Raw genomic sequence first — 60948 nt, 5'->3', positions numbered from 1 at the left:
ATTATCTTTTCTACATACTTTACATCTGGGCTTAGTCATTTAAGTTTACACTGCAAACTTTTATCACCCACATTTAAAAATAAAAATAAATTGTATATAACATTTTTGCAGTGACGTACATGATTTAGCAGCAGTGGTGTGCTGAACACTTGAGGCACCAACATACAGTATGTAGCTAGACATAAGTATCGCCCCCTGCTGGCTATTATTACAGCTTGCCATCCATGGCACTGTAATATCACTACACTAATATGAAAGGAAAATTAGATAGATGTTGGTATTTTATTTCAGTACTTCAGTATTTGTTATTTTGCGTGACTATGCTTGTGTGTTATCATAAGATCAGACTGTAATAATGTCTGCATAAGTCTCAAGGAATGTTTTTGTTACGCTTCTCTGTATCTCTGTCATTTGTGTGTCTGTGTGTGACAGCGATGGCATCGAGTCAGCTGGGCCTACTGTGGCTGGCTTTGTGCCGATGCCTGGTCCCTTTGTTGAGGTCTTCCTGTCAGCTGGCGGTCAGCTCCAGAGTCCCACTGCTGTTCCCAAATACATGTCATCGAGATATCGCCCCCACTGCCACCACCTGCGTTCTCCTGTATGCCACCAAGATGAGTAAAGGTGAGCGGAGAGCCGATTGCCTCTCAACTGCTTTGTACCTATTTGATTTGGTCTAGTGTTGCCCTCAAAAAACCCTCAAAGGCTCAGGAAATATAGGGGTAGGAATCAAGACTCCATCCATCTGTCCTCTGTTCTGCTTGTGTACTGAAGTGGTGGTCGTTTCGTTCACGAGCTTTTTTTTTGTCTTTTTGAGAAGGTTGAAGAAAACCCCACTTCACTGTGTTTTCTCATTTTGGTTTTATTTGTAATAACTCTGATTGTCTAGACTAGACTACCAGCATGCAGGTCTCCTTCCTCTCCTCCATCCTCCTTCTGTTCTTGCCCCTTTGAAGTCTCTCTTGTAGCGAAGGCCGCCGCTTTTCTTTTTCCCCTCAGCGAAGGCAGCGAAGGGCCAGGCGGCCAAAGTGAACATCAACTCCTCGCTGGCGGAGGATATCATCAGTCTGGAGGAAGTGAGTGAGGAGATGGCGGCCGTCCTCACCGCCCTGAGAGAGGACTTCAGCCGCAACCTGAGCATCAAAACCTCTACAGGTACATAGGGGCCATAGACTAAGGTAGGGGCTCTCACTCTCGGTCACTCCCTGATTCAATGGAAAGGAGTAGCTGTTGAGTAGCTGGCCACTGCACTCAGTTCAGGGTGCTGAGATTACAGAGAGGATACTTTTCAGTTCTATTTCATTGTATGTGGATATCAGCCACCGATTGCTCAAAAAGGGATGCAGAGCCCCACTGGCCTGAAGTTTGAGCTGTGTCCATCTTTGTAAGCATAACAAGTCCCCTGTTGGTTCTCATTTCATTATTGGTCAAAAGATGAGGAAAAGTGCATCTCCATGTGTTTACTTTCTCCCTGAGGGGTGAGAGTGAACCCTGCCCTTTACCTTGACCCCTGTTGACCTTGACATCCAGGTCACAGCCTTTCCCCTCCCCTGTCCCCCCTCTCCCCTTGGGGCAGTTCAACCCTGAGAGGGCTAAAGGGGAGGGCCTGAAGGGGAGGAAGCTCATCCCCACCCCCCTCTCCCTCCATTCCCCCCTCCTTACCCTCTCCCCTTCCTCTCACCTCTCCCTCCGTCACCCTGTGCCCATCTGTCCAGATGCACAGTAATCCATGGAAACTGCAGGATTTAGAGCTGACAGGGAATCTTGACTGGAGATATGCTGGAATGGGGGAATCATGAGATCATTTTGTTCATGTGTATGCTTGATAATAGTCTCATCTGGGTCTCGTTATGTGTTGTGTTTGTTGTAAAGGGGAGAGGAAAGCCACCTTAGCTGAAGGAAGGCCTGTTGTAGAGGGCGGATTAATGTGGTGAACCGTCGTCTGGGTAGGACTGAATCGGTCATGGAATTAAAAATGACCATAATTGACTAGCCAAATGACCGGTCTCTGTAATAACCGTTAGAATAATGTAAACATACAGTACCAGTCAAAAGTTTGGACACACCTACTCATATATTTCATTATATTTCAGTTTTTTTATGGCTGTAACATAACACAATGTGGAAGAGATGAAGGGGTCTGAATACTTTCAGAATGCACTGTATATATACAGTACCATTCAGAAATTACAGGCTTTTTCTTTATTTGTACTATTGTCTACATTGTATAATAGTAAAGACATCAAAACTATGAAATAACACATATGGAATCATGTAGTAACTAAAAGAGTCTTAAACAAATCAAAAATATATTTTTTAAATTCTTCAAAGTTGCCACCCTTTGCCTTGATTACAGCTCTGCACACTCTTGGCATTCTCTCAACCAGCTTCATGAGGTTGTTTTTTAAAAACCTTTATTTAACTAGGCAAGTCAGTCATTGACGGCCTACCGGGGAAAAGTGGGTTAACTGCCTTGTTTAGGGGAAGTACGACAGATTTTTACCTTGTCAGCTCGGGGATTCGATCCAGCAATCTTTCAGTTACTGGCCCACCTCTCTTACCACTAGACTACCTGCGGTTCCGGAAGTTTCAGTTACCTAGGATGCATTTCACTTAACAGGTGTGCCTTCTTCAATGTGAAATAGTGGAATTTCTTTCCTTCTTAATGCGTTTGAGCCAATCAATTGTGTTGTGACAAGGTAGGGGAGGTATACAGAAGATTTGTTTAATGACCAAGTCCATATTATGGCAAGAACAGCACAAATAAGTGAAGAGAAATGACAGTCTATCATTAAGACATGAAGGTCAGACAATGCAGAACATTTCAAGAACTTTGAAAGTTTCTTCAAGTACCGTCGCAAAACCCATCAAGCGCTATGATGAAACTGGCACTCATGAGGACTGCCATAGGAAAGGAAGACCCAGAGTTACCTCTGCTGCAGAATATAAGTTCATTAGAGTTACCTGGCTCTCATGAGGACTGCCACAGGAGAGGAAGACAGAGTTACCTCTGCTGCAGAGGATAAGTTCATTAGAGTTACCTGGCTCTCATGAGGACTGCCACAGGAGAGGAAGACAGAGTTACCTCTGCTGCAGAGGATAAGTTCATTAGAGTTACCTGGCTCTCATGAGGACTGCCACAGGAGAGGAAGACCCAGAGTTACCTCTGCTGCAGAAGATAAGTTCATTAGAGTTAACTGACTCTCATGAGGACTGCCACAGGAAAGGAAGACCCAGAGTTACCTCTGCTGCAGAGGATAAGTTCATTAGAGTTACCTGGCTCTCATGAGGACTGCCACAGGAGAGGAAGACCCAGAGTTACCTCGGCTGCAGAGGGTAAGTTCATTAGAGTTACCTGGCTCTCATGAGGACTGCCACAGGAAAGGAAGACTCAGAGTTACCTCTGCTGCAGAAGATAAGTTCATTAGAGTTACCAGCCTCAGAAATTGCAGCCCAAATAAATGCTTCACAGAGTTCAAGTAACAGACACATCTCAACATGGACTGTTCAGAGGAGACTGCGTGAATCGGGCCTTCATGGTTGAATTGCTGCAAAGAAACCACTATTAAAGGACACCAATAAGAAGAAGAGACTTGCATGGACCAAGAAACACAAGCAATGGACATTAGATCGGTGGAAATCTGTCCTTTGGTCTGATTAGTCCAAATTTGAGATTGTTGGTTCCAACCGCCATGTCTTTGTGAGACGCAGAGTAAATCAAATCAAATCAAAGAACATTTTATTAGTCACATGCACCAAATACAACAGCTGACCTTACAGTGAAATGCTGACTTACGAGCCCCTAACCAACAGTGAAGATTAAAAAAATACGGATAAGAGTAAGAAATAAATTCAATTAAATAGCAGCAGTAAAATAACAACAGCGAGACTATATACAGGGGGGGTACCGGTAGGGAGTCAATGTTCGAGGGCACCGGTTAGTCGAGGTAGTATGTACATGTAGGTAGTTATTAAAGTGACTATGCATCGATGGTAACAACAGAGAGTAGCAGTGGTGTAAAAGAGGGGGAGGGGGGGGGCAATGCAATTGATTAGATGTTCATGAGTCATATGGCTTGGGGGTATGGCTTGGGGGTAGAAGCTGTTTATAAGCCTCTTGGACCTAGACTTGGTGCTCCGGTATCGCTTGCCGTGCGGTAGCAGAGAGAACAGTCTATGACTAGGGTGGCTGGAGTCATTGACAATTTTTAGGGCCGTCCTCGGACACCGCCTGGTATAGAGGTCCTGGATGGCAGGAAGCTTGGCACCAGTGATGTACTAGGCCATTCGCACTACCCTCTGTAGTGCCTTGCGGTCAGAAGCTGAGCAGTTGCCATACCAGGCAGTGATGCAACCAGCCAGGATGCTCTCGATGGTGAAGCTGTAGAACCTTTTGAGGATCTGAGGACCCATGCCAAATATTTTCAGTCTTCTGAGGGAGAATAGGTTTTGTCGTGCCCTCTTCACGACTGTCTTGGTGTGCTTGGACCATGTTAGTTTGTTGGTGATGTGGACACCAAGGAACTTGAAGCTCTCAACGTGCTCCACTGCATCCTCGTTGATGAGAATGAGGGCGTGCTTGGTCCTCTTTTTCAGTTAGTTAACAATCATCTCCTTTGTCTTGATCACATTGAGGGAGATGTTGTTGTCCTGGCACCACAAGACCAGGTCTCTGACCTCCTCCCTATAGGCTGTCTCGTCGCTGTCAGTGATCAGGCCTACCAATGTTGTGCAATCGGCAAACTTAATGATGGTGTTGGAGTCTTGCCTGGCCGTGCAGTCATGGGTGAAGAGGGACTATAGGAGGGGACTGAACATGCACCCCTGATTGGCCCCTCAGTTGAGGATCAACGTGGCGGATATGTTGTTTACCTACCCTTACCACCGGGGGGCGACCTTCTAGGAAGTCCAGGATCCAGTTGCAGAGGGAGGTGTTTAGTCCCAGGGTCCTTAGCTTATTGATGAGCTTTGAGGGCACTATGGTTTTGAACGCTGAGCTGTAGTCAATGAATAGCATTCTCACACAGGTGTTCCTTTTGTCCAAGTGGGAAAGGGCAGTGTGGAGTGCAATAGAGATTGCTATGGGACGGTAGTCGTTTAGGCAGGTTACCTTAGTGTTCTTGGGCACAAGCACTATGGTAGTCTGCTTAAAACATGTTGGTATTACAGACTCGGACAGGGAGAGGTTGAAAATGTCAGTGAAGACACTTGCTAGCTGGTCAGCGTATGCTCGCAGTTCACGTCCTGGTAATCCGTCTGGCCCGGCGGCCTTGTGAATGTTGACCTGTTTAAAGGTCTTACTCACATCGGCTGCGGAGAGCGTGATCCCACAGTCTTCCAGGAACAGCTGGTGCTCTCATGCATGCTTCAGTGTTATTTGCCTCGAAGCGAGCATAGAAGTAGTTTAGCTCATATGGTAGGCTTGTGTCACTGGGCAGCTATTGGCTGTGCTTCCCTTTGTAGTCTGTAATGGTTTGCAAACCCTACCACATCCGACAAGCATCAGAGTCGATGTAGTACAATTCGATCTTAGTCCTGTATTGACGCTTTGCCTGTTTGGTTGTTCGTCGGAGGGCATAGCGGGATTTCTTATAAGCCTCCGGGTTAGAGTCCCCGCTCCTTGAAAGCAGAAGCTCTAGCCTTTAGCTCAGTGCGGATGTTGCCTGTAATCCATGGCTTCTGGTTGGGGTATGTACATACGGTCTCTGTAGGGACGACGTTATCAATGCACTTATTGATGAAGCCGATGCCATCGGAGGTGTTTCTCAAGTTGAGTTGAGATGTTTCTACAACTGATTGGAGGAAAGGCACACACTTGTTTATATAAGGTCCCACAGTTGACAGTGCATGTCAGAGCAAAAAAACAAGCCATGAGGTCAAAGGATTTGTCTGTAGAGCTCCGAGACAGGTTTGTGTCGAAGCACAGATCTGGGGAAGGGTACCAAAATATTTATGCAACATTGAAGGTCCCCAAGAACACAGTGGCCTCCATCATTCTTAAATGGAAGAAGTTTGGAAACACCAAGACTCTTCCTAGAGCTGGCCACTCAGCCAAACTGAGCAACCGGGGGAGAAGGGCCCAGGTCAGGGAGCTGGCCGCCCGGCCAAACTGAGCAACCGGGGGAGAAGGGCCCAGGTCAGGGAGATGACCAAGAACCCGATGGTCACTCTGACAGAGCTCCAGAGTTCCTCTGGAGATGGGAGACCCTTTCAGAAGGACAACCATCTCTGCAGCACTCCACCAATCAGGCCTTTATGGTAGAGTGGCCAGACGGAAGCCACTCCTCTCCACATGACAGCCCGCTTGGAGTTTGCCAAAAGGCACCTAAAGGCTCTCATACCATGATGATTCTCTGGTCTGATGAAATCAAGATTGAACTCTTTTGCCTGTATGCCAAGCATCACATCTGGAGGAAACCAGGCACCATCCCTACGGTGAAGCATAGTGGTGGCAGCAAAATGCTGTGGGGATGTTTTTCAGCGCCAGGGACTGGGAGACGAGTCAGGATCAAGGGAAAGATGAACGGAGCAAAGTACAGAGAGATCCTTGAACCTGCACCAGAGCGCTCAGGACCTCAGACTGGGGTGAAGTTTCTTCTTTCAACAGGACAATGACCCTTCGGGACAAGTCTTTAAATGTCCTTGAGAAATTCCCCAAATACAGGTGTGCCAAGCTTGTAGCATCATATCCTAAAAGACTCAAGGCTGTAATATCTGCCAAATGTGCTTCAACAAAGTACTAAGTAGAGGGTCTGAATACTTATGTAATTGTGATAATTCCCCAAAACTTTTTTTGTTTGTCATTATGGGGTATTGTGTGTAGAATGATGAGGGGGGAAAAACAATTTAAATAATTTTAGAATAAGCCTCTAACGTAAAACAAAGTGGGGGAAAATCATGGGGTCTGAATACTTTCCAAATGCACTGTATATACAGTTGAAGTCGCAAGTTTACATACACCTAGGTTGGAGTCATTGAAACTCGTTTTTCAACCACTCCACAAAGTTCTTGTTAACAAACTAGTTTTGGCTAGTCGGTGAGGACAGCTACTTTGTGCACAGGGGTGGCAGCATCATGTTGTGGGGGTGCTTTGCTGCAAGATGGACTCGTGCACTTCACAAAATAGATGGCAACATGAGGAAGAACAATTATGTGGATATATTGAAGCAACATCTCAAGACAGTCGGGAAGTTAAAGCTTGGTCACAAATGGGTCTTCCAAATGGACAATGACCCCAAGCATACTTCCAAAGTTGTGGCAAAATGGCTTAAGGGCAACAAAGTCAAGGTGTTGGAGTGGCCATCACAAAGCCCTGACCTCAATCCTATAGAAAACGTGGGCAGAACTGAAAACCTGTGTGCGAGCAAGGAGGCCTACAAACCTGACTCAGTTACAGCAGCTCTGTCAGGAGGAATGGGCCAAAATTCACCCATCTTATTGTGGGAAGCTTGTGGAGGGCTACCCGAAACATTTGACCCAAGTTAAACAATTTAAAGGCAATGCTACCAAATACTAATTGAGTGTATGTAAACTTCTGACCCACTGGGAATGTGATGAAAGAAATAAAAGCTGAAATAAATAATTCTGTCTGCTATTATTCTGAAATTCACATTCTAAAATAGTCACATTCTAGTCACATTCTAAAATAAAGTGTTGATCCTAACTGACCTAAGACAGAGAATTTTTTGTAGGATTAAATGTCAGGAATTGAAAAACTGAGTTTAAATGTATTTGGCTAAGGTGTATGTAAACGTCCGACTTCAACTGTATATATATTATATATATATATATATACACACACACACACACACACGTATACAGTGGGGAGAACAAGTATTTGAGACACTGCCGATTTTGCAGGTTTTCCTACTTACAAAGCATGTAGAGGTCTGTAATTTTTTATCATAGGTACACTTCAACTGTGAGAGACGGAATCTAATCTAAAAATCCAGAAAATCATATTGTATGATTTTTAAGTAATTAATTTTCATTTTATTGCATGACATAAGTATTTGATACATCAGAAAAGCAGAAGTTAATATTTGGTACAGAAACCTTTGTTTGCAATTACAGAGATCATACGTTTCCTGTAGTTCTTGACCAGTTTTGCACACACTGCAGCAGGGATTTTAGCCCTCCTCCATACAGACCTTCTCCAAATCCTTCAGGTTTCGGGGCTGTCGCTGGGCAATATGGACTTTCAGCTCCCTCCAAAGATTTTCTATTGGGTTCTGGTGGCTAGGCCACTCCAGGACCTTGAGATGCTTCTTACGGAGCCACTCCTTAGTTGCCCTGGCTGTGTGTCTCGGGTCATTGTCATGCTGGAAGACCCAGCCACGACCCATCTTCAATGCTCTTACTGAGGGAAGGAGGTTGTTGGCCAAGATTATGGCCCGATCAATCCTCCCCTCAATACGGTGCAGTCGTCCTGTCCCCTTTGCAGAAAAGCATCCCCTAAGAATGATGTTTCCACCTCCATGCTTCACGGTTGGGATGGTGTTCTTGGGATTGTACTCATCCTTCTTCCCCCAAACACGGCGAGTGGAGTTTAGACCAAAAAGCTCTATTTTTGTCTCATCAGACCACATGACCTTCTCCCATTCCTCCTCTGGATCACCCAGATGGTCATTGGCAAACTTCAGACGGGCCTGAACATGCGCTGGCTTGAGCAGGGGGACCTTGCGTGCGCTGCAGGATTTTAATCCATGACGGCGTAGTGTGTTACTAATGGTTTTCTTTGAGACTGTGGTCCCAGCTCTCTTCAGGTCATTGACCAGGTCCTGCCGTGTAGTTCTGGGCTGATCCCTCACCTTCCTCATGATCATTGATGCCCCACGAGGTGAGATCTTGCATGGAGCCCCAGACCGAGGGTGATTGACCGTCAGCTTGAACTTCTTCCATTTTCTAATAATTGCGCCAACAGTTGTTGCCTTCTCACCAAGCTGCTTGCCTATTGTCCGGTAGCCCATCCCAGCCTTGTGCAGGTCTACAATTTTACCCCTGATGTCCTTACACAGCTCTCTGGTCTTGGCCATTGTGAGAGGTTGGAGTCTGTTTGATTGAGTGTCTGGACAGGTGTCTTTTATACAGGTAACGAGTTCAAACAGGTGCAGTTAATACAGGTAATGAGTGGAGAACAGGGGGGCTTCTTAAAGAAAAACTAACAGGTCTGTGAGAGCCGGAATTCTTACTGGTTGGTAGGTGATGAAATACTTATGTCATGCAATAAAATGCAAATGAATTACTTAAAAATCATACAATGTGATTTTCTGGATTTTGGTTTTAGATTCCGTCTCTCTCAGTTGAAGTGTACCTATGATAAAAATGACAGACCTCTACATGCTTTGTAAGTAGGAAAACACGCAAAATCGGCAGTGTATCTAATAGTTGTTCTCCCCACTGTATATATATATATAAAAATTGTTGCACACATTTTCTCTTTTCATCCGGTCCTGACTGCATGTTCTGCCATAGAAATATAATGAATACAATGGGCCATTCAAGTCAATGATGGCATAATGGTTGGACTGGCGGCCATTACGAGTGTACCCATAGTCCCAGTTCGGTATGAAATAGTACATTGCGGTCCCGCCCGCCGGCGGGGAAAACAACCCATGGTTACCTTGGGTACCCCGTTGGCTCACAGCGAAAACTTGATCATTTTCAGACACAATTTTCTTGTTGTCTGCTTGTTTTAGTCAACTTCAAAACTACGCTCCAGAAAAGTACACGTGTAAAGATGAGTTTTCTACTTTTCTTTTTGTTTGTCCAGGCGAAACAGTATGTGAATAGTTGGTAGCTCACTTCTAAATTCTCAAACTACCGTAAACTTAAATGAATGGCATTCTCAAATAGCCGCCTGTCTCTTTTAATAGCCAGGCATCGGCACACATTGCCAGATCTAAATTCATTGTTTTACAAGTGAACTTCATCGAGCTTGTGCAAGAAATGATGGATTTGTATTGTAATGTTTATACTGGTCACAATAAACAGTCTGGTAGTCTTTACAACATTTTATTGAGCAAAAGCTGTGCGCATTAAGGTAAATAGACGCCTGGCTCAAATAGAAGCCTGTCTCTAAAAAACAACGGTTTGTGTTCCGCGATTGAAGCAAAATAAGCACCCGGGGCAATTAATTTGAGTTTTACGGTAAATGCATAGCTACTGCAATTCCAACCAAAAAAAACGTCTTAGCTTTGTTTTACGCTAGCTAACAGCTACATGTTTGTTTTTGACTTAAATTGTAATTCTATTTTGGAGGCTCCACGTGGTGTCATGTCAAATATGAATGTTATTTCCAACAACCAATGAGCAAATCCGCCGTAAATCCAGCTGCATTTTGAACATTGAGATTTCTGAAAGGTCAGTCTCTTTGACAATGACCAGGAGTGGAATGTTAGCTAAAGAGACTAGACTAGTTCCATCCTATTCATCGTTTGATTTAACACGTTGCTTATGTCAGCAAGGGGCAACAAAGTTTCATCCCATTGTTAATAGTCCCTGTTATTGCAGAAACGGACTCAACCTCAGCCCAAACGTCCCGTCTTCAGTCAGCTGTTAGTTCTCAAAAAATACAACCGCACACACATATTATAGCCTGCCACTCTGTCAGTTCCTCTGCTAGAAGAAGACTCTTTTCCATGGGAACGCTGGGCTAACGTCCAGTCCTCGCTGGACAGCTCTGTGTATACTGGCTCAGATTAATACACTGTGAAAGGAAAGCCATTTATATAACAGATCAGGACCCCAGTCACCCAGAAATGGGTTTGCACAGGCTTCCATAGTTCAAAACGATTAGTTAATGTCATGTCATCCTCATGTTCCCAAGACACCCTCCAGTCTAGGGCACCCACCCGCTAAACATCCCCAGTATAAAGTCACACAAGAACCAACTCAAAGTCTGCTTTCTGATAGGACTTTATCATGAGGAAGCCAGGGTCGTGTTCAGTACTAGGGAGAAAATGTTTTGAAACAGGGGGTTAGCTACTACCTGAATGTTTTCCTATGATAATACATGTTTGTATTCTGTTGCAAAATGTTTTTCTACGGTGTGCCCTACTGAACACGACCCAGTATTTATGCTGCAGTAGTTTATGTGTCGGGGGGCTAGGGTCAGTTTGTTATATCTGGAGTACTTCTCCTGTCTTATGTCTTATCCGGTGTCCTGTGTGAATTTAAGCAAGGTTTTGGCCTTTCTAGGGAGTTTTTCCTAGCCACCGTGCTTCTACACCTGCATTGCTTGCTGTTTGGGGTTTTAGGCTGGGTTTCTGTACAGCACTTTGAGATATCAGCTGATGTACGAAGGGCTTTATAAATACATTTGATTTGATTTGTACGTTTAGTTTTTTGAGAAGCCTATATTGTTGACTACTTGTCTACCTTTCGCCATTGTGGGTCAGCTGCCTGTGCCCTGACCAGGAAGAGCCCATTTGGCTAATGGCTTCCCGGTCGATCCACATCCCTCCTCATGCCGTTTAGGAAATTCCTGTGTGCCCTCTGGAAGTGTAAGCAGATGTGCAGAGCAGGCAGCCAGGCACACGTCCATAGAGGCCCAGGTAGTCTCTCTCGTCCACCTGCCGGCTCTAGCAATTAGCCTGGGGAAGAGGCAATGGCCCAGGTAGCACAGGCTGGCTCTTAGTTAGGCTGACACGGAGTATAAAATCAAGTTGATTTAAAGTACTGTATATTATCACACATTCCTATTACTTTCAGGTAATACATACAGGCACTGAGTACTTGGGTTGAAGTAAGGGCCCAGAGTCACAGACAGGGCTTACAGGAAGTCTTTCCTACCAGACAACATCTCAGACCAGACTAGCTCTGTCGTGGCATGCACTCACTGTTCCCAATAGCTGGGTCCCTCTCCTTGCCCCAACCCGGGCTCGAACTAGGGACCCTCTGAACATGTCAATAACTGCCTCCCACGAAGCATTGTTACCTATCGCGCCACAAAAGCTAAGTTACAGTTAAGTTTTGGTCGTTGGTGTTGAATGCGTCCAAATCTGTTAAGGACCTGTCTTTGCACCAGGAAATTAGAATGAAGCAAGCAATAGCTTGTATAAACTTACTGTTTTACTTTCTAAAGCACAAGTATAGGTACCCAGAATGGCGGTAGTCCCTCTCCTACACAAAACAAGTGGTAGAATAATCTTGAACCCACCCACCATTGAGTTGGTGAGGTAAGGCAGAGGACAGAGGGGGAGGAAACAGCGGCGTCTGAGGTAAACCAGACGAGGAAAGTTGACTCATGTCGGAGAGTAGCTCTGGTTCTGCAGTCTGCAGTGTTAGGGGGTGAGAGAGAGGAGATAATGTTTTTTAAATGTATTTTATCTTGATTTAACTAGGCAAGTCAGTTAAGAACAAATTCTTATTTTCAATGACGGCCTAGGAACAGTGGGTTAACTGCCTGTTCAGGGGCAGAACGTTTTAATAGTAGAGAATAATAGTAGAGAGAATTATTTATTTCAGCTTTTATTTCTTTCATCACATTCCAAGTGGGTCAGAAGTTCTTATACACTCAATTAGTATTTGGTAGCATTTCCTTTAAATTGTTAAACTTGGGTCAAACATTTCAGGTAGCCTTCCACAAATTTCCCACAATAAGATGGGTGAATTTTGGCCCATTCCTCCTGACAGAGCTGCTGTAACTGAGTCAGGTTTGTAGGCCTCCTTGCTCGCACACAGGTTTTCAGTTCTGCCCACGTTTTCTATAGGATTGAGGTCAGGGCTTTGTGATGGCCACTCCAACACCTTGACTTTGTTGCCCTTAAGCCATTTTGCCACAACTTTGGAAGTATGCTTGGGGTCATTGTCCATTTGGAAGACCCATTTGTGACCAAGCTTTAACTTCCCGACTGTCTTGAGATGTTGCATCAATATATCCACATAATTGTTCTTCCTCATGCCATTTTGTGAAGTGCATCCGTCCTTTCAGGTTATGTCAATATGGGACTCATTTTACTGTGGATATACATTCTTTTCTTCCTGTTTCCTCCAGCACCTTCACAATGTCCTTTGCTGTTGTTCTGGGTTTGATTTGCGCTTTTCGCACCAAAGTACGTTCATCTCTAGGATACAGCATGCGTCTCCTTCCTGAGCGGTATGACGGCTGCGTGGTCCCATGGTGTTTATACTTGCGTACTATTGTTTGTACAGATGAACGTGGTACCTTCAGGTGTTTGGAAATTGTTCCCAGGGATGAACCAGACTTGTGGAGGTGTACCATTTGTTTTCTGAGGTCTTGGCTGATTTCTTTTGATTTTCCCATGATGTCAAGCAAAGAGGCAATGAGTTGGAAGGTAGGCCTTGAAATACATCCACAGGTACACCTCCAATTGACTCAAATGATGTCAATTAGCCTATCAGAAGCTTTTAAAGCCATGACATAGTTTTCTGGACTTTTCCAAGCTGTTTATTAAAGACACAGTCAACTTAGTGTATGTAAACTTTTGACCCACTGGAATTGTGAAGTGAAGTGAAATAATCTGTCTGTAAACAATTGTTGGAAAAATTACTTTTGTCATGCACAAAGTAGATGTCCTAACCGAATTGCCAAAACTATAGTTTGTTAACAAGAAATGTGTGGAGTGGTTGAAAAACAAGTTTTAATGACTCCAACCTAAGTGTATGTAAACTTCCGACTTCAACTGGACATATAATATATAAATATAAATATATACAAAATAGGAGTACTGTAGGATGAGCCATGTCTAGAAAAGAGTATATACAGTGAGTGTACAAAATATTAGGATTACTTTCCTAATATTAAGTTCCACCCCCGTTTGCCCTCAATTTGTCGTAGCATGGACTCTTCAAGGTGTTGAAAGCGTTCCACAGGGATGCTGGTCCATGTTGACTCCAATGCTTCCAACAGTTGTGTCAAGTTTGCTGGATGTTCTTTGGGTGGTGAACCATTCTTGATACACACGGGAAACTGTTGAGCGTGAAAAACCCAGCAGTGTTGCTGTTCTTGACACACTCACACCGGTGCGCCTGGCTCCTACTACCATACCCCGTTCAAAGACACTTAAATATTTTGTCTTGCCCATTCACCCTCTGAATGGCACACATACACAATCCATGTCTCAAGGCTTACAAGTCCTTCTTTAATCTGTCTCCTCCCCTTCATCTACACTGATTGAAGTGGATTTAACAAGTGACATCAATAAGGGATCACAGCTTTCACCTGGATTCACCTGATCAGTCTATGTCATGGAAAGAGCAGGTGTTCCTAATGTTTTGTGCACTCAGTGTACTTATAAAGTGAGTGAAATGGTATATAAACATGATTAAAGTGACCAGTGTTCAATGACTATGTACATAAGTTAGCAGTGTCTAAGGTTCAGGGTAGAGTACTGGGTGGTAGCTGGCTAGCAACAGTGACTAAAGTTCAGGGCAGGGTATTGGGTGAAGATAGAAGCTGTTTCTCAGTTCCTCACGCCAACCATAAGCCTCAGCTTACACTCTGCCAATTGAATTGTGGGGAGGTTGGTTTGGATCGTGTACTCAATGCTGTTTTTGGTGATGAGGGTTTAGGCGGGCCTAGATAATGGTTAAGTTGTTTTGGTCATATACTTGGGCATGTCTTGTGTTACATGCTGGTGACATCCAATTTCCCCTCTGGGAAATCAATTACATTTATCATTGAAGTATATTCGACTCGTGTTTTATTCTGGTCCTTTGTTTTTCAGGAGCTCTGGATCATATCGTGGTGCACACGACAGATGGCTAATTCCCCCTGAACCAGTTGGTCAGATGTCCATGAAACCCCCTCAGCTCATCGTGGTCAACATGACCGGCTTCCCACACACTGCTGGCTGGGTGGGTTAGGGTTCTCCTCTGTATGAACCACACTGGGCTGACGGCAACGCACTGTGAAATGAACACGTCTCTCTCTCTCTCTCTCTCTCTCTCTCTCTCTCTCTCTCTCTCTCTCTCTCTCTCTCTCTCTCTCTCTCTCTCTCTCTCTCTCTCTCTCTCCTCTCTCTCTCTCTCTCTCTCTCTCTCTCTCTCTCTCTCTCTCTCTCTCTCTCTCTCGCGCGCGCGCTCTCTCTCTCTCGCTCTCTCTCTCGCGCGCTCTCTCTCGCTCTCTCTCTCTCTCGTTCCCTCTCTGTCTCTCTTTCTCGCGCTCTCTCTCTCGTTCCCTCTCTGTCTCTCTTTCTCTCTCTCTCTCTCTCGTTCCCTCTCTCTCACGCTCTCTCTCTCTCTCTCTCGCGCTCTCTCTCTCTCTCTCTCTCTCGCGCTCTCTCTCTCATTCCCTCTGTCTCTCTTTCTCTTTCTCCATCTGAAACCTGAGTCGGGCGCTCTCTCTCTCTCTCTCTCTCTCTCTCTCCATCTCTCTCTCTCTTTCTCCATCTGAAACCTGAGTCGGGCGCTCTTTCTCCAGCCTCGTGTTCAGCCGTAGTGATCGATGGTTCTGGGAAGCCCTTTGATCTCGAGCGATTGAAACAAAGGCCAATATTTTGTGGTCAGCTGTCATCAGCAGGAAGTGACCGTGCTGTACCCTCTGTGAAGGAGGAGGACTAACTGCTCCAAGTGATGCTCTCTCGCACACACACACACACACACACACACACACACACACACACACACACACACACACGCACACACACTTCTCTATTTCCCTGTCTTCATTCTTCTCTTTTCCTTTCCCTGTGTTGTTTCTTTCTCTCTTTTCCTCTCTCTCTCTCCCCCTTCTCTTTCTCCGTCCTTCATCCTATGTTGTTATGAATGAGGGTTGTCCCTGTCTGATGCTGGGATCCGTTTTAAAGGGAGATTGTTGTTTTTGGCTTTGACTCATTTAGTAGTGAAGCACAGTTCTGCTTCACCTTGAGGAGCTCAGCCTGGAACTCAGCAGCACTCAGCCACAATAGGTGTACAACAGTGGAGGCTGCTTCTTTGCCCATTCCACCCGTTGTACTCCATTCCATCCGTTTGTACTCCATTCCACCCGTTGTACTCCATTCCACCCGTTGTACTCCATTCCACCCGTTGTACTCCATTCCACCCGTTGTACTCCATTCCACCCGTTGTACTCCATTCCATCTCCATTCCACCCGTTGTATTCCATTCCACCCGTTGTACTCCATTCCACCCGTTGTACTCCATTCCACCCGTTGTACTCCATTCATCCGTTGTACTCCATTCCACCCGTTGTACTCCATTCCACCCGTTGTACTCCATTCCACCCGTTGTACTCCATTCCACCCGTTGTACTCCATTCCACCCGTTGTACTCCATTCCATCCGTTGTACTCCATTCCACCCGTTGTACTCCATTCCACCCGTTGTACTCCATTCCACCCGTTGTACTCCATTCCATCTCCATTCCATCCGTTGTACTCCATTCCACCCGTTGTACTCCATTCCACCCGTTGTACTCCATTCCACCCGTTGTACTCCATTCCACCCGTTGTACTCCATTCCATCTCCATTCCATCCGTTGTACTCCATTCCATCCGTTGTACTCCATTCCACCCGTTGTACTCCATTCCACCCGTTGTACTCCATTCCATCTCCATTCCATCCGTTGTACTCCATTCCATCCGTTGTACTCCATTCCACCCGTTGTACTCCATTCCACCCGTTGTACTCCATTCCACCCGTTGTACTCCATTCCACCCGTTGTACTCCATTCCACCCGTTGTACTCCATTCCACCCGTTGTACTCCATTCCATCCGTTGTACTCCATTCCATCCGTTGTACTCCATTCCACCCGTTGTACTCCATTCCACCCGTTGTACTCCATTCCATCTCCATTCCATCCATTGTACTCCATTCCATCCGTTGTACTCCATTCCACCCGTTGTACTCCATTCCACCCGTTGTACTCCATTCCACCCGTTGTACTCCATTCCATCTCCATTCCATCCGTTGTACTCCATTCCATCCGTTGTACTCCATTCCACCTGTTTGTACTCCATTCCACCCGTTGTACTCCATTCCATCTCCATTCCATCCGTTGTACTCCATTCCATCCGTTTGTACTCCATTCCACCCGTTGTACTCCATTCCACCCGTTGTTACTCCATTCCATCTCCATTCCACCCGTTGTACTCCATTCCATCCGTTGTACTCCATTCCATCCGTTGTACTCCATTCCATCCGTTTGTACTCCATTCCACCCGTTGTACTCCATTCCATCTCCATTCCATCCGTTTGTACTCCATTTCACCCGTTGTACTCCATTCCATCCGTTGTACTCCATTCCATCCGTTGTACTCCATTCCATCTCCATTCCATCCGTTGTACTCCATTCCATCTCCATTCCACCCGTTGTACTCCATTCCACCCGTTGTACTCCATTCCATCTCCATTCCATCCGTTGTACTCCATTCCATCCGTTGTACTCCATTCCACCCGTTGTTACTCCATTCCACCCGTTGTACTCCATTCCACCCGTTTGTACTCCATTCCATCTCCATTCCATCCGTTGTACTCCATTCCATCCGTTGTACTCCATTCCACCCGTTGTACTCCATTCCACCCGTTGTACTCCATTCCATCTCCATTCCATCCGTTGTACTCCATTCCATCCGTTGTACTCCATTCCACCCGTTGTACTCCATTCCACCCGTTGTACTCCATTCCATCTCCATTCCACCCGTTGTACTCCATTCCACCCGTTGTACTCCATTCCATCCGTTGTACTCCATTCCATCCGTTGTACTCCATTCCACCCGTTGTACTCCATTCCATCTCCATTCCATCCGTTGTACTCCATTTCACCCGTTGTACTCCATTCCATCCGTTGTACTCCATTCCATCTCCATTCCACCCGTTGTACTCCATTCCATCCGTTGTACTCCATTCCATCCGTTGTACTCCATTCCATCTCCATTCCATCCGTTGTACTCCATTCCATCCGTTGTACTCCATTCCATCTCCATTCCATCCGTTGTACTCCATTCCACCCGTTGTACTCCATTCCATCCGTTGTACTCCATTCCATCCGTTGTACTCCATTCCACCCGTTGTACTCCATTCCATCTCCATTCCGTCCGTTGTACTCCATTCCGTCCGTTGTACTCCATTCCATCCGTTGTACTCCATTCCACCCGTTGTACTCCATTCCATCTCCATTCCAACCGTTGTACTCCATTCCACCCGTTGTACTCCATTCCATCCGTTGTACTCCATTCCACCCGTTGTACTCCATTCCATCCGTTGTACTCCATTCCATCCGTTGTACTCCATTTCACCCGTTGTACTCCATTCCATCTCCATTCCATCCGTTGTACTCCATTCCATCCGTTGTACTCCATTCCATCTCCATTCCACCCGTTGTACTCCATTCCATCCGTTGTACTCCATTCCATCTACATTCCACCCGTTGTACTTCATTCCATCTCCATTCCATCCGTTGTACTCCATTCCATCCGTTGTACTCCATTCCACCCGTTGTACTCCATTCCATCCGTTGTACTCCATTCCATCTCCATTACACCCGTTGTACTCCATTCCATCCGTTGTACTCCATTCCTTCCGTTGTACTCCATTCCACCCTTTGTACTCCATTCCACCCGTTGTACTCCATTCCATCCGTTGTACTCCATTCCATCCGTTGTACTCCATTCCATCCGTTGTACTCCATTCCTTCCGTTGTACTCCATTCCACCCGTTGTACTCCATTCCTTCCGTTGTACTCCATTCCATCCTTTGTACTCCATTCCATCTCCATTCCACTCGTTGTACTCCATTCCATCCGTTGTACTCCATTCCATCTCCATTCCATCCGTTGTACTCCATTCCATCTCCATTCCATCCGTTGTACTCCATTCCATCTCCATTCCAATCCGTTGTACTCCATTCCATCTCCATTCCACCCGTTGTACTCCATTCCATTCCACCCGTTGTACTCCATTCCACCCGTTGTACTCCATTCCATCCGTTGTACTCCATTCCATCTCCATTCCATCCGTTGTACTCCATTCCATCTCCATTCCACCCGTTGTACTCCATTCCTTCGGTTGTACTCCATTCCTTCCGTTGTACTCCATTCCATCCGTTGTACTCCATTCCTTCCGTTGTACTCCATTCCACCCGTTGTACTCCATTCCTTCCGTTGTACTCCATTCCATCCGTTGTACTCCATTCCACCCGTTGTATTCCATTCCACCCGTTGTACTCCATTCCACCCGTTGTACTCCATTCCATCCGTTGTACTCCATTCCTTCCGTTGTACTCCATTCCATCCGTTGTACTCCATTCCACCCATTGTACTCCATTCCACCCGTTGTACTCCATTCCACCCGTTGTACTCCATTCCATCTCCATTCCATCCGTTGTACTCCATTCCATCCGTTGTACTCCATTCACCCGTTGTACTCCATTCCACCGTTGTACTCCATTCCATCTCCATTCCATCCGTTGTACTCCATTCCATCCGTTGTACTCCATTCCACCCGTTGTACTCCATTCCACCCGTTGTACTCCATTCCACCCGTTGTACTCCATTCCATCTCCATTCCACCCGTTGTACTCCATTCCACCCGTTGTACTCCATTCCATCCGTTGTACTCCATTCCATCCGTTGTACTCCATTCCACCCGTTGTACTCCATTCCATCTCCATTCCATCCGTTGTACTCCATTTCACCCGTTGTACTCCATTCCATCTCCATTCCACCCGTTGTACTCCATTCCATCCGTTGTACTCCATTCCATCCGTTGTACTCCATTCCATCTCCATTCCATCCGTTGTACTCCATTCCATCCGTTGTACTCCATTCCATCTCCATTCCATCCGTTGTACTCCATTCCACCCGTTGTACTCCATTCCATCCGTTGTACTCCATTCCATCCGTTGTACTCCATTCCACCCGTTGTACTCCATTCCATCTCCATTCCATCCGTTGTACTCCATTCCATCCGTTGTACTCCATTCCACCCGTTGTACTCCATTCCATCTCCATTCCAACCGTTGTACTCCATTCCACCCGTTGTACTCCATTCCATCCGTTGTACTCCATTCCACCCGTTGTACTCCATTCCATCCGTTGTACTCCATTCCATCCGTTGTACTCCATTTCACCCGTTGTACTCCATTCCATCTCCATTCCATCCGTTGTACTCCATTCCATCCGTTGTACTCCATTCCATCTCCATTCCACCCGTTGTACTCCATTCCACCCGTTGTACTCCATTCCATCCGTTGTACTCCATTCCATCCGTTGTACTCCATTCCATCTACATTCCACCCGTTGTACTTCATTGCATCTCCATTCCATCCGTTGTACTCCATTCCATCCGTTGTACTCCATTCCACCCGTTGTACTCCATTCCATCCGTTGTACTCCATTCCATCTCCATTCCACCCGTTGTACTCCATTCCATCCGTTGTACTCCATTCCTTCCGTTGTACTCCATTCCACCCGTTGTACTCCATTCCACCCGTTGTACTCCATTCCATCCGTTGTACTCCATTCCATCCGTTGTACTCCATTCCATCCGTTGTACTCCATTCCTTCCGTTGTACTCCATTCCATCCGTTGTACTCCATTCCATCTCCATTCCACTCGTTGTACTCCATTCCATCCGTTGTACTCCATTCCATCTCCATTCCATCCGTTGTACTCCATTCCATCTCCATTCCACCCGTTGTACTCCATTCCACCCGTTGTACTCCATTCCACCCGTTGTACTCCATTCCATCCGTTGTACTCCATTCCATCCGTTGTACTCCATTCCATCTCCATTCCACCCGTTGTACTCCATTCCATCCGTTGTACTCCATTCCATCCGTTGTACTCCATTCCATCTCCATTCCATCCGTTTGTACTCCATTCCATCCGTTGTACTCCATTCCATCTCCATTCCATCCGTTGTACTCCATTCCACCCGTTGTACTCCATTCCATCCGTTGTACTCCATTCCACCCGTTGTACTCCATTCCATCTCCATTCCATCCGTTGTACTCCATTCCATCCGTTGTACTCCATTTCCACCCGTTGTACTCCATTCCATCTCCATTCCAACCGTTGTACTCCATTCCACCCGTTGTACTCCATTCCATCCGTTGTACTCCATTCCACCCGTTGTACTCCATTCCATCCGTTGTACTCCATTCCATCCGTTGTACTCCATTTCACCCGTTGTACTCCATTCCATCTCCATTCCATCCGTTGTACTCCATTCCATCCGTTGTACTCCATTCCATCTCCATTCCACCCGTTGTACTCCATTCCACCCGTTGTACTCCATTCCATCCGTTGTACTCCATTCCATCCGTTGTACTCCATTCCATCTACATTCCACCCGTTGTACTTCATTGCATCTCCATTCCATCCGTTGTACTCCATTCCATCCGTTGTACTCCATTCCACCCGTTGTACTCCATTCCATCCGTTGTACTCCATTCCATCTCCATTCCACCCGTTGTACTCCATTCCATCCGTTGTACTCCATTCCTTCCGTTGTACTCCATTCCACCCGTTGTACTCCATTCCACCCGTTGTACTCCATTCCATCCGTTGTACTCCATTCCATCCGTTGTACTCCATTCCATCCGTTGTACTCCATTCCTTCCGTTGTACTCCATTCCACCCGTTGTACTCCATTCCTTCCGTTGTACTCCATTCCATCCGTTGTACTCCATTCCATCTCCATTCCACTCGTTGTACTCCATTCCATCCGTTGTACTCCATTCCATCTCCATTCCATCCGTTGTACTCCATTCCATCCGTTGTACTCCATTCCACCCGTTGTACTCCATTCCATCTCCATTCCAACCGTTGTACTCCATTCCACCCGTTGTACTCCATTCCATCCGTTGTACTCCATTCCACCCGTTGTACTCCATTCCATCCGTTGTACTCCATTTCACCCGTTGTACTCCATTCCATCCGTTGTACTCCATTCCATCCGTTGTACTCCATTCCATCTCCATTCCACCCGTTGTACTCCATTCCACCCGTTGTACTCCATTCCATCCGTTGTACTCCATTCCATCCGTTGTACTCCATTCCATCTACATTCCACCCGTTGTACTTCATTGCATCTCCATTCCATCCGTTGTACTCCATTCCATCCGTTGTACTCCATTCCACCCGTTGTACTCCATTCCATCCGTTGTACTCCATTCCATCTCCATTCCACCCGTTGTACTCCATTCCATCCGTTGTACTCCATTCCTTCCGTTGTACTCCATTCCACCCGTTGTACTCCATTCCACCCGTTGTACTCCATTCCATCCGTTGTACTCCATTCCATCCGTTGTACTCCATTCCATCCGTTGTACTCCATTCCTTCCGTTGTACTCCATTCCACCCGTTGTACTCCATTCCTTCCGTTGTACTCCATTCCATCCGTTGTACTCCATTCCATCTCCATTCCACTCGTTGTACTCCATTCCATCCGTTGTACTCCATTCCATCTCCATTCCATCCGTTGTACTCCATTCCATCTCCATTCCACCCGTTGTACTCCATTCCACCCGTTGTACTCCATTCCACCCGTTGTACTCCATTCCATCCGTTGTACTCCATTCCATCCGTTGTACTCCATTCCATCTCCATTCCACCCGTTGTACTCCATTCCATCCGTTGTACTCCATTCCATCTCCATTCCATCCGTTGTACTCCATTCCATCTCCATTCCACCCGTTGTACTCCATTCCACCCGTTGTACTCCATTCCACCCGTTGTACTCCATTCCACCCGTTGTACTCCATTCCTTCCGTTGTACTCCATTCCATCCGTTGTACTCCATTCCATCTCCATTCCACTCGTTGTACTCCATTCCATCCGTTGTACTCCATTCCATCTCCATTCCATCCGTTGTACTCCATTCCATCTCCATTCCACCCGTTGTACTCCATTCCACCCGTTGTACTCCATTCCAACCGTTGTACTCCCTTCCATCCGTTGTACTCCATTCCATCCGTTGTACTCCATTCCATCTCCATTCCACCCGTTGTACTCCATTCCTTCCGTTGTACTCCATTCCTTCCGTTGTACTCCATTCCATCCGTTGTACTCCATTCCTTCCGTTGTACTCCATTCCTTCCGTTGTACTCCATTCCACCCGTTGTACTCCATTCCTTCCGTTGTACTCCATTCCATCCGTTGTACTCCATTCCACCCGTTGTATTCCATTCCACCCGTTGTACTCCATTCCACCCGTTGTACTCCATTCCTTCCGTTGTACTCCATTCCTTCCGTTGTACTCCATTCCACCCGTTGTACTCCATTCCACCCGTTGTACTCCATTCCATCCGTTGTACTCCATTCCTTCCGTTGTACTCCATTTCATCTCCATTCCACCCGTTGTACTCCATTCCATCCGTTGTACTCCATTCCATCCGTTGTACTCCATTCCATCCGTTGTACTCCATTCCTTCCGTTGTACTCCATTCCATCCGTTGTACTCCATTCCTTCCGTTGTACTCCATTCCATCTCCATTCCATCCGTTGTACTCCATTCCATCCGTTGTACTCCATTTCCACCCGTTGTACTCCATTCCTTCCGTTGTACTCCATTCCTTCCGTTGTACTCCATTCCACCCGTTGTACTCCATTCCATCCGTTGTACTCCATTCCATCCGTTGTACTCCATTCCATCTCCATTCCACCCGTTGTACTCCATTCCTTCCGTTGTACTCCATTCCTTCCGTTGTACTCCATTCCATCCGTTGTACTCCATTCCTTCCGTTGTACTCCATTCCACCCGTTGTACTCCATTCCACCCGTTGTACTCCATTCCATCCGTTGTACTCCATTCCTTCCGTTGTACTCCATTCCTTCCGTTGTACTCCATTCCACCCGTTGTACTCCATTCCACCCGTTGTACTCCATTCCATCCGTTGTACTCCATTCCTTCCGTTGTACTCCATTTCATCTCCATTCCACCCGTTGTACTCCATTCCATCTGTTGTACTCCATTCCATCCGTTGTACTCCATTCCTTCCGTTGTACTCCATTCCATCTCCATTCCATCCGTTGTACTCCATTCCATCTCCATTCCATCCGTTGTACTCCATTCCTTCCGTTGTACTCCATTCCATCCGTTGTACTCCATTCCATCCGTTGTACTCCATTCCACCCGTTGTACTCCATTCCTTCCGTTGTACTCCATTCCTTCCGTTGTACTCCATTCCACCCGTTGTACTCCATTCCATCCGTTGTACTCCATTCCACCCGTTGTACTCCATTCCACCCGTTGTACTCCATTCCACCCGTTGTATTCCATCTGTTGTACTCCATTCCATCCGTTGTACTCCATTCCATCCGTTGTACTCCATTCCACCCGTTGTACTCCATTCCATCCGTTGTACTCCATTCCTTCCGTTGTATTCCATTCCACCCGATGTACTCCATTCCATCCGTTGTACTCCATTCCATCCGTTGTACTCCATTCCATCTCCATTCCATCCGTTGTACTCCATTCCATCCGTTGTACTCCATTCCATCCGTTGTACTCCATTCCACCCGTTGTACTCCTTTCCACCCGTTGTACTCCATTCCATCTCCATTCCATCCGTTGTACTCCATTCCACCCGTTGTACTCCATTCCATCTGTTGTACTCCATTCCATCCGTTGTACTCCATTCCACCCGTTGTACTCCATTCCACCCGTTGTACTCCATTCCATCCGTTGTACTCCATTCCATCCGTTGTACTCCATTCCACCCGTTGTACTCCATTCCATCCGTTGTACTCCATTCCACCCGTTGTACTCCATTCCATCCGTTGTACTCCATTCCATCCGTTGTACTCCATTCCATCCGTTGTACTCCATTCCATCCGTTGTACTCCATTCCATCCGTTGTACTCCATTCCACCCGTTGTACTCCATTCCACCCGTTGTACTCCATTCCACCCGTTGTACTCCATTCCATCCGTTGTACTCCATTCCATCCATTATTATGAGCCGTCCTCCCCTCAGCAGCCTCCACTCTTGTAAAATGTTCCCGGAGGGATCACACCTTTCAGATATGCCTCATGATGTGTGCTTCATTTGGAAACACACACAGATAAGCATATTGCGCACATATTGCGTGTACATGACACGCACGCTACCATATATCATTGAATCAGTTCAATAGAGGTAATTCACCTGTAAGAGGAGAGGCTCAGAGACATTATGTTGCACACATATCACCATATCTGAGCGAGAAAGTTCAGACAGAAAGTACAAACGATATATATTCAAATGGGCCGGGGAAAAAACCCACTGGTACCATCACACATGTACAAACGTTACGGCTGCAACATGACAATTCCTTCAGACCAAATGTTAAAAGGGTGCAAATGTGTGATGTGAGAGCAGGGGTATCAATTTCTTATTTTCTTATTTTTTCTCCCATCCAGTTTCTGGTCTAAACCACTGGGGAAAGAATTGGCAGCAAGATTAAAGGATTTATTTGTGTGTATTATTTCACAAGGCCTATTGCCTTGCATGTTACATTCATGTTCTTTTCTTTTTTTAAACAGCCTCTCCTAATCTGTGGTTCCTGTCTTTGACTCCAGAATGATAGATCCAGCCCATACCTATGTTTGATTGCTTTCAGCATTGAATTCATCATTATTTCCCCACAGCTCTAGCAGTTACGGAAATCTGGGGGGAATGCTGTGCTCTGTTCTGGGTAGCTCCGTAAACACCAGGTTAGGTTCTGGTTAATATGTTCAAAAATGAGTGGGATAACGCTGAGGTTTCTGATTAAGACACAGCCACAGCCGAAAGGAACGAACAGAGCTAAAACACCTTGATAATGATGTGGAGGATACCACACACACACTAAGACATACACACACAGCCTTTTTCCTCCCCTTCCCTTCTTCCCCAAAAGTCCAAGTGGTTTAATTAATGCTGCCATTGCCACTGCACAACAGGCACTGGGGAGGGTTACTGCATTACTGGACCTTGTAGTAATGAATGACTGGAAAACAATGGCCTCTCGTTAGGAACGTGGGTAATGGATGTGAATAATTATAATCCTATTTGTTTTGGGTGTTGTACAGTCACCTCTGTGTTGGCTTAGCAGGGCTGTTAGACTGTTAGGTAATGGGAGGTTAGGGGGCTGCCGGTGTGAGGGGATGGAAGGGGATTTCTATCTGGTGCTGGGATCTATCTGGTGCTGTACAGTCACCTCTGTGTTGGCTTAGCAGGGCTGTTAGACTGTTAGGTAATGGGAGGTTAGGGGGCTGCCGGTGTGAGGGGATGGAAGGGGATTTCTATCTGGTGCTGGGATCTATCTGGTGCTGTACAGTCACCTCTGTGTTGGCTTAGCAGGGCTGTTAGACTGTTAGGTAATGGGAGGTTAGGGGGCTGCCGGTGTGAGGGGATGGAAGGGGATTTCTATCTGGTGCTGGGATCTATCTGGTGCTGTACAGTCACCTCTGTGTTGGCTTAGCAGGGCTGTTAGACTGTTAGGTAATGGGAGGTTAGGGGGCTGCCGGTGTGAGGGGATGGAAGGGGATTTCTATCTGATGCTGGGATCTATCTGGTGCTGTACAGTCACCTCTGTGTTGGCTTAGCAGGGCTGTTAGACTGTTAGGTAATGGGAGGTTAGGGGGCTGCCGGTGTGAGGGGATGGAAGGGGATTTCTATCTGGTGCTGGGATCTATCTGGTGCTGTACAGTCACCTCTGTGTTGGCTTAGCAGGGCTGTTAGACTGTTAGGTAATGGGAGGTTAGGGGGCTGCCGGTGTGAGGGGATGGAAGGGGATTTCTATCTGGTGCTGGGATCTATCTGGTGCTGTACAGTCACCTCTGTGTTGGCTTAGCAGGGCTGTTAGACTGTTAGGTAATGGGAGGTTAGGGGGCTGCCGGTGTGAGGGGATGGAAGGGGATTTCTATCTGGTGCTGGGATCTATCTGGTGCTGTACAGTCACCTCTGTGTTGGCTTAGCAGGGCTGTTAGACTGTTAGGTAATGGGAGGTTAGGGGGCTGCCGGTGTGAGGGGATGGAAGGGGATTTCTATCTGGTGCTGGAATCTATCTGGTGCTGTACAGTCACCTCTGTGTTGGCTTAGCAGGGCTGTTAGACTGTTAGGTAATGGGAGGTTAGGGGGCTGCCGGTGTGAGGGGATGGAAGGGGATTTCTATCTGGTGCTGGGATCTATCTGGTGCTGTACAGTCACCTCTGTGTTGGCTTAGCAGGGCTGTTAGACTGTTAGGTAATGGGAGGTTAGGGGGCTGCCGGTGTGAGGGGATGGAAGGGGATTTCTATCTGGTGCTGGAATCTATCTGGTGCTGTACAGTCACCTCTGTGTTGGCTTAGCAGGGCTGTTAGACTGTTAGGTAATGGGAGGTTAGGGGGCTGCCGGTGTGAGGGGATGGAAGGGGATTTCTATCTGGTGCTGGGATCTATCTGGTGCTGTACAGTCACCTCTGTGTTGGCTTAGCAGGGCTGTTAGACTGTTAGGTAATGGGAGGTTAGGGGGCTGCCGGTGTGAGGGGATGGAAGGGGATTTCTATCTGGTGCTGGGATCTATCTGGTGCTGTACAGTCACCTCTGTGTTGGCTTAGCAGGGCTGTTAGACTGTTAGGTAATGGGAGGTTAGGGGGCTGCCGGTGTGAGGGGATGGAAGGGGATTTCTATCTGGTGCTGGGATCTATCTGGTGCTGTACAGTCACCTCTGTGTTGGCTTAGCAGGGCTGTTAGACTGTTAGGTAATGGGAGGTTAGGGGGCTGCCGGTGTGAGGGGATGGAAGGGGATTTCTATCTGATGCTGGGATCTATCTGGTGCTGTACAGTCACCTCTGTGTTGGCTTAGCAGGGCTGTTAGACTGTTAGGTAATGGGAGGTTAGGGGGCTGCCGGTGTGAGGGGATGGAAGGGGATTTCTATCTGGTGCTGGGATCTATCTGGTGCTGTACAGTCACCTCTGTGTTGGCTTAGCAGGGCTGTTAGACTGTTAGGTAATGGGAGGTTAGGGGGCTGCCGGTGTGAGGGGATGGAAGGGGATTTCTATCTGGTGCTGGGATCTATCTGGTGCTGTACAGTCACCTCTGTGTTGGCTTAGCAGGGCTGTTAGACTGTTAGGTAATGGGAGGTTAGGGGGCTGCCGGTGTGAGGGGATGGAAGGGGATTTCTATCTGGTGCTGGGATCTATCTGGTGCTGTACAGTCACCTCTGTGTTGGCTTAGCAGGGCTGTTAGACTGTTAGGTAATGGGAGGTTAGGGGGCTGCCGGTGTGAGGGGATGGAAGGGGATTTCTATCTGGTGCTGGAATCTATCTGGTGCTGTACAGTCACCTCTGTGTTGGCTTAGCAGGGCTGTTAGACTGTTAGGTAATGGGAGGTTAGGGGGCTGCCGGTGTGAGGGGATGGAAGGGGATTTCTATCTGGTGCTGGGATCTATCTGGTGCTGTACAGTCACCTCTGTGTTGGCTTAGCAGGGCTGTTAGACTGTTAGGTAATGGGAGGTTAGGGGGCTGCCGGTGTGAGGGGATGGAAGGGGATTTCTATCTGGTGCTGGAATCTATCTGGTGCTGTACAGTCACCTCTGTGTTGGCTTAGCAGGGCTGTTAGACTGTTAGGTAATGGGAGGTTAGGGGGCTGCCGGTGTGAGGGGATGGAAGGGGATTTCTATCTGGTGCTGGGATCTATCTGGTGCTGTACAGTCACCTCTGTGTTGGCTTAGCAGGGCTGTTAGACTGTTAGGTAATGGGAGGTTAGGGGGCTGCCGGTGTGAGGGGATGGAAGGGGATTTCTATCTGGTGCTGGGATCTATCTGGTGCTGTACAGTCACCTCTGTGTTGGCTTAGCAGGGCTGTTAGACTGTTAGGTAATGGGAGGTTAGGGGGCTGCCGGTGTGAGGGGATGGAAGGGGATTTCTATCTGGTGCTGGAATCTATCTGGTGCTGTACAGTCACCTCTGTGTTGGCTTAGCAGGGCTGTTGGTATGGTATAAAGTACGAATTAAAAAATACTTTAAAATACTACTTAAGTCGTTTTTGTGGGTATCTGTACTTTACTTGACTATTTATATTTTTGACAACTTCTACTTCTACTTCACTGCATTCCTAAAGAAAAGAATATACGTTTTACTCCATACAATTTACCTGACACCCAAAAGTGCTTGTTACATTTTGAATGCTTAGCAGTTCAGGAGAATTATCCAATTCACACACTTATCAAGAGAACATCCCGAGTCATCCCTACTGCCTCTGATCTGGCGGACTCACTTTCACTTTTACTACTCAAGTAGTATTTTACTGGGTGAACTTTCACTTTTACTTGAGTCACTTAAGACAATTGCGTATTGTTTCCACCACTGGTGATGGGTACCTGATGGTTGAACAATAGTGTGTTCAGTCTCAGCATGTTGTCCCCACACGGCCTGTTTTTAATATGTGTCTGAACAGGCTCCATATCATAGAATGAAATAGAACACATACTGGAGTCTCCACAGGCCTCAGTCTGTCCCGTCTCTGCCTCTCTCTCTCTCTCTCTCAGGCACCTCTCCCACAACTAGCAGACACAGACAAATCACATATCCAGATTACAGCATTTTCTTTAATTGCCTTTTGGAGTCCAACCACCATTAGAGTTCTAATATGTTACACAGACATATCCTCTAGTCTAATGCATTGTGGGTATATGGCCAAGCCAGGACTCCCGCAGTTATTCACAAACACGCACACACATACACACACAGACACACACACATACACACACACACACCTCCGCCCTGCCCCGTCCCACTCCTCCCATCCCTTAGAGGTTACCAGAGGTCATCGCCCTGCACTGCAACCCCTCAGCCCGTTCCCAGAGGACTGTGTTCTGACAGCGCCCCGCGGCACTTCCACACCGCATGTGCTTCTCCTGCCACGGCCAGGGCTGAACCCCCCCCCCACACACACACACTCAAGAGCTGCTCTGTGGGGAGATGCTACACAGTTCACCCAGCTCGCCATGTATCAAAGCCAACCTGACCAGGGACAGCCAAGGTCTGCTTCCTGGTGCTCCTATGGGCAGGAGAGAGGCCAGGGCAATCTAAGGGTGGGGGCCTGGAGTGGATTGGTAGGGGCGGGGTGGGTGTCTTGAGGGTGGGTGCATTATATTGAATTAGATTAGATTTATTGTTGCCCAAGAAATACATATTTTTTTTACAGGCTCTTACATTGGATAGGGGCTGGGACTGGTGAATGGATAGGGGCTGGGACCTGGCTGGGTGGTTGGGTGTCTGTCTGCAGGTAGTGTAGCTCCAGCCCCAGGCCAAGCCCCAGCTGGAAGTTATTAGGTCTAGGTCTAATGTGTGTTTGATGTGTCCTCAGGCCATGGCTGCTGCCACCCGCGCCCTGCGTGAGAGCAGCATGAAACTCAACCCTGAGGTGGACGGAACCATCATCCGGGTGCTTATTCCCAAGTAAGTCAGCCAGTCCTGAGAGCTATCTCTCTCTCTCTCTCTCTCTCTCTCTCTCTCTCTCTCTCTCTCTCTCTCTCTCTCTCTCTCTCTCTCTCTCTCTCTCTCTCTCTCTCTCTCTCTCTCTCCTCTCTCCTTCTCTCTCTCTCTCTCTCTCTCTCTCTCCTCTCTCTCTCTCTCTCTCTCTCTCTCTCTCTCTCTCTCTCTCTCTCTCTCTCTCTCTCTCTCCTCTCTCTCTCTCTCTCTCTCTCTCTCTCCTCTCTCTCTCTCTCTCTCTCTCTTCTCTCTCTCTCTCTCTTCTCTCTCTCTCTCTCTCTCTCTCTCTCTCTCTCTCTCTCTCCTCTCTCTCTCTCTCTCTCTCTCTCTCTCTCTCTCTCTCTCTCTCTCTCTCTCTCTCTCTCTCTCTCTCTCTCTCTCTCTCTCTCTCTCTCTCTCTCTCTCTCTCTCTCTCTCTCTCTCTCTCTCTCTCTCCTCTCTCTCTCTCTCTCTCTCTCTCTCTCTCTCTCTCTCTCTCTCTCTCTCTCTCTCTCTCTCTCTCTCTCTCTCTCTCTCTCTCTCTCTCTCTCTCTCTCTCTCTCTCTCTCTCTCTCTCTCTTCAATTCCAATTTAAGAAGCTTTATTGACATGGGAAACATATGTTTACATTTCCAAAGCAAGTGAAATAGATAATAAACATAAGTGAAATAAACAGTCAAAAATATTTTTACAGTAAACATTACACTCACAAAATAATTAAAAATGTGTGCAAATAGTTCAAGTACAAAAGGGAAAATAAATAAACATAAATATGGGTTGTATTTACAGTCGTGTTTGGCCTTCACTGGTTGCCTTTTTCTTGTGGCAACAGGTCACAAATCATGCTGCTGTGATGGCACGCTGTGGAATTTCACCCAGTAGATATGAGGTTTATCAAAATTGGATTTGTTTTCAAATTCTTTGTGAGTCTGTGTAATCTGATGGAAATATTTGTCTCTAATATGGTCATACATTTGGCAGGAGGTTAGGAAGTGCAGCTCAGTTTCCAACTCATTTTGTGGGCAGTGTGCACATAGCCTTTCTTTTGAGAGTCAGGTCCGCCTAAGGCTATGCTCACTGAGTCTGTACATAGTAACCTTTTATTTAACTAGGCAAGCCAGTTAAGAACAAATTCTTATTTTTAATGACAGCCTAGGAACAGTGTGTTAACTGCCTTGTTCAGGGGCAGAACAAAATATTTTTACCTTGTCAGCTCGGGGATTGGATCTAGCAACCTTTCGGTAACTGACCCAACGCTCTAGCCACTAGGCAAGGCCTTCCTTAAGTTTGGGTCAGTCACAGTGTTCAGCTATTCTGCCACTGTGCACTCTCTGTTTAGGGCCAAATAGCATTCTAGTTTGCTCTGTTATTTTGTAAATTCTTTCCAATGTGTCAAGTAATTATCTTTTGTTTTCTCATGATTTGGTTGGGTCTAATTGTGTTGCTGTCCTCTCGCTCTCGCTCTGTCACTCTCTCCTCTCACTCTCGCTCTGTCACTCTCCTCTCACTCTCTTCATCTCTCTCTATTCTCTTACTCTCCTCTCTCTCTCTCTCTCTCTCTCTCTCTCTCTCTCTCTCTCTCTCTCTCTCTCTCTCTCTCTCTCTCTCTCTCTCTCTCTCTCTCTCTCTCTCTCTCTCTCTCTCTCTCTCTCTCTCTCTCTCTCTCTCTCTCTCTCTCTCTCTCTCTCTCTCTCTCTCTCTCTCTCTCTCTCTCTCTCTCTCTCTCTCTCTCTCTCTCTCTCTCTCTCTCTCTTCAATTCCAATTTAAGAAGCTTTATTGACATGGGAAACATATGTTTACATTTCCAAAGCAAGTGAAATAGATAATAAACATAAGTGAAATAAACAGTCAAAAATATTTTTACAGTAAACATTACACTCACAAAATAATTAAAAATGTGTGCAAATAGTTCAAGTACAAAAGGGAAAATAAATAAACATAAATATGGGTTGTATTTACAGTCGTGTTTGGCCTTCACTGGTTGCCTTTTTCTTGTGGCAACAGGTCACAAATCATGCTGCTGTGATGGCACGCTGTGGAATTTCACCCAGTAGATATGAGGTTTATCAAAATTGGATTTGTTTTCAAATTCTTTGTGAGTCTGTGTAATCTGATGGAAATATTTGTCTCTAATATGGTCATACATTTGGCAGGAGGTTAGGAAGTGCAGCTCAGTTTCCAACTCATTTTGTGGGCAGTGTGCACATAGCCTTTCTTTTGAGAGTCAGGTCCGCCTAAGGCTATGCTCACTGAGTCTGTACATAGTAACCTTTTATTTAACTAGGCAAGCCAGTTAAGAACAAATTCTTATTTTTAATGACAGCCTAGGAACAGTGTGTTAACTGCCTTGTTCAGGGGCAGAACAAAATATTTTTACCTTGTCAGCTCGGGGATTGGATCTAGCAACCTTTCGGTAACTGACCCAACGCTCTAGCCACTAGGCAAGGCCTTCCTTAAGTTTGGGTCAGTCACAGTGTTCAGCTATTCTGCCACTGTGCACTCTCTGTTTAGGGCCAAATAGCATTCTAGTTTGCTCTGTTATTTTGTAAATTCTTTCCAATGTGTCAAGTAATTATCTTTTGTTTTCTCATGATTTGGTTGGGTCTAATTGTGTTGCTGTCCTCTCGCTCTCGCTCTGTCACTCTCTCCTCTCACTCTCGCTCTGTCACTCTCCTCTCACTCTCTTCATCTCTCTCTATTCTCTTACTCTCCTCTCCTCTCTCTCTCTCTCTCTCTCTCTCTCCCACTCTCTCTCTTCACCCTCTCCCTTCTCTCTCACTCTCTTTATCTCTCTCTATTATCTTACTAACCTCTCTCTCTCTCTCCCACTCTCTCTCTTCACTCTCTCCCTTCTCTCTCACTCTCATTATTCACCATCTTTCCTCACTTTCCTCATTCTTCCATCCCCCCCCCCTTTTTATCCATTCTCCTGTCAGTCCCTTACCTGACCTACCGTCTCCTTTTAAAATGTGTTTCTGACATATTCGTTTAACTCATTCGACTGTAGCAGTTAGAAAACACCAACTTTGGTCAAAAGTCCTCTGTCCAGCTCAGCTCCCTGCCAAATCCAATAACTTGTCTGTGTCCCAAATGGCACCCTATTCCCTACGGGCCCTGGTCAAAAGCAGTGCACTATATAGCGAAAAGGGTGCCATTTTGGGACGTAGCCACCTTTGACGTGCTGCCGTCACTCGCTAAACCACAAAATATGTGTGATTATTAAGTAAGCGGAGCCCCGGCAACAGCAGGTGCTTGTCTGGCAGTGCTGGATAGTGGGACGGACGGACGCCTCCTTCCTCTTCAATCAGTGTCGGCACGCAACCCACATTTGCATTTCCAAAGAGACCGAGCGGCTTGATTTGGCCCAGACTCAGTAATTACGCATTATTGTTTGCAGTAAATAGACTCCACTTTTGGATTGTTTGCAAATAGTCCCAGGCAAAAATGCCAATTAAGGAAAATAAACTGTTATCACCCGGCAGCAAAGCAAACCAAAAACAAAGTTGTTGACTGCACTGCGACCTTGAAAACTATTTTTCAAGTGCCACAGAAAGCCAGGTATTTGTTTATTGGAATGAAATGGCATTTAATGGAGATAGAGGGGGAAAATACACATAACTCATTGCAGGCATTTTAAACAGTGTGTGTGTGTTGCCCCTGCGTGCTTGAGTACCCTTGTGTGTGCGTACATAGGCACGTTTGTCCATCCGTCCCTACAGGGTGACGCATGAGTACATGAGAGCCGGGCAGTTCACTATCAAGTCCAAGGAGTCTCTGAGGAGGGTGTGACAGTGTCAGAGGACACCATCCAATTGGTGGAGAAACAAGTACTGAGACAGGGATACGTGTCCAGTCAGAGGGCAGAAATACAATCAGCAGCTACAAATGTTCAGATGAATCCTTTCTATAATTTCACAGTACTTGTATAATAATACCAATAGTCGTAGTTGTCTAGTAAGTGTTCTCTTCTCCACTCCCTCTGGTAGGGCAAAATGGCAAACGGCTTTTGCAGCGGATATAGACATGCAGCTGGCCGCCAAAACCAAAGGTGACATTACTAAAATTACCACAACTCTATTTTTGATACAATCATGTTTACAATGGTTCCTCCTGAAAATATGACTGAACATGATAATGAACACAATACTGAACATGATAATGAACACAATACTGAACATGATAATGATCACAATACTGAACATGATAATGAACACAATACTGAACATGATCATGAACACAATACTGAACATGATAATGAACACGATACTGAACATGATAATGAACACAATACGTAACATGATAATGATCACAATACTGAACATGATAATGAACACAATACTGAACATGATAATGGACATAATACCAAATGTGATAATGAACACAATACTGAACATGATAATGAACACGATACTGAACACGATAATGGGCACAATACTGAACATGATAATGAACACAATACTGAACATGATAATGAACACGATACTGAACACGATACTGAACATGATAATGAACACAATACTGAACATGATAATGAACACAATAGTGAACATGATAAGGAACACGATACTGAACATGATAATGAACACAATACTGAACATGATAATGAACACGATACTGAACACGATAATGAACACAATACTGAACACAATAATGAACACGATACTGAACACGATAACGAACACGATAATTAACACAATACTGAACACGATACTGAACACAATACTGAACACGATAATGAACACAATGCGGAACATGATAATGAACACAATACTGAACACGATAATGAACACAATACTGAACATGATAATGAACACGATACTGAACACAATACTGAACACGATAATGAACACGATACTGAACACAATAATGAACACAATACTGAACACGATAATGAACACAATACTGAACACGATAATGAACACGATACTGAACACGATACTGCACGATAATGAACACAATACTGAACACGACAATGAACACGATAATGAACACAATACCGAACACAATACTGAACACGATACTGAACACGATACTGAACACGATAATGAACACAATACTGAGCACAATACTGAACACGATAATGAACACAATACTGACCACGATAATGAACACGATACTGAACATGATAATGAACACAATACTGAACATGATAATGAACACAATACCGAACATGATAATGAACACGATACCGAACACGATACCGAACACGATAATGAACACAATACAGAACACGATAATGAACACAATACAGAACACGATACTGAACACGATAATGAACACAATACTGAACACGATAACGAACACAATACTGAACATGATAATGAACACAATACTGAACACGATAATGAACACGATACTGAACACGATACTGAACATGATAATGAACATGATAAGGAACACGATAATGAACACAATACCGAACACGATACTGAACACGATACTGAACACGATACTGAACACGATAATGAACACAATACTGAACACAATAATGAACACGATACTGAACACGATACTGAACACGATACTGAACACGGTACTGAACACGATACTGAACACGATACCGAATCCTCAACAAAAACAAAAGTGTATGTTTAACGATGGAGAATTGAGGGAGAGCACACACTGTACTGTACTGTAGATTCGGTTGGCGCTAGCTCTGGGGTTGTTTGTGTGTTCCACTCATGCGTAAACAGAAGTTGGCATGGCACGACAGTGGCTGCTGGGTTTCTCTGTCGCTCTCGTCTTAAAACAAACACAGAGGGGAGAAATGGACTTTTAATGGCATCTGGGAGCCTCCTAATCAAACTGAGGCCACAGAGAGCTGTGTTTATGTAAAAAGCACCACACTCACTGTAAACTGTGTGAATTTCCTGGCCTGAGACACTGAGACAGTCTCCCAGAGGACAGGAAGAATAGAGATATTAACGTGGTGCCAACAGCCAACATTTGTTTCAGATTCAGCGTTAAAGGGATAGTTCATGTAAAATACATGTTTAGATATTTATTTCTTTACCTTGAAAAGCAATCCACAGTTTGGTTTTGTTAAACTAGCCACTGCAAACTAATGCTGATATTTCAAGGTAAGGAAACAAATATCAAGGAAAGGAAACATATCTAAATTTCTCAACTTTCCCTTTAACTCCGAACTCACTGATTTATTCTGTCAGTTTGTCGAGGAGTAATCCTACAGCTACCAAATGTAAACACAAGAAAGTGGGCACCCACCAGTATTTATGGACACCCTTTTAATCAAAACGCTGCTTTGTACATCAACTCTGTTATGTGTTTTCTTCTTTTCTTGCCTTTCATGTGAGTAGGATGTTAAATCTCCTTCGTTAGTTAGAGTGATAATCGTCTACATTCTCCCTGTGTACTAAGCCAGAATGTATGGCACCACACCACTATGGTCTTTCATCCATTAGGTGTAGTATAAAATACGGTGGTTTGCTTGGCCCTACCCTGAGACACCACTCGCATGCACGCACACACGCACACACACACACACACACACCCTGAGACAATACACACACACACACACACACACCCTGAGACGCTACACACACACACACACCCTGAGACAATACACACACACACACACACACACACACACACACACCCTGAGATGCTACACACACACACACACCCACACACACACACCCTGAGACAATACACACACACACACGCACACACACACACCCTGAGACACCACTCGCACGCACGCACACACACACACACACACACCCTGAGTCTCTACACACACACACCCTGAGACAATACACGCGCACACACACACACACACACCCTTAGACACCACTCGCACGCACGCACACACACACACACACACACCCTGAGACACCACTCGCACGCACGCACGCACACACACACACACGCACACACACACACACACACACACCCTGAGACGTTAGTTTGGTCTTTAATGGGCAAAACAGACGAGGGTCATTGGATAAACAGCGGTTTAGAGGAGGAGAGCCCAGACAGGAGGGAAATGGCATTGATTCTGGGTCCACATGTCAGCAATTTGGGGGCATTGTGTATCTTGGCCCAAAGCAGAGGCTCATGATCGATGGAGGAGTGAAAATCTCAAATCCCTGGCACCGAATGCAGCCCTGGAAATTGCTTTCAGCTGATAGCTTCATTTCAGTTGACGTTTATCAACTGAATTACTGGTCCTCCGGAACGGTGAGGAGAGGGGAAATGTTTTTTGCTTGTTTGTGCCTCTTGTCCAAATGAACACTCACTACTAGAATTGATAGTGTTAGACTAGTGTACCCCCCTTAGATAAACCAGTGGCTGGTTGAGAGGATAAAGTAAGAGGAGAGGTAAATGCAGTCAGTTCTTGTCATCAGAGATACTGTATGTTACAGTTCCTCCCTGGTTATCTGAGCAAGAGTAAGGAAGTCTCTCTCTCTCTCTCTCAGGGGCCTTGTCTTCCTACTTTACTTTGCGTGCAGATTATGCATGATTTAATTATTCATTTCTGGCGTCTTGTGAGAGTCTTGTGACTGTGGTGTAACATTGATATGCCGGTTAGATTTGGTGAGAGTAAGAGAGTACTTCGTTGGAGCCTGGCTGAGGGGTTTTGCAGGCATGAAGCAGACTATTATACCTCCCTGCCAGTACTGCTCTGATTACACACCCAACACCCAGCCCATGTTCAGAATGGTGGTTAGGACGTTTCGAGAGAGAGAGAGAGAGTGAGATGTAGAGAGCCGTGAAGCACTTCAGTGGCCTCAGAATTGGCAACCCGTACGCCCATCGCGTCTTCGCCATGTGAAGTGTGCGAGCCACCTGACGATCTCATCAAGAATCCAATCAGCGAGGATGTAGAAAATGCACTTCTGGTGTGATGGGAAAGACTTTCAGCCAGGTAGTTTAGGGGCATATTCGCTGCATATGTAAATCAGACTGGAAATTAACTCCGATTTGATGTTCAGAAAGCTGTTAGGAGGAAGGGGGCAAAATTGGAGGGTGGGCAGAGAGAGACCCTTGTCTCATGAGCTAGGCAGAGATAGAAAAGAATAGGCTCTGCACAGTTGCTGATCCATTATTCATATTTGGTGGCATTGTTTGAAATACAATGAAGTCGGTTCTCCGATAAGAAAGACTGCCCTTGCGGGCCTACTTTGGTAGGCTACAATCTTGATGGCCTGCTGTGCATATGGTTCAGGGCTAATGGAATATCAGGTCTACCTGAAGACAGGTATGTGTGACTTCGGGGTCATAGGGTCAAATACATGTGTAGGATGAATGATAAACATTAATGCAGAGGTTTTGAGCCTATAAGATGCTGTACTGTAAGCATGGGTCTAATGTAGGCCCTTAAAAGCCATTCTCCCGTCTCAAGAATAGGTCTATTATAGTGGGGAAATTGTGGTTGCATATATGAAACACCATTAGCAGGAAGTGGAGGATCTTAATCCTCAGGTAACTAATACTGGGGAGAGAAATTGCTTCCTTCCTTTCCTCTTGTCTAACATCTGACTGAATTGACCTGGTCTGCGAGCCATTTCAGCGGCACGGGCGGAACGTGCACTCGTTTTTGGGGGTGGGGTCATACCCCTGGGTGGGTCAGTGCACGCATCGTCACCGGCCCGGCTGCCCGTGCGCCTGTCTCTCGAGTAGAGCGTTGCTTTAGTCTGAAGTGGTTAAAATGTCATTCCAAATCGCCTGGACGTCGTGATTACCGGCACGGGAGGAATTATATATTTAGCTTGATGTTCGCTGCGATTTCCTCCCCCCCGTCTTGATCTTAAGTGACTGGTACCCTCGACGGTTCCTATCTCTGAGGAGTTGAACTCGTCCCCTGGGAACCCTGTAATCAAGGGCCTCGGAGCGGAGCGGCAAAGAGAGGAAATTAGATGGTGGTGGGGGAGGAGGGTGGGAGGGTGTGATGGGGCCGGGGGGATCATAAATGACACAGTGTTCTGTGTTCCTATTCTAATCTGCATATGACTCAGAACCCCCTACTACAGTATAGACTGTAGATGGCTATGCCTATATTTGAAAGTATGTGAAGGTGCTCATGCAAGTCCCCCAAACGTATATAGCCTACGAAGCTTATCGTGTACCCATGTTAAGCATCACAAAGCGATTGCCTGCATCCTCGTTGTTCACAAGGGCTCAAGCGTAATGACGTCGGACTGCTGCAAGAACCGATTGTTGCATCGAGCGTCTCTACACTCCTCATCTTCTTTTTCTTTTTACCCCTTTTTCGTGGTATCCAATTGTTTTAGTAGCTACTATCTTGTCTCATCGCTACAACTCCCGTACGGGTTCGGGAGAGACGAAGGTTGAAGGTCATGCGTTCTCCGATACACAACCCAACCAAGCTGCACTGCTTCTTAACACAGCACGCATCCAACCCGGAAGCCAGCCGCACCAATGTGTCGGAGGAAACACCGTGCACCTGGCAACCTTGGTTAGCACGCACTGCGCCCGGCCCACCACAGGAGTCGCTGGTGCGCGATGGGATAAGGACATCCCTACCGGCCAAGCCTGGGCGCGAACCCAGAGTCTCTGGTGGCACAGCTGGCGCTGCAGTACAGCACCCTTAACCACTGTGCCACCCGGGAGGCCCTACTCCTCATCTTCTCCAACCGTGTACATGACCTTGAGAAAGACCTGTGTCCCTTACTGTATGAACTGATCAGACTTGCATGTCATGGCTGTTGGTGCTCTCAACGTGTCACCATGGTGGGTGATGCAAGAGCCTACGTTGTGATTTGAGATTGTACTTGCCGTTTTTCCCGGACTTGTGTTGCCATTTTTGAACACCGACTTGCAAACAGGCGACACCTGTTAATTACAACAGTAACTTGTACTGATAGGTACTTTTGAACTAGAACAGTCTACTGGGAACGATGCTCATGCCAGTGTCTTTGTTTCTTACTTTTCTTTGTGACTCTGGAGGTCACAAGCATGAACAGACACCCCAAGCATCTTGACTACAAGATAGTTTTCTGCATCCCAAAAGCTCTTTGAAATATGCCTTGGCACACACACACACAGTCCGAAACATGACTCCAATCTTTAGGCCCCTTAAACTCTAACCGGTCCTGAGATATCCTCTGAGATATCCTGAACTAGACTAATACATGATAATTCCCCTCATAAAAAAAGAGGTGATCATTTGCTTTCCAAATGCCACGGATTGGACAGGAAGTCTGTTAATCTGAAACCCGATCCGGGAGGAAGGAAGGACTCAAGAACCAGCGTTCAGAGCTTTCACCGATCATATTCATCACAGCCGCCAGGCCCGGCCAGGCCCAGACTCATTAGCCTCAGCACTGCACTTAACTAAACATCTTTCTCATAAAATAAATGCTTCCAGGTTACTCTGCCTAGCCCAGGTTGCCTCCTCGCCTCAATGGCCCATCTGATCTCAATTACCTCAGTCAGTTGGTTAGCGGTCCTGGTGCTATAGTGGTGGTGTCCTGATCAGACCTGGGTTCAAATAGCCTTTGAAATCTTTCAAATACTTTGTCCGTTTGCTTTAACCTGCCTGGAGTGACAGGGTTTGGGGACTGTTGGGACTTTTCTTTTGGTTCCATTGCAACAGACAAGCTCAACCAAGCACACATAAAGTATTTGGAAGTATTTAGAATAGTATTTGAACCCAGGTCTGACTGGTGGTGGTGTAGTGATACCGGACCCCTAATCTAACTCTGAACCTGCAAGGCCACATCACAGCTCCATGGTCAGGGGTAAGAGCCCAACCTGAGGTGTACCCCGACCGACACAGGTCTGCCTACGCGCTGTCCCTCTCATTTAGACTACAACCCACGTCTCCCAAATGGCACCCTTATTCCCAATATAACGCAACGGTGGGCTCTGGTCAAAAGTAGTGCAGTATATAGGGAATAGGGTACCATTTGGGAGACAACCAAGGAGGTAAGAGGAGGGGAAAGCGTTATTGAGTAATTGGTTCCTGATGCTTTCCCCCTTTCCTTTGGAATATTAATGACCAGATAGTCGGCCTCCCAAATGACATCCTATCCCCTATATAGTGCACTACTTTTGACCAGGGCCCAGATACTCCCCATATGCAGGGAGAATGGTACCATTTGGGACACAGACGTAGTCTTTTTGGTCTCTGGGTTGATATTGCAGGAGGAAGTGGGGCCTAAACGCATAGGAGGAAGTCCTATGTGATGGGTTTAACTGTCATTTTCGGGGGGGGGGATCAGACATTTGGTGTTCCAGTTCCAGAGGAAGTAGCATGTTTCTTCTTAAGACAGGAGGAGCTTGGCTCAGGCTGGTCTAAAAGTATTTATGGCACAGGTTTGCGAGAGAATGGTTTGGAGCATGTCATTTATTTCTCAGTTCACATGCGAAAAGTCAAACGCAAACAGGAAAGATCCGAAGCTGCAGAACATGTGTTCTGTTGATGTCAACCAGAGAAGATGTGTTTGTTGGTTTATTTTTAATCAAAAGGTCCTTTGCAGATGAAGAGTCAGACAAAAATGTCTCTATTTTATTGTTTATCTTTGTCATTCTCCCTCTGTCTCTCTCTCTCCCTCCATCTCTCTCTCTCTCTCGTACAGGTAGAATTCTCCCAGAAGGAGAAGCTTGCCATGTAATCTGCAAGCTGGATATAGGCTTCAAACGAAATAGTTGCATCAGAGCAGAGTATTCATTAATCTGAACACATCTTTTTTCTAATCAATCTGTTTTACATTCACCCACTTCGTTTATTAAGGCATGGTTGGTTTCCATAGTAACTCTTGAGTCCACACCCTCACGACACCAGTGTGAATGTGTTTATGCGGAGAGGAGAGGGCACCACCTTGTGGCAGTACATGAACTAACAATCTGATTTCCACACAGAGATGGGGATAGAATCATGTTTTTCCACGTATCTTGTTACAAAAAGCTATTCTTTTTTTGTAATCATTGCTGCTGAGTCCAGGAAGAGATGTAACTCCTGATGTGGTTATGCTATTGTTATTTAAGTTAAGGAATTAGTCTTATCTGATTGTCTGTGACTGATTAGGCCTGTATGGACAGACTGTAGGCCCATAATGGACTGTAAAGTCTTTATGCTACATGAACATCTGACAAGCAATTAATCAAACCGTATTTATATAGTAAGAGAATGCATTTCACTAAGGGAAGGGAGAAAAACGCAACATGTTTTCTATAAAAATATACATTTAATATAGACAAGGAAAACAATAAGCGAGAAATTCAAATAGTAAAATAACAGTGGACATGAGAGACTAATGCAGAAATAAATAAAATAGGCTTAAATAATAGGATACATAGAATGGGATAGAATAAATCGAGTTGGGGAGCTTAGCTCAGTGCTCCTTCAGCCATGTTGAGAGGTCTCTCTCTCTCTCTCTTTAATGGAACACTAAACCACAGTGTTCGTGAATAATCAGTGATGAAACTCTCTGTTCTCTTCTGACTCACAGTCACAGCAAACCGCTCCTTCAACCTCACACTCTCAAGAGCCAAGATCCAATCTCTCTCTACAAGTGTTCAAGATTAGAATATAGACAAATGGTGACTTCAAAAAATAGCTTGATAAAAAGCTCTTCCTGAGAGGAAAATTGCATTTTGAGTGTAGAAGTGGTGAAAACTGGACTGGGTTTTGAGAGGACAACTCTATATCATTTTCTATGGTTATACATCAGGATAAATGCATAAGACACATTTCAGTTGAAGGCATTCAGTTGTACAACTGACTAGGTATCCCCCTTTCCTTTTCTTTACCCACAGTCCTCTTTACCCCAGACAATATAATGTAACTTTCTTGCCCTCCATATTGTATTATCATCTGCTGTGTTCGCTAATGACCAATCTGAAGTTAAGATATTGAGTCTGTGTTCAGATCACACACACAATCTTCAGCCTCAATACAGTCAGGGGGACCTAGACCTACAATTGTTATTCTTTATTAAGCCAACAGAGGGAGACAGAGACTAACAAACAGTCCCTACCTTTTCTGCACTTTATTATTCCATATTATGATGTGGGTGACAGGTTGTACATAGTTTGTTTCTATATTTAGTCTGGGTTGAACAGATAAGTAGGGGTTCATTATGTACACATGAACATGAACCAATTGGTGTGATGCAGCACTATTCATACTTATTCTGTCCTCTTCCTTTTGGTCACTAAGGTCTGCACACTGTCTGTCCATTTGTAAGGTCAATAGGGCCTCTATCTCACCATATCCCACTCTTTCTTTCTCTCTGTCACAAGAATTTTCAATCCCAATGATCATAACTAACAATCAATAGCTTTGACCAATCCCCAAGGTTTGTAAGACCATGGGTTTAATAATGATTAGGCAAAGACTCAGCTTATGCAAAAGGTTAGGACAGTTTATTCACGAGAATGTTCTAAAGTCCATTATACAAACACAGTCTTTATAACACACACAAACAAGTTCAAATCTTAAGCTACACCTTGCTCAGACAGTCTGTGTTTTTCCACCACACAGATACATTGTTTAATCTGCAACTTCTTTTATCACTCTCTCTATCCCTCTCCACACCTATGGGTTGGTGAGTGTGGTGGACCGCGAACGGTAACCTGTTGACCTTCGTGCTGTTTGGGGCGGTGGTGTTTACCTGTGTGTCTGTGTGGTGCTGCTGCATTCCCTGTGCTGTAAGAACCAGGAGGAGAAAACTGACACGGAGAGTTCAGAGGTCACACCAAAAGAGATTGTGGACAGAGGTTAAGTGCCTGGCTCAAGGGCACATTTAAGATACTCACTTCCCATCAGATTTGCCTGTCAGACCTGGGATTTGAACCGGCGATCCTCCAGTTTTCTGGCGGTGTTTGCTTTTGCCACAAGCAACCTTACCACTGGTAAGTAAAAAGCTTTGTGGATTTGTTTTCTCACATTTCTTACAATAACAAGTTAATGCCTTAGTTATTACCTCTTATTAGAATTTCTTGCTGCTAGAGATGCCAAAGTGCAGACAGACTCAGGGGACTGATCATGTATACTCCCAGTGAGAGTTCAACTTATAATGATGATGATAATAATAATAATGGTAGTAAATATTTGTCCTGTTACACACTTGCAAGTGTGTAATGGAAATGCTTTTCTTGCCTATTCCAACTCCCCCTGAGAAAACTGCAGGGAGTGATGTCACGGCCAGATAAGATAACTGTTTCATGGCTCAACTCAACTGTTTATGTGTAAGTGATATGTGTGTTGTTGTGGTGTCTTTTGCGTCGTCCTCCCCAACGGTTAAATCTGCTAAGACTAAAAGGAGGTTGTACATTTACATTGAAAGTGGATTTACTTGAACAAACCTGGGCATTGACTGTTTTGTCCAGTTGAAAACTTAAACCGTTTCTAGTTGTTGTAGCTTGAAATGCTGACAGTGATGGTTTCACAACCCCTTGTCTTGTGGCCATTGCATTTATGTTTTTTTTCACTGATTAAGCAATTCTGTTTTTTCCATGTATCTATGTATGTATATCTGTAGTGACTGATCATCCAGTGTGATCAGTTGCTCTTGTTGATGCACTGTATATGGTGATGATCAGACAACAATGTATTCACGTTTCTAATGGTTTTGGAACACTTGTATCAGGAAAGACAATCAAAATCAACATGCACCAAGACAATGAAATAACATGCATGTTCTTTTTCCGGAAATAATACCCTCAGTATGACTGTACCACAGGTGTCCACTGTAAAATGAAGAGGGGTTGGGAATATTCCCAAGAAGTGACCGCTGTGGGTATGGTAGTGAATGAGTTTCCCCCGGTTACTGTGGGCGTTGCCTTCTGTACTCTAGTAAAAAAGGTGTGTAGCCTTCTCTGATTGTCAAACTGAAAAACGTATGACTATTGAGTGCATGACACGCTATTGTGCAAGTTGCCCTTTAGTGAGGTACGTCGTTTAGTAGTTATTTTACTATCTCCTCGACTGTATCAAGTCCGTTCCACATCAGCCAGATGTGATACAGAATGTTATTATGATCTCAAAAAAAGACTGGTTGCGTTTCAGACCGTTATTTCAGATTGATTTAGATTCTAATTATGTTCAAATGCCTAAGCAACACACCTACTGCTATTGGAATTTGTTGCACTGTCAATTGAAATTACTATGTTCTGTGATGGAAGTAACAATGTTACTAAATGCTTTAGATGCTTTAGATGATAAACGTTAAAAGTTGTGTAGTCACAGCTCTGTGTCACTTCCTAGCGTGCATTGACCTAGCGTGCATTGGCTGACTACCGTGTTGGAGCGGAGCTACCTGGGAGGCCTCAGCCGGTTAGTAGGCTCCCATGCCTCAGCGGGTTGGATAGGCTCCCATGTCTAAGCTGGATGAATAGGTTTCCGTGCCTCAGTCGAGGCAACCGGGGATGTCTCAGCCGGCTCATCAGGCTCTTACTCCTCAGCCGGTTCGTCAGGTTTCTGCGCCTCAGTGGAGGTGACCGGTCTGCTCCAGATCCCCGGGATCGTCCCTGTGGTTAGTGTCCTGCGGCTGGAGCCGAACGCGCCGGGGAGAGGGTACTGTCACGTGTGCTCCCTCTCTGGCCTCTAGGTCACCAAGCTGCGACATAGGTGCATAGAATTTGAACTCATGAAAATGTTTACCTTAGTTTGTACAATTATTATATTGTCCTTTAAATTTGGCATGAAATAAAAATCTATTTCTACCCAACCTTTCTATCCTGTGATTTTTATCATCTGGTCAACCAATCCAAGCATCCAGTAACTAAACTCAGCAAAAAATCTGTCCCTCTTTCATGACCCTGTCTTTCAAAGATAATTAGTAAAAATCCATTGTAAAGGGTTTAAACATTTTCCCATGCTTGTTCAATAAACAATGAATCAACATGCACCTGTGGCACGGTTAAGACACAAACAACTTACAGAAGGTAGGCAATTAAGGTCTGTTATAAAAAATATAAAAACACTAAAGAGGCCTTTCTACTGACTCTGAAAGATGCCCAGGGTACCTCATCTGCGTGAACGCGCCTTAGGCATGCTGCAAGGAGGCATGAGGACTACAGATGTGGCCAGGGCAATAAATTGCAATGTCTGTACTGTGAGACACCTAAGACAGCGCTACAGGGAGACAGGACGGACAGCTGATTGTCCTCTCAGTGGCAGACCACATGTAACAACACCTGCACAGGATCAGTACAGCTGAACATCTCACCTGTGGGACAGGTACAGGATGGCAAAAACAACTGCCCGAGTTATACCAGGAACGCACAATCCCTCCATCAGTGCTCAGATGATCCGCAATAGGCTGAGAGAGGCTGGACTGAGGGCTTGTAAGGCAGGTCCTCACCAGACATCACCGGCAACAACGTCGCCTATGGGCACAAACCCACCATCGCAAAAAGTGCTCCTCACCGTCACGGTTTTGTCACACCAGGGGCGATGGTCGGATTCATGTTTATCGTTGAAGGAATGAGCGTTACACCGAGGCCTGTACTCTGGAGCGGGATCGATTTGGAGGTGGAGGGTACGTCATGGTCTGGGGCGGTGTGTCACAGCATCATCGGACTGAGCTTGCTGTCATTGCAGGCAATCTCAATGCTGTGCGTTACAGGGAAGACATCCTCCTCCCTCATGTGGTACCCTTCCTGCAGGCTCATCCTGACATGACCCTACAAAATGACAATGCCACCAGCCATACTGCTCGTTCTGTGTGTGATTTCCTGTAAGACAGCAATGCCAGTGTTCTGCCATGGTCAGCGATGAGCCCGGATCTCAATCCCATTGAGGACGTCTGGGACCTGTTGGATCGGAGGGTGAAGGCTAGGGCCATTCCCCCCAGAAATGTCCGGGAACTTGCAGGCTCCTTGGTGGAAGAGTAACATCTCACAGCAAGAACAGGCAAATCTGGTGCAGTCCATGAGGAGGAGATGCAATGCAGTACTTAATGCAGCTGGTGGCCACACCAGATACTGACTGTTACTTTTGATTTTGACCCTTGGTTCAGGGACACATTATTCTATTTCTGTTCGTCACATGTCTGTGGAACTTGTTCAGTTTGTCTCAGTTGTTGACTCTTGTTATGTTCATACAAATATTTACAGGTGTTAAGTTTGCTGAAAATAAACACAGTTGACAGTGAGAGGCGTTTCTTTATTTGCTGAGTTTGTTAACACTCTGAAAATCATCTGTGAAGGAGATGCTGATTAACTCCGCCCCCTGCCTGAGTGATTTGCCATCCCCACCTCCAGTGGGAGGAGCTACCTACAGGATGCTCTCTGCTAAGCAATGCTGCTCACGTCACCTCCCAGTCCCACCTGCTCATGCCTCCAAATAGCTACGTACCCACGCTACATCAGTGCAAGCCAATGCATGCTAGTGCCTGAGAAGTACTACCTCCCTCTCTCTCTGGAATATGAGACATGCTATTATGAGGTGTTGTTTCACTCCCATGCCGTCAGAATGACTCTATTTCCCTTGCTGGGTTAATGGACCATTTCCCAGGCGTGGAACTCGGGTCTGGATCAGTAAGTCCTTTTAAATAGGATCTGTGACTATACATTATACTCAGTCAGTCATCATATAACCCTGCCCATGTGAAAATCTTCTTGATCCCTCAGTGGGAAGCTATGGAGAAGCTCTGCGGTGAGGACGACTGACACGAGTCCACTCCTGTCTACTCTGCAGGGAAGATCCTTTACATGTTAGATTCTGTCTAGTAACTCACCCTGAGAATCATCGATATGTTTGTTTCAGTGTTCATACAGTGTTACGTTGGGAAGCATTTCGATCATGTAATGTGTTTGATCAGCAGACACACCAGGATTCTTTAGCCAGAGTCACTTATTGAGCTTTTTCTGATGTATTGATTGCCAACATTACTGAGGACTGAATGCATTTCATTAGGACAACCCTGCATTGGTGGTATTACCCAAATGATTAAAGGTGAAGAGTCGTATTAAAACTAACAGTTGGTTGTAATGTGGGCTTTTATCCAGTAGGTGGGGAACGAAGCGTCATATGATCGGTAGAATACTAGAATACAAAGGCCGTTCAAGTAGCAGTGATTCAGTATACTAGCAAAGGCCGTTCAAGTAGCAGTGATTCAGTATACTAGCAAAGGCCGTTCAAGTAGCAGTGATTCAGTATACTAGCAAAGGCCGTTCAAGTAGCAGTGATTCAGTTAAAGGTCCAATGCAGCCATTTTTATCTCAATATCAAATCATTTCTGGGTAACCTTAAAGTGATGGTTTTCAATTAAAACAGTCAAAGGGGGGGGGGGGGGGGGGAATGGCTTATGAGCAATTTCTCAAGCAATACTTTTACTAGGACTGCCTGGGAGTGGTCTGCGTGGGGAGGGGAAAACTAGCTGTTATTGGCAGAGGTTTGAAAAGACTGCCTGAAATTTCAGCCTGTTTTGGTGGGATGGCGTTTGGCCTGCCTGGTGACATCAGCAGTAAATTAGTTAATAGACCAATAAGGAAGAGTTTCAAACAGCTCTTATACTAAAAGGGTATTATCATAATTTTCACAATTTCATTTTTTTCCCCACAAATTTCATGTCATAATGTGGAAGTATACACGGAGTGTACAAAACATTAGGAACACCTTCCTAATATTGAATTGCACCCCCTTTTGCCCTCAGAACAGCCTCAATTTGTCAGGGCATGGACTACAAAGTGTTGAAAGCATTGCATAGTGATGCTGGCCAATGTTAACTCCAATTCTTCCCACAGTTGTGTCAAGCTGGCTGCTTGTCCTTTGGGTGGTGTCCCATTCTTGATACACACGGGAAACAAACGGGTACGCCTGGCGCCTACTGCTGTCCCCCTGTAAATAGGCACTTAAATCTTTTGTTTTGACCATTAACCCTCTGAATGGCACACATACACAATCCATGTCTCAAGGCTTAAACATCATTGGGTAACCTGCCATCACCTGGTCAGTCTGTGTCATGGAAAGAGATGGTTTGTACACTCAGTGTATATAAAACACAGGAAATCACATTTTTGAATGCAATGGGCATTTAACCAATTTTATGTCCAGTTTTCCTGAAAAGAGGTTTTACAAAAATGATTGCATTGAATTTGCAAGCAATAACATTCACATCTGATTCAGAACTGTCAGTTATCATGGAGTCTCTCTCGTAATACAAAGCCCTGATCTCACCCTATAATCCCCAGAACAGTGCAGACTCCTGAGTTGCCATGCAATGGGGTGATTAACCAGTGAAAGCTGTTTAGCCCAATTCTCTGATATAACATGTGATTGGTGTTTTACATGGCAGGATTTTTTTTTATCTCTGTCTGCACCTGAAAATCAAGACAATGTGTCAAGTAAGACTAAAATTGAGGTCTCCAAAAGATCCTCTGATAAATCCTCCTAATGTGGTTCTGCAATGTTTTGCGAACAGACTGTTGTGAAGAGAGATGATCTCTGTCATTATCTCAGGCAAGACTGTGTAATCTTGAGCTTTGTTGTCTGTGCTGGGACGATCTAACCATTTCCTTTCAAATTTTAATTAGTGTCTCTAAGAAAAGAACAATGGCTGTAGAGTATAATCCTTCAATTTGCACTGGCAGGTCAGAGATTACTACAGATTATAGAATGGGATTACAGAAAATGTCATCCTAATATGCCAAAACTATACCTTGGTATAAGACATTTGATGGCATGGAGAAGACAAACTGGTCTCTTGTTAACTTTGAGGAGGAAGGCATTTTCTAATAGCTATTGTTATCTTCAAGTGAAAGTAAATCTGAGTGTAATCTCATCCCACCAAAACAGGCAAAAAAATGATTAACAATTTAATGAATTAATGATATTCCTTTAGGCATCCTGTATTTATTTAAAATAATCAAAAGAGAGACATGCCTTAATACAGATACATTGAAATGATGTCCCTTATAGTATATACAGTGCATTCAGAAAGTTTTCAGACCCCTTGACCTTTGCCACATTTTGTTACGTTAAAGGTTCAGTTGTAGTCTGGTTTGCATTGAGTGGCTACAGTAGAGTCTGTGGCAGCTCGGTTGTTGGCTGGGCCAGTCTATGAGGCAGGGCTGGTTGTGCCTGAAGTTCATTAAATACACAGAAGTCTGGTGCCACAAGCAGAGCATAAACACCACCAGGACATGTCACACCTGCTGGCTGGCAACCAGGTAGTTCAGCTGACCTGTGTAGGTCAAAGAGCATCACAAGGTCACTTGACATTTTCAGCGTGTTTGAAGGTATCAGTTTGAGCAAGACAAGTTGCAGAATGACACATGTTAGTGGTTATTTGCTATGAGATTTGTAGATTTTACCGATGTAAAAGAGGAACTCAGCTCCAGCTATCTAATACATCACCATCAAGAGGCAGGAACAACTACAGACAGAGATAACAGATGGTAAGACATTCACGTTAACAGAATACTTGACCGATGCATAATTGTACTCTTTATGTATGTGTTATTAAATCCTTATGTAGGTACCCTTCAAATAAAGTGTTACCTAATATTGTAATTCAGGTATCTGATGACTCATCTGGACGACAGCAGAGCTGAAGCTTCCATTGAGCCAGACCCAGTGGACGGCTGGGATGACCCCGTAGCCAGCCACTGAGCCGAGGATGGCAGTACGCTGGTGTCGCCACTCCTTAGGGTAGTGAGAATGGATCTGAGCCAAGAACATAGCCAATATCAATGCTATAACAATCATTAGGTACACCTGTCTCCAGAACTTTAGAGCAGAGGGAGGGTAGAAGATAGGCTATGGGAAAAGATATGTCAGGAGGAGAAGAGATGTTATTTCAAAGCCAGTTTGCGTAGTTACATGTTTACAGTGTCAGAGTGCATGTGTTTACTGAAACAAACGGTATGAGTGAAAAGTACAACAAATGATGGAATGTATTGTCTAAGACACAGTGACGCAGTGGGAGGCATACAAGACCCCTGGAACAGAACAGCCAAGGTTCCAACGTAGTCCCGTGGCAGCACTTCTTCTCTGAGAGGGGGCAGGAGAACAGGTGATACCCCACAGAACACAGCATACACACCTACAGGAACGACGGGTAGCTTCATACAACAACACTACTCCTGAACACAGTTAAGCCTTACAGATAAGACCTGTAAACCATAACAAGCTGTAGGAGTTAAGGACAGACAGATATCTGTGATCTCTCCCTCCCCTCCCTCCCTCCCTCCCTCCCTCCCTCCCTCCCTCCCTCCCTCCCTCCCTCCCTCCCTCCCTCCCTCCCTCTCACACACACACACACACACACACACGCACGCGCACACACACACACACACACTCACCTGAAAGCAGAACCGTCCTATGCAGGAGATGGCGTAGTCTTCTTTGTTGGCTCCTGAAGCTGGCAGTACCGTAGACATGTCCTTAACCCCCAGTAGGAAGAAGAGCAGGAGCCCCAGGAGATGACTCCGTATGTTGACTGTCTCATTTGACAGGATGAAATACTGAAAGGGTGGAAAACAATCCAACACCACACACTCTCAACAACTAGCCTGGTTCCATATCTGTTTGTGCCGTCTTGCCAACTGCTATGATCATTGTTTGACGTGACAATAACCGGTGGGAGTTGGCAAGTCCACATCCTTTGGGTAATAGACAGCTTATTGGAATAAATCAGAGCTAAGCGGTTGATCAAAATATATGCATTCTACTCATTATTTGAAATTCAACTTGAAATGTAGCCAGTTATGCTAGCTAGCTAAAGCTTTCATTCAACTTGAAATGTAGCCAGTTATGCTAGCTAGCTATAGCTTTCATTCAACTTGAAATGTAGCCAGTTATGCTAGCTAGCTATAGCTTTCATTCAACTTGAAATGTAACCAGTTATGCTAGCTAGCTATAGCTTTCATTCAACTTGAAATGTAGCCAGTTATGCTAGCTAGCTATAGCTTTCATTAAACTTGATATTATAGATGCTCGTCAATCCCTTTTCAATGGAACGTGCCAGGATGATAGAAATGACACGTGCGCAGAAGCTTTGGATCTTTAGCTATCGCGATAAGGGTTCCGAAGAATTGGTACCTGCAGCCGCTCTGTATTCTAAATCAGCTGACGGTATGGATTGGAGGGAAGAGATCCCTGAATCAATAACAGTTGGTTGTGTTCATACGTGTGATATGGGGTGGTTTTAAGTTAAGGAAGTATTTTATTTAAAGTAAAAAATAACCACAATTATTGCTTTGGATTGGAGAGGTCCCTGAACGTATTACAGTTAGTTTGAGATTTCATGTGGTTGCAAAGCCATTGAGGATGTTGAGCTAACACCACATTTTACTAGCACTTTTAAGACAGTCCTCGTTTCTGCGAATACACAGACAATCAATGTAAAGTCCCTTTTTGAAAACAGAACAACAAAAACAAGTGGTGCAACTTTTATCTGTTGCACATGGTAAAATACATCAAATCTAAGTCTGTTGCACAATGTTTTGCAACAGAAAATGTTTACTCCAAACGGAAAACGTTTTGCAACGAAAACGAGAGTTTCTATTGGACAAATTCTGGTAGGTCCTCCCTATTTTGTTTCTTCCGTTTGGTTCCTAGAATAAACAGTGAACGGTTTCCTTTTTGCAACAGACAAAATGTTTTGTAAAGGAATACCACTAAAGAATACACCCTGCTACTCTATCTTTTTATATCATCCTGAAACATTATGTTGAAGAGGTAATGTAAAGTCAGAATCTTTAATAAAGCAAAATATACTGCCGTCTTTCTTGTTAGCATTAGGCAGGGAAAACCCGGTTTGGTGATATCTAGTATATCATCAAAATAAATCGCAGCACATTTTTAGACTCTTTCAGCAGTTTTAACCTGATTAAGTATGATGCCATTAGAAATTAATGTCGTAATGGCCCTGTGCAGTCCAACGTGATTTTCCAGTGTTTTACATACATTTTAGAATAATACCTTGAAAATTATGATAATACCCTTTTAGGGTAAGAGCTGTTCGGTGACATCAAGCAGGCCAATAGACCTATTAATAGACCTATATGAAATAGAGTTTCAAACCTATCTGCCAATAACAGCTAGTTTTCAGCACCAAAAACCCTGTTTTGACAAGTGGCAATTAATCATATTGATTGGGGGGGGAATCTGGTTTTAGGCGCTGTTGAAACTAACACAACAACAAAAAACACATGGAAACTGAAGATCTTTTTTACTTCACTGGTTAGAGGACGACTTGCAGAAGACCATCAGCTACATGTCAGAGTGTTGGATTTTGATACGGGGTTGCCAAAACAGAAAGGGAAACACAACACTATTTGGTGAATTACTCGTATCGATATCATGTTGAAATCGATAGAGCGAGAGGTGAAATCAGGTGGCACATCTTGTTAATAGGATCCCTTACGGCTAGAATCCTGTCACCGGGATTGATTTGACAACATCCGGTAAAATGCAGGGCGCGAAATTCAAAAATACTAAATTCGTAATATTAAACATTCAGGAAGGTACAAGTGTCTTACATCATTTAAGAGCCTCATTTATTGTTAATCCAGCTGCTTTGTCGGATTTCAAAAAGGCTTTACGGCGAAAGCATACGATGCGATTATCTGAGGACAGCGCCCCGCATGGAAAATATTTTCTAACCAAGTAGATGCATCACGAAAGTCAGAAATAGCGTTAAAATAAATTGCTTACTTTGAAGATCTTCATCTTTTTGCAATCCCAAAGGTCTGTTACACAATGAATGGTCGTTTTGTTCGATAAAGTCCTTTATATCCCAAAAATGTCAGTTTATTTGGCACGTTTGATTCAGAAATACACCTGTTCCAACTCGCCCAACATGCCTACATACCTATTTCAAACAACGTTTCTAATCCAACCTCAGGTACCCTAATATGTTAATAATCGATCGAATTTAAGACGGAATAAACTGTTTCCAATACCGGAGAAAAACGAGGAGCGCACTCTCATTCACGCGCACCAAAAGACTAGATTCCTCCTGGGTGACACTTAGAAAGAATACGAATACTCCTTCATTTTTCAACAACAACAAAAAATCGAATCATTTCTAAAGACTGACATCTAGTGGAAGCCATAGGAACTTCAATCTGGGTCCTAATAATTATGCTTTCCCATAGAAAAGCATTGGAAAATCCAGTGACCTCAACAACGAAACAATTCCTGGATGGATTGTCCTCAGGGTTTCGCCTGTCAAATCAGTTCTGTTATACTCACAGACATTATTTTAACAGTTTTAGAAACTTTAGTGTTTTCTATCCAATACTACCATGCATATGCATATCCTTGCCTTTGAGCCTAAGTAACAGGCAGTTAACTTTGGGCACCTCAGTCATCCAAACTTCTGAATACTGCCCCCTAGCCTTAAGACGTTTTAAATAACACAGCTCAAAAACCACACTGAATCTGGGAATAAGTTGTATAGGACAACTTGGTGTGTGGCCAGCGGCTTTTATAGAGAGACCAGCCCTAACTATTTGTGCCATTAGAGAAAGAAAATGAAAGCTGCGCTGTAAGTCGTGTGACCCCCAGCACGTATAACAAAATCAACAGTAAAAAAAAAACTAAAAGCAAATGTTCTTGACTATAAACGTTTATACTAACAACACCAATCTGAGGTAAAAAGGATGTGTAATTCCCCCCCCTCCCCCTCCCCCCATAGAGGCCCACAGTGGACGTGTCATAATACCCATAAAAAATCTAGTGGCCAAACACGGAAATGTTTCCAATAATTTTTTTACCTTACATTTTTCAGAACCACTTCAAACAAGGTCTGTGTTTCAGGTAGGCTTTCCCTGGCGTGATGTTTTGATAAACGTGTATATCATTCTCTCTTGGACAAGGTGAATTTTATCCAGATATTAGTCTCTCTCAGATTCGAAAATGCTAATTAGCATCAAAGTAGACATCATGCAAGATTACAAATGCCTGCAAGCTCTTGCACGTTAGCTTTGCTGTCAGCTAGCTACATTTTCATTTATTGTACCATATTTTATTTATCTACCTGTAATACCAGTGGTCTTATGTATCCATTTGGTCTTGGTACAGAATACTATCCTTGTAGCAGTCAGATATTTACAATGTGCCATGAATACTAGGTCGTTTTTTGCAAAGAAGCTGGCTAGCTAGCTACCTACCTAGATGATTATTAGCAACACACCAGATCCTCTTCTCATTCAGCCAGTAGAGATCTATATCTAATCACTTATCATTTCTGCCAATTATACACTACTTGACCAAAAGTATGTGGACTCTCATTCCAAAATCATGGGCATTAATATGGAGTTGGTCCCCACGTTGCTGCTATAACAACCTCCACTCTTCCGGGAATGCTTTCCACTAGATGTTGAAACATTGCTGTGGGTACTTGCTTCCATTCAGCCACAAGAGCATTAGTGAGGTCGGGCATTGATGTTGGGCTCGCAGTCGATGTTCCAATTCATCCCAAAGGTGTTCGATGTGGTTGAGGACAGGTCTCTGTGCTGGCCAGTCAACTTCTTCCACACCGATCTCAACAAACCATTTCTGTAGGGACCTTGCTTTGTGCACGGGGGCATTGTCATGCTGAAACAGGAAAGGGCCTTCCCCAAACTGTTGCCACAAAGTTGGAAGCACAGAATTGTCTACAATGCCATTGTATGCTGAAGCATCATGATTTCCCTTCACTGGAACTAATGGGCCTAGCGGACCCCATGAAAAAGACCCATGAAAAACAGCCCCAGACCAGTATTTCTCCGCCACCAAACTTTACAGTTGGCACTATGCATGTTCTCCTGGCATCTGCCAAACCCAGATTGTGAAGTGTGATTCATCACTCCAGAGAACGTGTTTCCACTGCTCCAGAGTCCAATGGCTTTACACCACTCAAGCCAATGCTTGGCATTGCGCATGGTGATCTTAGGCTTGTGTGCGGCTGCTCGTCCATGGAAAACCATTTCAAGAGGCTCCAGACGAACAGTTATTGTGCTGACATTGCTTCCAGAGGCAGTTTGGAACTTGGTAGTGAGTGTTGCAACCGAGGCCAGACGATTTTTATGCGCTACACGCTTCAGCACTCGGCGGTCCCGTTCTGTGAGCTTGTGTAGCCTACCACTTCGCAGCTGAGCCGTTGTTGTTCCTAGACATTTCCACTTCACAAAAACAGCACATACAGTTGACCGGAGCAGTTCTAGTAGGGCAGAAATTTGACTTGTTGGAAAGCTGGAATCCAATGACTGTGCCATGTTGAAAGCCACTGAGCTCTTCAGTAAAGGCCATTCCACTGCCAATGTTTATCTATGGATATTGCATGCCTGTGTGCTCGATTTTATACACCTACTTTGTATATATAGTGTATGAACGCGGTGAGATCTATTTCAATTCATGGTGTCAGTATACGCCGCTGTATTAAAGCAATTCAGAACTAACTTATTGACATGTTCTGTTGCAGATTTAAAGACAGATTGCAGAAAAATGTATCCATAATCATGAACCAATTCAGAACTAACTTATTGACATGTTCTGTTGCAGATTTAAAGACAGATTGCAGAAAAATGTATCCATAATCATGAACGTATAAGCAGATTTATTTGACAAGAATGCACCTAGTCACCCATCAATCACGTAAAACACCTGTAACTCCAACAATTACATTGTTTTAAATAAATCAAAATTGTAAACAACGCATAAATATGTATTTTATACATAACATAAACATCTTTGAAGTAAAGATTCATTTATTTATTCATCAGTGTCACAAACCTTTGACATCGAAGAGCTCCATATTAACTATTATACAACGGGTGGGTCAAATCCTGAATGCTGATTGGTTAAAGTCGCATTCCAGCCGGTTGCTATTCCACAAATTGCCATCCGCTAAATCTATGACATTAAAATGCCTATTTATTCTGTTCCATCTGACTGCGCAATTCACTGCCTCATCAGCCCAGCCAAGCAATTTATAAACTTGATCTCCACTATAAAAAGCATTTAGACATTCTCACATTTTTCTTTTAGACTAATATTTAGTTTTCAACAGCAGAGATTTGTATAAACCTTGCAGTCTGTCTCTCCGACATTTGCAACATTGTTTCAATATTCATATTTAATCACCAGCTGTCGGGTAGTAATGAATATCCCAGGAGTCCGGGCGAGACAGACGGGCTGGCAGCGTTTCTCAGCCTGTCGAAACCATGAATCAGCTGGTATAATTTGTATTGATATATATATATATATATATATATATATATATATATATATATATATATATATATATATATATATATACACACACACACATACAAAGAAATGTCAATTGAAAAGTTTGCAGCCTTTTCCAGCTTCAGTTTGAAGTGATTGTTTTAGCTGTTTGGTTGGCTAGCTTCTCTGAACAACAGTGTCCTGGCGAGTGAGCACATTTTCTATGCCAGGTGAAATCGTACCTCATTAGCTCATTGTAATGGATGTATCCAAATAAATGTCACTAGAAAACGTCTTGGGTAACAACCCTAGATTTATGTCGGGACTATATCTTGCGGAAGGATGAAATAGTATGAATAAAGTCATCAAAATAACGTTAATGAAAATATATATGTCAATTATTATTTGAATATGTTGATAACGTTGTATAAAAGTGATAATGCCCTTGAAGCCAGTGTTTGGAGGATATATTGGCACGATTTGCCCTAACAATGTTAATATATCCACCAAACACCGGCATTATCACTGTTTGGAGGATATATTGGCACGGTTTGCCCTAACAATGTTAATATATCCACCAAACACCGGCATTATCACTGAGAGCCACAGATTCTTCTGCTTTTCCCTTTTAGGAATTAGACCAGCACCAATAACACATTATGATGTTTAGTGTGTGAGTTACAAATGGAGAAACAACTGGATGTGTAAGGTAGGTTTAATATAAAATACTAAACTCAGCAAAAAAATAAATGTCCTCTCACTGTCAACTGTGTTTATTTTCAGCAAACTTAACGTGTAAATATTTGTATGAACAAGATTCAACAACTGAGACATAAACTGAACAAGTTCCACAGACATGTGACTAACAGAAATGGAATGTGTCCCTGAACAAAAGGGGGGTCAAAATCAAAAGTAACAGTCAGTATCTGCATCTCCTCCTCATGGACGGCACCAGATCTGCTAGTTCTTGCTGTGAGATGTTAACCCACTCTTCCACTCTTCCAAGTTCCCGGACATTTCTGGGGGGAATGGCCCTAGCCCTCACCCTCCGATCTAACAGGTCCCAGACGTGCTCAATGGGATTGAGATCCGGGCTCTTCGCTGGCCATGGCAGAACACTGACATTCCTGTCTTGCAGGAAATCACGCACAGAACGAGCAGTATGGCTGGTGGCATTGTCATGCTGGAGGGTCATGTCAGGATGAGCCTGCAGGAAGGGTACCACATGAGGGAGGAGGATGTCTTCCCTGTAATGCACAGCGTTGAGATTGCCTGCAATGACATCAAGCTTAGTCCGATGATGCTGTGACACATGCCCCAGACCATGACGGACCCACCACCTCCAAAGCGATCCCGATGCAGTGTACAGGCCTCGTGTAACGCTCATTCCTTTGACGATAAACACAAATCCAACCATCACCCCTGGTGAGACAAAATCACGACTCGTCAGTGAATAGCACTTTTTGCCAGTCCTGTCTGGTCCAGCGACGGTGGGTTTGTGCCTATAGGCAACGTTGTTGTCGGTGAGGTCTGGTGAGGACATGCCTTTACAACAGGTCTACAAGCCTTCAGTCCAGCCTCTCTCAGCCTATTGCGGACAGTCTGAGCACTGATGAAGGGATTGTGCGTTCCTGGTGTAACTCTGCAGTTGTTGTTGCCATCCTGTACCTGGTGTAATCCTTTGCAGATGTTGTTACACGTGTTCTGTCACTGTGGGAACGATCAGCTGTCCGTCCTGTCTCCCTGTAGTGCTGTTTTAGGCGTCTCACAGTACGGACATTGCAATATATTGCCCTGGCCACGTCTGCAGTCCTCATGCCTTCTTGCAGCATGCCTAAGGCACGTTCACGCAGATAAGCAGGGACCCTGGGCATCTTTCTTTTGGTGTTTTTCAAAGTCAGTAGAAAGTCCTCTTTAGTGTCCTACGTTTTCATACCTGTGACCTTATTTGTCTACCGTCTGTAAGCTGTTAGTGTCTTAATGACCGTTCCACAAGTGCATGTTCATTAATTGTTTATGGTTCATTGAACAAGCATGGGAAACCGTGTTTAAACCCTTTACAATGAAGATCTGTGAAGTTATTTAGATTTTTCAAATTATCTTTGAAAGACAGGGTCCTGAAAAGGGGACGTTTCTTTTTTTGCTGAGTTTATGTAAACTACAGCAGAATGAGAATCACACTTAAGACTGAAAACAAGGAAGCCATGCCTAAACGCAACTATATCAACACCCTTCTTGTCAATTTAACAGGTCCATGTTGCTGCTGTCAACGTTCTTGAATCTCGATGTTATCTAATCAGGAGAACAAGTGAAGGAAGCAGCATAGGGAAAACGGGTGAAGGTAGGGTGGATTTATAGAGATGGAGCGTTTCAAAAAGGTTGAAGTTGAGGGAGTATGGGGCATAAAAGGTCGAAGTTGAGGGAGTATGGGGCATAAAAGGTCGAAGTTGAGGGAGTATGGGGCATAAAAGGCATAGTGTGGAATAAGAGGTAACTGAAGGGATGGTTGGCCATGGAATAAACATAACATGGCATGCTGGTGTGCTTCTGAACGCCTTTTTAGGTCGTTGTCACAAATATCCGGCTCATGTCCAGTCATACTCAGTGTGTGTCCCTCGACGTTATTCCGTCTCAGTAAGCAGCATTTAAATCGTGGTAATTGTGTTTCTGTGAATCACAACATTAACTACGATGAGCGATCACAGCATTTCCACCAATTGAGACATATACAATACAACTTTAAGCATTGAGGACAGCATTTTGCTGACAACATGGTGGTTTACACTACGTCTACTGTGTGTGAGTGATGGAAGAATCTTACCTCAGCTGTAGGTCCATTTGAGTGTGTGTGGTCACTTAGGCCTGCACATCAACCAGTACTGGGACCATTGGAGTCTTGGGATGCTTGCTCTCAAAGTGCTGCTTGAATGTCTTCAGGTCTGCATCTATAAAGGTCAAGTACAAAATGGTGGAAGTTAAACAATCTGTGGCTTAGATTGAAGTTGATACAAATGATAAACTAAGCAATAAGATGCAACAAACTACTACACATATTGAACACTGTACCACATAGGCCAGTACAATAGCCTGCACATGGAGAGGAACCTAAAGGCACATACAGTACCAACCAATACTGCTCACCTGACAGACAGGACAGGTGTGGACCAGTGCTGCCTTGTCTGCAGTCTTCTGGTCCACAGCTGCTTCCTTCTTCTTAACAGCCAAGGCCTTGGCATCAGTCAACAAGTTCAAGTTCAACTTGAGAGGAGCATATTGTACCCATAGTACAGAAATGACTCAAAAACGGTGGACATCCCCAGATCTGAATGACAAGAGCGTGTATAAGCTTTTGTTTCAGCCCAGCACAAAAAACCATAGCCTATCGCCGTGGTTTGTTATGTTGAGTCAGTTGTTAGAGTTGGCCTGGGACAAAACCCGTCACACACTCCTGTTCTTCAGGTGACTTCCAGCAATGACTTAAACAGACCAATAGTGTCCCAGGTTAAAACAGCTTACCTAGTTGAGAGGTGAT

At 44.9% G+C, this 60948-nt stretch overlaps 1 long non-coding RNA gene and 1 pseudogene across 1 annotated transcript in view; one reads left to right on the top strand and one right to left on the bottom strand.

Annotated features, from left to right (window-relative positions):
* The first annotated feature begins 434 nt into the window (after positions 1–434).
* LOC109868223 (ribosome-recycling factor, mitochondrial-like) lies at positions 435–34215 on the top strand (annotated as a pseudogene).
* A 25306-nt stretch (positions 34216–59521) lies between these two features.
* The window catches only part of LOC109868700 (uncharacterized), a 1452-nt gene continuing 25 nt past the window's right edge, over positions 59522–60948 (bottom strand). The window contains exons 1-3 of the long non-coding RNA XR_002251942.2: positions 60558–60948; positions 60238–60361; positions 59522–60083 (exon numbers count right to left, since the gene is read on the bottom strand). The exon at positions 60558–60948 is cut by the window's right edge and continues 25 nt beyond it. This is a non-coding gene — a long non-coding RNA (uncharacterized LOC109868700). The remainder of the gene's footprint in view (positions 60084–60237; positions 60362–60557) is intronic.

The sequence above is a fragment of the Oncorhynchus kisutch genome, linkage group LG23, assembly GCF_002021735.2.
Source record: "Oncorhynchus kisutch isolate 150728-3 linkage group LG23, Okis_V2, whole genome shotgun sequence".
Taxonomy (NCBI): Eukaryota; Metazoa; Chordata; class Actinopteri; order Salmoniformes; family Salmonidae; genus Oncorhynchus; species Oncorhynchus kisutch.
Note: the sequence above shows the minus strand (reverse complement) of the source record. Positions and strands in the feature narration are given on the sequence as shown.